General features: G+C 38.4%; 1 protein-coding gene across 2 annotated transcripts; it reads left to right on the top strand.

Moving 5' to 3' along the window:
• The first annotated feature begins 20,926 nt into the window (after positions 1 to 20,926).
• On the top strand, positions 20,927 to 64,913 carry LOC124595611 (transport and Golgi organization protein 11). Of its 2 annotated transcripts, none has more exons than XM_047134429.1 (5): positions 20,927 to 20,991; positions 21,563 to 21,767; positions 39,774 to 39,865; positions 50,470 to 50,603; positions 64,080 to 64,913. In XM_047134429.1, the coding sequence occupies exons 2-5, from the start codon at positions 21,563 to 21,565 to the stop codon at positions 64,288 to 64,290; spliced, it is 642 nt and encodes a 213-aa protein (XP_046990385.1). In that variant the 5' UTR covers positions 20,927 to 20,991; the 3' UTR covers positions 64,291 to 64,913. The 2 variants fall into 2 exon arrangements, with proteins under 2 accessions (XP_046990385.1, XP_046990384.1); XM_047134428.1 differs by lacking the exon at positions 20,927 to 20,991 and adding an exon at positions 20,998 to 21,159.
• Positions 64,914 to 72,089: the final 7,176 nt, after the last annotated feature.

The raw sequence follows: 72,089 nt of genomic DNA, 5'->3' as shown, positions 1-72,089 counted from the left end.
TAAGTTGATAAACAGTGGTTTGCAGTGGGCCAGTTCATCACTGTTTGTGATAATTCGAATAACTTTCTTCTGAAGTACCAAAATGTCCTGATGGTGTGAGCTATTGCCCCATATTAAAAGCCCATAAGATATAATGCTTTGAAAAAAAAGCAAAGTAGGCCGATCTTACATAGGCCGCAGGTACACGGTTTTTTAAATTCCTTAACAAATATACCACTCTACACAGCCTTGCACTAATGTATTTAATATGTGGCTCCCAAGTCAATTTACTATCTATAACAATACCTAAGAACTTAACGCTATCCATGAAGTCTTCTACTGGCGGATCTCTTAAACTAAATACAATCTTTTGCGTTTTACTCTCATTAAGCAGGAACCCATTACCTCGAAACCAGACTGATGCCTGTGATATTGTGTCATTTGCCACAGTTTGGAGCATATCCATGTCTGAGCTCATACTGAAAAAGTCGTATCATCTGCATAGAGAATGGAGTGAGTATTTATGTAAGATGGTAGATCGTTTGTCATTAGGATAAATAGCAGAGGTCCTAATACTGAGCCTTGTGGCACACTACACTTAACTTCAGCTATCTGTGATTTCTCTTTACCAATACAAACAATTTGTTTGCGGTTGCTGAGAAAAGATTCCAAAATGTTGTCAAATTCACTGTTTGTGATTCCATAATAAACTAGTTTGTTGAGCAGTGAAATAAGCTCCACACAATCGAAGGCTTTGCTAAGATCACAAAAGGTAGCCAGAGCAAAATTTTTTCCTTCGTAAGCATTAAGCACTTTTTTAATCAGGGAGAGAATGGCATTTGCCCTTCCTAAAGCCAAACTGTACCACAGTAATAATGTTATTACATGTCAGATAATCACACAACTGGGAGTTGATGATGGATTCCAAAACTTTAGATAAAAGAGGTGTCAGAGACATTTGGCGATAGCTAGATGGGCAATTTTTGTCTCCTTTCTTGTAAATGGGCACTACCCTGGATAATTTTAATACATCTGGGAATACTCCTTCAATTAGATCTGTTTATACATTTAGTAAGAGGATACTATGTGCCCAATTATCTTTTTTAACATATTACACGAAATACCATATATATCTTCACTATCAAAGGGCCTAAAATTATTTACAATTGTTAAAACAACATCTGATGTGACCTCTGTTAAAAGGAATTTATCTTTCAGGGTGTAGTCTACATTATGATATTTAACAAGATCAGCTACAATTTCTTGCGGCCTCCCAATGCTTTCCCTAATTTGGTTATCAGATTTTATACAGTAGTTATTAAATTCATCTCCTGAAATTTCTACGTCAGCTTTCTGCTTGCTTTTGGCCACTGAATTTATTATAGTCCATGCTTTTCTGCATTTATTTTTTGATGACTCAGTGCTGACAAGGTTATGTGGTTTTTTAGGCCCCATTTAAAGCGTACTTATATTCCTTTTGTGCTCTTGAGTACCTTTATTTAGCCATATCAGTTTTTTGAAGTCTGTAAGAATCGCGATACAACAACCACCTCCTTTTAATATTGGCTAGTTGAGTGGTATACCATGGATTCTTATCCCTATGTCTATTACTATTACTTATAGGGCTAACTTTACATTTGTATTGAGGGCAGTTGGTCTCGAATATATTTAAGTAAGAATGAAAAAAATCTATTGAACAATGTATTGACAGAGCCCTGAGCATTATTGTTAAACATATGTGACCAGTCATAATTACTGAGTGAGACGATGAAATTGGACAATTTCTCTTATGTTGTTGGTCTTGTGATGACTATTTTATGCTCTTTAAACTCCTTATAGTCCATATTAGGCCTATTTGTACCTATTTTTACCAAAACTGATTCATGGTCTGAGAAATCGAAGACAGCTACATGTGAAGACAGTAAATCTCTATTGACATTTGTATGTTGTCGAGACAAGTGGACTGTCTTCTGGGTTTGCAGTTCGTAAAAATGAAGATGAATTGCCATAACAGGTTTTTAAATTCATTTACAGTGTGCACGTCTTTGTTTACATCAGATGCGGCATTGATGTCACCACCAATCACTATACCATATTTCTTCCACTGAGAACTAAGAAAGAAATTTAGTTAAGTCTCAAGTTTTTCTAAAAATATTAGTGAACTTCCATCTGGTGATCTATAAAGAGATACAATACCAGTTTTTAAATGATCCAGATATATATGGTACCTGTAGCTTCAAAATGTATCTCACTGCACAGAAATCCTAGATCTAGTTCATTACTACAATTTATTAACCATTTCTTAATGTAAATTGATACACCCCCATGAATATGCTGCTCTCTGCTAAAGCTCTTTGCTATGTGGAAATCATCTAGTACATGAAAAGATATTTCATTTCCTTTACACCAGTGCTCACTTAAGTATAATGCATCAAATAAGTTTTCATTTGCAAATTCGTTTAAAATTACGTGTTTTCCACTTATACTTTCAATATTGAGATAACCTATCTTGAAATACAAAGTTGGTGAGTAATTTTTTTTATGGGGGCAATCGTAATTACTGCTATATTTCTCTCTAGTGTTACCGACATTTATTATATTATTCTTATCTTTAATCTGGTCGTCCAGTGTGAATATGGGCAGACCTTTTAGTCTTGGTCCTTCTTTCCTACCAGCCAGTTTCGGTATATCTTCATTATTTTCTACCCCCTTTCGTGAGATGTATTTCGTGGTGTGCCACTGATGAATTTTACGCCCTAATTTGCCCAAGATAATGATGTAGCACACGTAAAATACATATTGGATGTACATGGAACTTCTGCAACTGGAGTCCTCTGCTGGAGCATGCTCGTTGTCACCTTCTTGTTACACGGACGAGATTCGACAAATCGAACATATGTCAGTTTAACTTTCGACTGGCACTTGTCGTATCTTGTCTCTCCTTTAACAATATAGGCCAATTCATATTGGCCATCATGGCACCATTGCGTTGAGACTTAAGGCTAATTGGCAATCGCTGTCAGGCCACTGTCACATCACGCCACTGTCACATCGATATGTAATCACACTGTCCGTCCCGAAAATTCTGTATCTCTTACTCTTCAATGCCATGCTTTCGAAGATTATGTGTGAAGCAGTTTCTTCACTCTCATCACAGATCCCTCATTTAGGGTCTTCTTCCGTTATACCCATTGTATGTAGGTGTTTTTTTAAATTCCCATGGCCGGTCATCAGTCCAGTCATGAGTTTAATCTCTTTCCTGTTCAATCCCATGAATACAGAACTTCTTTTAAAACATGGCTTAGGCATTATTACCTTACCATGTTTTTGTTTATAGGCCGAGGTCAAGTATTCTACGTGCTGTTTTCTAAGCCAGTTCCGTAGTTCTAGTTTGATCATAGCCTTGGTGATTGTCAGGACAGGTTCTGGCCCTATGAAGGGAGTCTTTGCCCCCATCTAGACCTGAAGAAATTGTGTATAACAAAAAACTGGTAAAGGGGCTCCTTGCTCCATTTAAGGGCATTGGTTGGCTTTACTAGATACCGCACAATAAGCTCGGTTTTGGTGCGGCATTGGTGCGTTAGACCAACGCTGTTTTAGCTTCCCTGCCAAAATAAATCAACCAATCAATCACACTGTCTGTCACGTCAAGGAACGTCAAGTCAATTCAGATCATGTGATCTCAACTCTTATGGCTATACTCAAGTGTTTTTTTCTCGAGAATTGCGATATTCACAAGATGATTTTCAACTCTTTCTATGTGTGAAGTGTAGTTTGGAGGTACAGCTTGTATATTAGTGAAGAAAGACAGAAGTGCAAAATAACACAAAAAGAATTTGTGTCAAAAAATATCATTATGTGGTACAGAAGGGGAATTTCACATACTATACAAGGAGCTTGGGGAAGATAATATGAATTTTTTAAGTGTTTTAGAAAGTGAGAGCATCAGACATTTTTTTTACACCAGATAGCACCCAGAGTTACTATAAAGAACACAGTGTTATGTGCTGTCATCACGTCCCCTGAAAAACTAGTTTGTGTAGGGTTAAGTTTAGATCCCAGTCGAGTACAGAGTTTTGTGCAATAGTCATATCTCCCACAATACCTTTTCCTTCAAGATATGAAGGGTTCTTTTCGATCTTGTACTTCGATCTCGTATTGTTCAAGTACCTTACCTGTACTGGGTTTAGCTAGCGAAACGACGTAAATATTGACCACTGATGCTTGCAGAACTGTTTCAAACACAGGCCACAGACCTACTAAACAATACATTAACCTGCCACAAAATATATTTCAACAAACAACTCTAATACATTAGTTGATGCATACTGCACAAACAAAGGCGTTTGGCCACTGTTTAATTGCCTGGAAGTTTCTGTCCATTTCTTTATCAAACATCACAAATGTGTGACAACCTACAAACAAATTCCACTTAGTAATCAATCTGATTCTATCAAAAGTATTTTTTTCACTTCAAGTTGCAGCTACAGTGCAAAGTATCTCATTGCAAAATATTAAACATGGTAACAGTATGTATGAAAATGAATTTTATAAATGTAGTAGAGGGCAAATAATTTAGTACGCTCATGTCATGCATTTCACACTGTTGCCCCATTTCTTCACTAAATCTTTCGTCATTTATTACGAAATTAGAAATTTTAACAAAAGAAATAACGAAACGAAATAATTTATCGTAAATAACGAAAGTAACAAGCAACACACAACTGATGTCAACCACAAAAATCACGACAAAACGAATATTGGCTTTGTATCAAGAGGAAATCACTTTTCAGAGTACCAAAATACGATATAACGAATAGGCAACGAGGATAACAGAACGGTCCATGAGTGCATTCTGTCCCATGCCTCATTGTAAACAAACCCTCGCACAGTCGGCAATCTGTGATCCATAGTGACAAATTCACAGTAGCCTTACTTGGAACTGTTTTCGTAGTACAAAACTTAAAATTTTAATTCTTTACTAATTCAAATCGTTTGACAAATTTATTGGTCTACCTTGTGTTTATACCTTATTGATTTACATACCTTACCAGTTTCGATACAAAAAAATATATAAATTTTAAAAACTGTAGAATGCATTTGGGAAGTGAAGGCGAGTTCTCTGGTCCCCAGCCATATACCTTGTTCACTATGCCATCAGTGCTTCCATTGTATAGTGTTTACCTTATGGGTCTATAAGCAGCAGTCTTAAAAGTTTCTTCCTTCATTTCTAGGGAAATAAGCATTTGCAGACACCATTACGATGAAAAATGCTCATTTTTCAGTTATCTATCGATCCCTTGAGTTTTGAGTCAATTGTGCAACATGAACTAGAGGGGTAGGACAAGAGCCAAAATATTTCAGAATCTTCTTTTCAGGCTGCACACAAGCTGGCTACAAATATGAGCAAGATCATTTGTTTGCGTCTGAGGCCTTCCACCTGTATGTACTAAAGATATGTAACACCACCTGTATGGTTATGGTGATGGCCAAGAAATGGTACCAAACTCTAGAAAGAAACAAAACAAAATAACGAAATCATTATATTATCGTAAGTGTGTTTATAACGTATTGTATTTTATTGTATTGTATTGATCCAGGCAATCATAGTATTGTACAGTTGTACATATGATATTGGACAGGTCAAGAGAGCATATTTACAAGCAATTTTTACGAATTGATTTTAACATATTTGTAGCGAGAAAATTATCTATCTTAAACAAAACAGTCAATACAAATCATAGAATTGTACGGTTGTACATATGATATTGGACAGGTCAAGAGAATGTATTTGCAAGTAATTTTTAATAAATTGATTTTACATTATTTTGTAATGAGGAAATTATCTATCTTTAACAAAACAGTAAATACAAATGTTGTATAGTAAAATACAAACAGGCAATACAAATGAAATAGTAAAGTAATCCAATATATTTCATAGACATACACAGTATATAATAATCGAGTATATTTCATAGACATGCAGAGCATATAATTTTCATACCTAATTGAACTTCTGTTTAGAACATGTGGTGTGCCTGTGTACTCTAACCAGAAAAGATGGTACAGAATATTAAATACGAGATATGTTCAAAAAGAAACCGATCTTTTGATACAGCCCGACAACGAGTGGAGGGCGCATGCTGCTGCTGCTGAGCGCACTTAACGACAGGCTTAGATAATAGACTGCCATTTGCCGCATTTCGCTCTGACTCTTAGTCGCCAGATTAATGCCAAAGTGACAATGAAAGAGCTTGAAAGAATAACGTGTCTGTAAAATTTTGCTACAAACATACCAAAACGTTTACTGAGACTTTTGATGGCACAGTCAGTCGTCGCAGTGAGTGCGCAAATGATCTATTTGTCCAAAAAAAAAAAAACAGTCACGGGACGGTCAAAGATCGATATGATGTTTGGTTCGTCGATTTTGTGTTTTTTGACTTAAAAGCATTGTCCATCAGAAGCTTATACCACCTGTTCAGATCTTAAACAAGGATGTCTCTCAGGGAATTTAGTACATTTGAGGGATGCTGTGTGCAGGAAGCAGCCTGAATTGTGCAAAAACCAGACTTGGATATTGCATCATGACAATGCACTGGCTCACAAGACACTCCTTGCGCACAGCTGTCTAGCAAAAAATCACATTCCCATTGTGCCCCATATATTGTATTTTCCGGACCTAGGCGTCTTTTTAAAACAGCAGAGAAGACTCAGGACCTGCATGCCATCCCAGAAAATACATTCCACGATTCTTTAGAAAAGTGGAGAAAACTATGGGAATGTTGTATTGCAAGTAGAGGGCACTGTTTTTAGGAGGACAATCCTTAAAATGTGCAATAAGTAATAAAGATGTTATAGCGGAAATCTAGTTTCATTTTGAACACACTTTGTACAAACGGAACCAAATAGATGTTTGTATATATGAGTAAAATATAAATATAGATTTTGTTAAGAGGGACCTGCATTCGAATATTGGTATCAGTGAGTTTCTGCTTCCTATACCGATCACGTCAGCATCTGGCGTAGGCATCTGGCTGGGTAGGGACCACCTATGTTCGATACCCAAATGGATTCTAACGTTTTTTTTTCAATATCGAAATTGGTAAGAATAAGGGGATTATTAAGATAAATATATCAGTGAGGAATTAATAATAGGGCAGCTGGACCAGGTCTTCTCCATGAAAGGCCAAGGTCCCAGGTTAAAGTACTGGTCTAGCACACAGCACACAGTTTTAATTTGCCACGAAGTTTTATGCAAATTCTTAATTCCAAAACTGACAGTAGGATGAGCTATATATTACTCACCTGAAGATGGCCTAGTTGTCAATCGAAATATCGTGTAATAAAGTCGACATCTTCCTGCTGCAATCTCAGAACATCATGGTAGACTCGTATGTTGTCTGTGCTAGACTTACATTTATTGACGGTAGCCCTATCGTCAAGGGATATCTGTTTTATATTTTGTTCTCAGATTAAACGGAATTAAGAGCAGAATAAGCATCTAAATATCATTGTACCGAAATGACATATCAAATTATGTAGCTGATTGAAACATACAGTTAAAAATTCCCATAGTGAAATATTTAAACTGATGTGGAAATTTCATGCGCATACAAAAACTTACTGCAATGAATGAGTAAGTGATTTAAATGTTGCTAGGATGTCTTTTCCATGCTCACATGTTACACAGGAAAAAAGATGTTCTATGCAACAAGGTAGTCTATGTTCTTCATTCAGCTGCAAGGGTCTGGCATGGAAAAAGGGAGAATGAAATATATCTCAATAATTTTTAGTCTTCTGATCTTATTTTGTATACCTATTTATAACTCTTATTACACTTGAGTTTTAAGTTCAAACCTAATTTTTATTGATTTGTGTGGGTGGAACTCAGGCCTTCTAACATTCCTCTCTCACAGACTAGAGGCACTGTATCATGTGTACAACATTGGAATATTCTTTACTGTAATTGTAATTAGTTTGACCATCTAATAACTTTATTTTTATTGTGTTTGTCATTGTAAGTATAGCTTACGCTTTACATATAATTTTGGAGACTGAAGACGATTTTTTAAAGTACAGACTTCACCTGCATGTGGCAAGTGGCATGTCATGTCAAAACTATCAAGCAGGCCTCAGTCCAAATTTAATTCGTACTCACGTTTGTTACTATATCCAGATTGTTATCCATTTTTGTGCGTCTTTTGTGGCCAACTAATTTTAAACTGTATGCAGTTGTCCTGCCCACAAATTGATGACCTTCTACAGATTGTAGCTCTTACTAAAGATCTAAAGATTTGTAACATTTTTTTAAAATTACAGATATTCTTCTTATTTTTATGAAGTTGAATATATTTTGTTGTTAGGGTAAGGGCCCTGCCTGTGTAACAACTCTGTACATGGCCACCTATACTAGGCACCTGTGCTCTGTATTGATTCTATGCCAAAGACTGGGAATGTTGTTCAGTCAGCTCATTGTATAGGATATGCTTTTAAGTAAACTATTGAGGCTGTGAGAAGTAGAAAATTTAGAAAAGTTGCATTCAGTGATATAAATGGGAGTGGAAATCAATCAAAGCTTTTAAATATTGGCTGAAACCTGTTGCAGCCAGTGATATCAAAGCTCAGTGCATTTTCTGCCATCCTGAACATTACGCCAGGTTAAAAGATGTCAGATGACATATGTTGTAAGTAGCCTGTCTTTTTATGTTGGCAGCAATATGTAGCGCTCTGCATTAATAACTCTGACAGCGCTGTGTGCACTCTGTAAGAGAATCTGTAGCTGGTCGGACTAGCAGTTGGAGGTGAACAGCTAGCAGTGATGGAAGTTGGTTGTCATAAGTCAGCAGTGATGGAGGTTAGAGGTTAATAATTAGCAGTGTTGGAGGTTTCCAGTATTAGCGTGAGCAAGTGGTCTGAATGTGTATCTGTCATTAACATTTATAACTGATCATTATATAATTTTTTTGAACTGGTTGTCAGTTGATTACTGTAAAATCTGGTAAATACATTGTTTGCTCTGCAACAAAATCTTTCCTTTGCTAACCACATGCCTATTAGAGAGCCTTCAGTAGTCAGAATCTTTTATTTAGCTGCAGTATTGGTGCTTGCAGCATTGCTGTAGTTCGTGTAATGAAGATTTTCTGTGAGGTAAGTGACTTATGAAATGTATGGGTTATTGTAAGTATTTCTTCTAATTTAGGGCCATTCTTTAGTATTAATTATTTGAAGTCAGTTTATCATTTTTTGAGCAGTCAGATTGCTTTGCACCAGGATATTGTGGGTCAGTTTTGAGATGATAAGAATAAGTAAAGAGAAAGTAGGCTCAATACGTTCAGTTTCACTCAAAAGTTTCAGAATTAAATAATGTAGATGTTTCTCCATCTTAGTTATTGCAATTTAAGTAAAAACTTAATTAAGAAGTTTCACCTGGCAACCCTGCCAGGTTACCTCACTGGAATATTCTGATTTTCTCATAGTTTGAATAATTAGTGCATGATTAGAAATTAGTTATTGCTTACTGCTAGTGCTTAATTGTTTATAGAATTTCCTTTGTAGTTGTAGTCTCTTATTGATGTGCTGTATTGTAATAAGCAAAGCAGTTGTGGAATGCACAAGGATTTACACCAAATATTTCGAAGCCACGTTTGCAACTAATTAGTTATTGGTTATTTTGAGTGCTATTTTATTGTCTTTCAATTTTTGTTGAGATTGTGTTTTTTGTGTGTTATTGTGCAAAATAGTGTAATAATCGTGATGTGCGAAAAGCCTAACACTAGGCTGAAAAGAAATTGAGAAATTTCAGTGAAGATGAGAGTAGTGTGTTATTGTCACGAATAGACTAATGTTTAAGACAGTAATTTGATAATTGTGCGTAGGGACATGGACCAGACAGTAAATGAAAGTGTAGAAAGAGAAACAAGCAGTGAACAGGAAACTATTGTCGATCGATCGGTCGGTAACTGTTTGCCAAAGGAACATGAAATAACAGAACACAACCTTGCAAACACCGTAGGTTCAGGTTTTGCTCCATTACACTTTCCTCAATTAAGTCAAGACACACTCTCTGCTTTTCAAAATACGAATGTTGCCGGTGCAAGTGTACTGACGAAAGACACAACAGAACATGTTTCAATCACTCGTGCATTGCTATTGCAATTAATTCAAATTCAGAAACAAATAAACCAGAAGCTTCAAAAGTTAGATGCAACGGTACAAAATCAGGAACGAATACTGCAAGAGCCCCAAAAATAAGACACAATTGAATCAAACGCTTGAACAAACACGTAAGATTTAACCGCTGAGACACTCGAAATCGAATCGAAATATCAAATAGTTTCTGAAGATATAAAAACACAAACTTCTGAACATTTTCAGCCTATCTTTTCGCAACATGAAGACGCATTACAGAATCATGAAGCTGACATAAAGGAACTGCAGATCATTGTGCACGAAAATCACGACACCTTGTAAGCTAAAATTGTCTCCGTTGCATCTACCAATATGCAACATGTAAAAGAATCAGGAAAACATTAAGGAAACAGTAGATACAATTAGGACACAAAATTCACAAAGCAATAAATAATACACGTTATTTCGGAGATCTTTAAAGGAGTCAGTAAGGTGCACCAAACCGTGACATGGAACTGCAGACAAGACCTATAACCTCCATCACTGCTGACTATTCACAACCAAGATTTGCGACTCTGTGAAATGATGACTTTCACTATAAGCTCTTCATAACAATGCATAAATTCAGAACATTCAAGAATTCTAATAATGATACATATCCAAAGGCTTGGCTTCATCAATTTTCTTATTGCTTTCCTCCTAATTGGTTATTAGAGTGCACACACAAAAAAATTAACAAAAGATTACACCATATTTCACGTGTAAAAACCGTTTATTGATAAATAATTTGCTCTTCGACTCAGTCCTTACCATCTTCCACTTCAAATTACTATCACGCTTTGTCACATTTCACATGCAGTGATGTTTTGAAGTCAACTACCCAAAAAAAAAAAAATGGTTCAAATGGCTCTGAGCACTATGGGACTTATCAGCTGTGGTCATCAGTCCCCTAGAACCTAGAACTACTTAAACCTAACTAATCTAAGGACATCACACACATCCATGCCCGGGGCAGGATTCAAACCTGGGACTGTAGCGGTCACTTGGCTCCAGACTGAAGCGCCTAGAACCGCATGGCCAGACCGGCTGGCTCAACTATCCAGTCAAGAACCTATGGAATATATTAAGACAGTAATTTTATGAGTCCACTTCTATGGGGAATGGACGACACAGTCTCATTGAGTGTGCATCATGCATGTTAGTTGCACGATTATGTCATGACTGTAAAGTCTACATTCTTGGAAGATATACTAATTATGAGATTTAACTGCAACGTTTTGATTTACTTGAAAAGATATTTTTATTAAAAGTACTTTCTGAGAGGTCACAGATGACACAGCATTTGGTTTGTTTAACAGCTGCACGATTATACTACAATGCTACTAATGAGTGACATAATTCTCATTATTGCTTTTGCGCTGTATCTGTATTATGTCTGGACAGTTTTTCTGGAAAGTACAACATGTTTTGGTAATAACTTTTGCTGCATAGCTACAATGAGACAGGTATTTTTCGTAACACAACAAAACGTCACAGTATAATACTTTCAAGGTCATGGCAATGAGCGTAATAACTATGACATTTACACGCACAGCTCTTTACTTTTGAATATGACAAAGGTAAGTACACTGATTTTTGAGGAACTTTGCTTATGAACGACGACAACTACGACACTTGGTATGTTTTTTACCTTTAGCCAATGAGAGACATTGTCTTACAGCAAGAACTATAGTTTTGCACTACATGACACGCATTTGAGTGATTACCTTTCGTACTTGGAACATTTTTTAGAAATATTTTTTAACTACTATGATACAAAGAAGGTTTTCGGCGATAGATTTCATTCCGCAGTTTAAATCTGTAACATCTGAGGGTATAATTACATTATCCCTCATGGGGGTACGCCTACTTTGTGTACCATGTGTGTGGCAAGCACAAGGAGCCCTTGCTAATATGGTATTTGCTTATACCGTTTTACACATCAGTACCATATTTCTGTAACTCAGAATTACACAGCTATCTGATCTTTTAACTGAGAGAGACAAACTTTTTTTTTACTATGTCACTGTCATATGTCTAGATAATTGCACAGTTGGATTACTTCACACTTATGAAATCGTAAATTATCTGCATTTTGGAAATTGTTCATATATTTTCGCAACCATTGTGATACAGTGAGAACTTTGAGAGATGTATTTTGAATGGGTTCATGATTTTTGAAGTACGCTTGAGGTACATGACACTACTGAAACGAGCAGAGAATTTTTTTTAGAGGTTTTGAGATTATCGAAAGAAGCTACAACGATTTTGAGATTTGATTGATCTGTTATGATGATGTTATTACAACGAAGATGTGTATTATGATGTCAAGATATGGTTATGATCATTATGAAATGGAGTAGATATGTGAATGTGAATACCACAATACCGACGGAAATTTTCGGACACTGTTATTCATGAGAATTCGTTTCTAAACACTTCTCTTGTAAATTACCAACCTGTGAGATTTTTTTATTGGTGTGTAACTGTTATTCTAGCTCAAACTGTTCTTGTAAATATTTCGGTAAAGAGTATATCTGACCTTAACGTAATGCTCTGCTGTGCCCAGCTGTATGCTAGCCACTTTGAAAAATACCTATTTTTGTGTGGACTTTCAACTTTACTTGTGCCACTCTGAAGCTCGCTGCAATCTCGCAAGCACTCGAATAGCTGCAGAAAAAAAGATGCCGTTGACGTCGCCATTGACATTTCTTTGCAGAATGCACCACAAACATGACACACTACTACTTGAAAACGTATGATTACACTGTGGAACTAACGAGTGAGGTGACGCAGTGGTTAGACACTGGACTCACATTCGGGAGGACGACAGTCCAATCCCGCGTCCGGCCATCCTCATTTAGGTTTTCCGTGATTTCCCTAAATCGCTCCAGGCAAATGCCGGGATGGTTCCTTTCAAAGGGCATGGCCGACTTCCTTCCCTGTCCTTCCCTAATCCGATGAGACCAATGACCTCGCTGTCTGGTCTCCTTCCCCGAAACAACCAACCACCCAACCACTGTGGAACTCATACTTTGTGCTGCTTACTGAAATGCTTACTCAGTCATGAGAAATATGTTTATGTCTACACACCTGATTATGACATGTGTCTTTGTACGAGAGTTGAGACAATTTTTACTGATTTATGAAATGGCATTTGGCTGGTGAATGATGTTTTTATGCTTTTTTTGTACTTATTTGTTTATTTTATTTGATATTTGGTTTCTAGTTGCGCTGCAGCATTGGTTTCACAAAATAAAATTCATAAATATGCTAATGTGAACACTTTCTCCCAACAGATCCATTAAATAATAATTTTGTAATCCACCTTCTTAAAAAAGAGCACTTGTAAAGGAAAGATCAATAAGAAAGAGCACTTGAAAGGATATTTCAAGGACTTGGTAATTTTTTTTTTTTTGGATAAGTTGTTGGGTGCACCACTCTAGTGTCAACATGTGACATAGACATTAAGATGTGAATAGACATTTCCCTTATCTGCATTGCTGCCTTTACTGTAATATTTTTTCTGCTTGTGCTTTCTTATATTTAGGTATAAGTTATTGCATTTGCTGCTGCTACCTGTCAGACATTGTCCTACTGAATTTTACCTTGTATTACTCTGATAAGCCAGTTTTACCGCTGATTTATCTTTTTCGTTTGCTGTGTATTGCCTTATACTAGTTATAATGTTGCATTTGATTTGCTAATTTAAATATGCTGCTGCTTGCTTTACTACTTTGCATTTTTCTTGTTGTTGTTTATGTTAATTGTTTTGTGCTGCTGCATTGCCTCATTCTCTAGTTTATATATCTGAGCTCAGTAGATTTAAGTTAGTTTAAGAGGGGGTATGTTATACAACAAAATGGGTTATGATGAGTTGGGAAGAAATGCATTGAGAAGCTATATGAAAAAGATTTGGCCAAAGAGTGTTGTTCAATGAGGAATAATTATTTTGATAGAGGAAATAAAGAGATGTAGGGAATAGTGACAACAGGTTTAGGTAGGACTGGGCTTTCTTGGAAACAAATGATGAGGAAACAGGTGATGACGTAAGAAAGTTATGAAAGTATAAATACAGATAGATAAGACTTTTCTTGGGAACAAATGTTGAAATAAGAAGAAAGATCTGTGGGTGGGAAAACGAAGTTTTGACTGGGAATGAAGTACCACAACTATTGCAGTACTAAATGTTACACTGAAAACAAACTCTGTCCTTTCATTTTGTGTTACTCCAATTGTTCCAATTGAAAGAAAACAGCCCTTGGTCACTATTTTTAATGAATTAACCGGGTTTCAACACTGCCAGGAGTCTCTTCCTCAGAATTTAAACAAAGAATGGTCTATAACATGGTCACAGAATTATGACTAAAAACGTATGATACAGACTAGAAATACCGAATCATTGTGAAAGACTGGCAGAACTTATATATCATTTATAAAATAATAAATATGCTAATAGGGCATTAGTCACAATGATATTTAAGATAAAAAACTGTGATGGCGAGCCACTAAGGGCTGCTCATTACTTACGAAGTTACAGGTGGCAAACGGACTGAAACCTGTAACCTGTAACTGCATAAGTAACGAGCAGCCCTTAGTGGCTCGCCATCACAGTTTTTTATCTTAAATATCTTTGTGACTAATGCCCTTTTGGAATATTTATTATTTTATAATTGACATATAAGTACTGCCAGTCTTTCATGATGATTCCATTGTATCATACATTTTTAGTCATAATTCTGTGACGATGTTATAGACCATTCTTTGATTTAAATTCTGAGGAAGACACTCCTAGCTGTGTTGAAACCCGGTTAATTCGTTAAAAATAGTGACCAATTGCTGTTTTCTTTCAATTGCAACTTTTCACTGTTTCTGAAAGTGCACCCATGTACAAAAGTTTGTTACTCCACTCTGTGTTTATGTGCACCCTTGTTTGTCTGTGTTTTTCCTGTCTCTGTGTGTTTACCTGATAAGATAAATTTGGTTGAATTTTTTTCCTTCTAATAATAAGCTGCATTCACTATGATGAGGAATACTGTTATCCTCAAATCTAACTTGTTTTTTTACTTTAAAAAGATGTTCAGACATTATTTATTCTGTTCTCTTTAATGCTCATGTGTGAAGTTAATGTTTCAAAGGATACTCTCATTTCTCCTTTATTTACTTATGTCATAACTCGTGTAATACTCATGTATATATTTATTTTTATTCTTCTTGTAAAGCCTGTACTACTACAAATGTTATCTGTGTTATCATGTTCTTTACTGTAATGATGTTTTCTTTACCTTTGTAATTGTATTCTTATGCTGTAAAACTGTAACTGTATAGACACCAGTTCTTCAAGTTGAATAAATAGTATGGATTCATTTAACTGCATACATTTTGTCTGTTGGTCATAGTATATGTATAAAATGTCACAGGTCATATGACTGTGTTAGTGCTTGCATGTGTGTTGATAGTTCAGCAAGGGACTTTTTAACAGCATTCCTGGTTCTAAGGATATTGCAAAAAAAAAGAAACATTAGTGAATGCACAAGTGGTGGTTCATGGACTTGCTACATTGTCATCAAGACTCTTCAGTTGTGACTGTGCACCCACACAGTCGCAACAGATGGCTGCTAGCCATCTCGACAAGGACTGCAGTTGGTCTGCATCTTTGGTGGCCCACTACTACCATAATCTCTACAAGGACTACAGTGGGTTTGCACCTTTGGTGGCCCATTACTACCATAATCTGCTACCATAGTCTGCTCTGTGGTGACCTACCAATTCTACCAATATTCTGCAAGACTTCGACTGACTCTGACTCTGCTGTGGGTTTGCTCTGTTGTGGCCCATTACCAATCTTCGTGTCTTTATGTCAAGAGTCAGCACTATATTTCTGATGGGAGGCCAACACTACTTCTTCAAGACTGCATGGAGGTCCATTATGTGTGTGTGCATTTTTTTTATTGCTCAGAATTTGTGCTTAAAACTGTCATAGACTACTCTTCTGATGAATTCTTAGGACTGTCTTTAGGGACTGTGAGGTGAATTTTTTGATTTATTGACCAACAGTATGTTACTAATTCTGTGCATCTGGTCTATCTGATACTGTTAACATGACAAAATTTTAACAAATTAGTTTTGGCCACTGCCCAAAACATTTTGCAAAATTTTTTTGAGAGGAGCAGGGGGGCTATGCAAGTAGCCTGTTTATGTGTTTGTCTGTTGGCAGAGCTATGTAGCACTCTGCATTAATAATTCTGACAGTGCTATGGACACTCTCTAAGAGACTCTGTGGCTGGTTGGACTAGCAGTTGGAGGTGAACAGCCAGCAGTGATGGAAGTTGGTTGTGAGTAGTCAGCAGTGATGGAGGTTAGAGGTTAATGATTAGCAGTGTTGGGGTTTTGCAGTATTAGCCCAAGTGGACGATCTGAATGTGTATCTGTCATGGAGATTTATTTCTGATGATTATATAATTTTTTTGAACTGGTTGTCAGTTGATTACGGTAAAATCTGGTAAATGCATTGTTTGCCCTGCAACAAAATCTTTCCTTTGCTAACCACATGCCTATTCGTAGAGATTGGTGCTTGTGGCATTGCTGTAGTTCGTCTAATGGAGATTTCCTGTGAGGTAAGTGACTTATGAAATGTATGGGTTCTTGTTAGGATTTCTTCTAATTCAGGGCCATTCTTTTGTATTAATTATTTGCAGTCAGTTTATCATTTTTTTGAGCAGTCAGATTGTGTTGCACCAGGATATTGTGGGTCAGTTTTGAGATGATAAGAATAAGTAAAGAGAAAATAGGCTCAGTACGTTCAGTTTCACTCAGCAGTTTCAGAATTAAATACTGTGGAATTTTCTCCATCTTAAATTGAGAAGCTTCAATGTTACAAAAAACCATCCTTAGAAAGTTCAGGCATAGGTTGTTTCTAAGTAGCAAAAGCTATTAGATTTTAAGCTGTGTAGTGCTGATCAAAAATTAGAAGCTGTGCACAAGGTGAAAGGAACATTATTGTTGTTCATTGCAGAACATTGTTCCATTGTTACATCCGATCATCTTGGTGGATTGTGTAAAGGGACATTTTGTTATTCCAAATCTGCTGTTGGTTTGAAATTGCATAGTATAAAGTGCACAGAAATAATAAAAACTGTTTTGAAACCACACTTCAAGATGAACTACATAAAGATATTGCAGAAAAAAAATTTCGTGTAATTCTGTACGAATCTACAGATACCAGTGACCATAAATATTTAGAAATTGTAGTGTGCTGTTTCAGAGAAAAACAAAATTACATTATATCAACATTTCCTTGATTAATTAGTTTGGAAAACGCAAAGGCAAGAAGCATTGCTGATGTGTCAGTTGCACTAATTGAGAAAAAATGAAATTTGCTAATGTTATTGGTGTTCGTTCAGATAATGCACCAGTGATATGTGGATCAATAACAGTCCCTTTAAAATAGTGAAAGATGAGTATAGGCTACCGCTTTTAATGCGTGTTTGTTGTTTATGTCATTCTGTCCATTTAAGTGTATCACAAACATCTCAGGAAAGTCTTCCATGAAATACTGAATTCCTGATAAGAGAGATTATAATTGGTTCTCTCAGTCCTCGAGTAGACAAGACGAGTACTTCCAGTAATTTTCGGGTTTGCAGCCGGATACCACCAACATTTTGCCATGATATTTCGTCCCAGAACGTCCGGCCATCCTCAGGTGAGTAGACGAAGTAATGAAGAGACCTGATGCAGTGATGGTATTTATAGCGAATTCCGCGCATGCGAATCGTACTGGCGGTTTACGGCTCATGCATTAGGAGGTGACATGCAAGTGGCAGCGAAGTTGTGTGTGCTTCCCTCAGTTGTGAAGTAGGAACAAACTAATCGCTAGTATCGACTGAGGATGTCGATTACGTTATGATCTCATCATTTTAATTTGGATTCCAATTTTTATCACGCTGAAGGCTGTTGTCACGATTCATTAAATCATCAGCAAGAGAAGTACTGCAGAATCTACAAAACAATTAATTATGGAGAGGCTCCTTTGAAAGTTCTGCAATTGTGTGTAACAAGATGACTTTGAATAGAGGCTGTTGTGACTAGGATATTTCAACAATGGGTTGGCCTTAAGCAGCACTCCTTGCACTCAAAATAAAAAAAAAAAAAACTGCTACACTGCTGATCTTCTACATCCAAAGTATGCTGATGGAAAAAACAGAGTTATTTAATATATCTCAAATTTTTCTTAGGAGAGGTGCAGCTGTGAAACAGTTCAAGGGCGACAAAATAGATCCAACCAAACTCCTTGCAACTGTGTTAAGCTTTCTGATGTCTATATGCATCAAAGTGCTGATGCCTGTATCAAGAATAGACATTAGTAACTGTGACATTGAAGGATACCTCAATCCTTCACCATATCATGGATACTACTTGGAACGGAAATAAAAGACTTGAAAGTCGATACAGGTGAAGAACGATGAGTTAGGGAGAAGTGTATAGGTTTTACTGTCAAACTTTCCAAACAGTTACAGCAGCGTCTTCCTGATAAAGTGAAAACACTGATGGTAATGCCTCAACTGAGTCTCTGAGAAACGCTGAAAATACACAAAAGAATGAAAATTACATAATTGGCAGAAGTTTTTTGACAGAATCGTTGACCAGTATCGAAATATCTCTCACCAAACCTGGAACAACAAAGAAGATACAGTGGCATTTTGGGCTGAAATACGAGTGTAACAGTTTCGAAATGTAACAGATTTCGACCCATTTAAGGACTTGAGTAATCAGGCTGTGGCAGTGTTATCTATACCTCATAGTAAGTCCAAAGTGGAAAGGGTGTTCGTTGCAATGAACATACTGAAAACCAAATAACGGAATCAGATAGGGATTGACACTTTAAATGCTGTGTTGACACTAAGATGTGTGTTACAAGGAAGGAACAAATATTGTTGTCATTATGAACTTTCAGAAGACTTGGTGAAATAAATTGGTTCTAATACTGCATATAACTTCAAAAGACACTGCTCACCAGTGTGGGATCCATACCAGGTAGGGTTGATAGAAGAGAGAGAGAAGAGCCAATGGAGAGCAGCGCGCTTCATTACAGGATCATTTACTAATCGTGAAAGCGTTATGGAGATGATAGATAAACTCCAGTGGAAGACTCTGCAAAAGAGATGCTCAGTAGCTCGCGAAGAGACCATGAGGATAAAATGAGAGACATTAGAGCCTACACAGAGGCATACCGGCAATCTTTCTTTCCACAAACAATACAAGACTGGAATAGAAGGGAGAACCGATAGAGGTACTCAAGGTACCCTCCGCCACACACCATCAGGTGGCTTGCGGAGTATGGATTTAGATGTTGATGTAGATGTAGAAGTTAACTTCAACTAATGTGACAGTAGAAGAAGATGAAATAAAAACGTTTTCTGTTAATTGAATGGTAGTATAAGAAATAGAAATGACAATGAGAGTGAAGATCACCAAGTGGCAAACTGTGTCAGATTATCAGATTTGAAGCATGATGCTCGACAGAAGGCCAGACTTTCTAACACTGATTAACACGCTTCTTCTTAACGAATTGTTAAAGACAGACTAAAAGTTAAACGATGCCAAGTTCAGCAGCATTTGTGAAGCAAATAACCTAAGCACTTGTTATATTATTTCGCTGTGCGTATGTTCGTGTGTGTGTGTGTGTGTGGGGAGGGGGCACTCGTGTAAATGGGAGAAAGAGCGAGAGAATTTATTTGGATGAGATTTAAACTCTGTCATGTTTTGCTGCGTACCTCACTACACTCTGGTTTTTAATACTTTATCATACATATGTTAGTGTAACAAATTAATTAACTGAGCTAGTGAGGAGGCACTTGATGTAAATTATTTTGTATACTGTTTGTGGCTTTACTGCCCACGTACTACTATGAACGACAGAAACGTCAAGTGATATTCCATATAAAAGTTGAAATATTGGTCTTGTTAGTCCTATGTTATGTTGATGTTTATAGTCATAAATATCTAATAATCCGAACGGGATACATTGCTGTTTGAACCGGCGCTCAACCAATTTAGTTTCATGTTACACTCTGTTAGCGGAATATCGTTCCCTGATTGGCTGATAAACTGGAGCACTGTACTATGTAAGTATTTACATCTATACGATTAGGAAAACTATCTTGTGTTTACTGCAGTGAAGTAAGTGTTCGGAAAACTATTTTGCATTTACTGTAGTATGATAAGTACACAAGTCGAAATTATTAACAATTAGTTCGTGACATATGAATCTAGTAACGGAAAAGCAAAAGATTTGGCACCTGGTTTTTTTAGATAATTAAGGAACTTATGGATCGTTCATTAGACAAAGGATTAAATAAAATACTAGGGCAGAAGGTAAGCAGAAGGTTTACCGTCGCTTACTTTAAAATTATATTTGTAGATGATACTGATGTATTGTAGACTGCTGATTTATACACTACAGTTCATTCTGTTTAATTTCTATGTGATTTTTAAAACCCAGTTCCTATTACTGCACGAGAATTTTGATTTGTTATCGTAAGGTGGTAGAGGGTAGTGTTGTTAATTCACTCTACTCTGAAGTATTAAGGGCGCTGTGAACTATGATCGAGATGGAAACTACCGCTATACACAAACATTCTTTGCCTCTTAGGTACGTGTATGTAGAATGTGAATTAATTGTGCATCCTCTGCAAAATAATTACTACACTGCTCAACAATAGCATATAGTGAAACCATGAGGTCCACTTTTAGCGCTAAATTGTGGCATCGAGTTGGTAGCACTGCGCCGTATGGGTCAAGGTTCTAGCCTCTTTGATTTAGGTACACATAATTACTTACTCTGAAGTAAGTATGTTGTTATGGGTAAATAAATGCGGAAGGTTGTAATAACATTATAGTGCTGGATAATAATAAGCTGTATCATCGAGTTAGCTCTATACGTGTGACGTTGTCCGCCGAAATAGACTTTCCCTTTTGTTTTTTTTATATGTAACTTTTATCCATTTTGCTAGTGTAAGTAATATTATAGACAACTACCTCTGTTGGTGGCCAATAAATGTACGTTCATTAATTCTCTTTAACTTTGTGGTAAGAGATATGTTGATAATAACTAATTATGTGGCGTGTTTGTATACATCCCTGTTGAAAGGGACGAAATCGTCACTGAATGTTCAAGCAACGGTGAAGGTGACTTGTTTCAAATATGTGTTAACTTTTCCCCTGTGTCTACTTACTGATTTTTTTGATGTCATTCAAATGCACAGTGTTGCCATTGTGACAGCTGCATCTTACAGTAGCGTACCGCCAAGATTAGTTTATGTTTTTTGAGTGCAATTTTGTTATACGGAAAACGGTTCAGAGCTTTTTATGAGTTCGCGGATTTAAGATCAGTAATAAATGCGCTTTGTGTTTACAGATGTCAACGGAAGGATCACCGATTCATTTGGTAGATGAACTGAAAGGAACCCTTTATGATCCAGAGTATACAGCTTACATTAATCAGCGAATGAGAGTACCAGAAAGGCTAAGAATTGATGGTTCGTCGGATGAACTGTACAATTCGACCATAATGCCCAACGAAGTTTTTGACATGCGTGTTCCAGAAAGGATAGTTGTAGCAGGTTTGTTCGGAATTCTGCCACGACTTCTTTGCATTTAATATACTCAGATATATTTAATTCATAGCGTGTGTAGCCAGTTCTCTTGCAGATCTTAGCGAGATGGTTTAATGGTATTCATACACCACTTGTAATCAGGTGGAGTGGCAATTGAAATTCTTTATTTTCCTATAGTATCACTAATCAATTTCAGGCAATGACAAGGTAGATCCTGCAACAGAGCAGTGGGCAGTTTGCTGCCAAATAAAGTGCAACTGAGTTACTACCACATCTCTAATGTGACCATGTGACCCCTTTGTTAATGAGAACATCTAATTCCCCCTCCCCTGCTGCACTAGTAACATTCTTCGGACTTTTCCATAAATAGTGACAGCTGAACCTTACGTCACTATATATGTGTTCTAAAAAGATGGTTAGAAAATTTTACTTCTGCTTGTATTCTATGGAGAATTTAAAGGAAGGAACAAAAGTACAGCATACTGATTGCAAATAGATAAAGAGAACATGTACAGGACTAAGAGCAGGCCAGCAGTAAATTTACTTACCTCCACGTGAAAATAACTGCTTTCGCTATCATCTGCATTGTAATCCAAAGCAAGGTTTCCTTGTACAGGCAACACATGTTACTGTTAAATATGGACGGGGAGAGCACATTCAAGATTTCAAAGTTTGTCTGCCAGCTCAAATAGCAATTGAGAGCATTTATTGCAAGCAGTTGCAGGTTGTGAACCTGGTAGATAAAAATTATGATTGTTGTATTGACTGAGAAGCCTTGCTTGGTTTCTTCCGACAACTGAGAGATTTAGTTGAGACTAGTCTTCGTAATGATGTTCAAAATGTGTCCAGTTGTACATGGAACTCGCTGTGGAATGATAGTTTCAAATAAAGTGAAAGGGACTAGCAAGATCACAGAACTTTTGTGACAGTCTAAGCCACGTATGCCTAGACTTTGCCATTGGTTGAGAACTGCCAAATAACCCACATACATTATGCATGCGAGGTAGCTACCAGGGTAATGTGTACTGTGTGAACTGTACTAAACAATTCTTAAAGAAATATGATTTTTTTCATGTCGGGAAAATCTAACTGCAGAGTACTTTGAAAACCTAGTATCAGATTAATGTATTAGTGAAGTTATTTGTGGTCCATGCAGAAGGATAATGCACTTGGGCAAACCTTGCGAAGAACCTCCTACATGTGTAACTATCTATAACACTACCCTCATTTGCCGTTGTGTAGAGTTTTCAAGAGGAGGAGAAAATCCATGGATTTAAAACTGTTGGCCCTTTACCATATCAACGTTCTAACAAGGGAACCTCCCCATCGCACCCCCCTCAGATTTAGTTATAAGTTGGCACAGTGGACAGGCCTTGAAAAACTGAACACAGATCAATCGAGAAAACAGGAAGAAGTTGTGTGGAACTATGGAAAAAATAAGTAAAATATACAAACTGAGTAGTCCATGTGCAAGATAAGCAACATAAAGCAAACTGTCAATTCAGGAGCGCCGTGGTCTTGTGGTTAGCGTGAACAACTGCGGAACGAGAGGTCCTTGGTTCAAGTCTTCCCTCGGATGAAAATTTTACTTTATTTATTTTCGCAAAGTTATGATCTGTCAGTTTGTTCAATGACGTCTCTGTTCACTGTAATAAGTTTAGTGTCTGTGTTTTGCGAGCGCACCGCAAAATCGTGCGATTAGTAGACGAAAGTACGTTCCTCTCCAATGGGAACCAAAAACATTTGATCGCAAGGTCATAGGTCAACCGATTCCTCCACAGGAAAACACGTCTGATATATTCTATACGACACTGGTGACGGCATGTGCGTCACATGACAGGAATATGTTGTCGACCCACTTAACTTGTACACTTGGCGAATGGGTAAAAAGATTCTTCTACCTTGCCCGATTTAGGTTTTCTTGTGGATGTGATAATAACTCCCAAAAAAGTGATGAAAACATAAGAGTTTGTCACATAAACTGCAACAAATGAATGTAACAGTTTCACAGTCTCACAGTTTTCCCTGTGCTCTGTCAAAACATATGTTTTTAACGTTTTCCAATTTTTTCCGTGTGTAGACCGTCAAATCCTGCATATGTCCAAGCAAATCTGAACATGTCCTGGAATTTTCGAGAGCGAACTTTGATAATTGACACACGTCAATTGCTAGAAAATAAGAAAGTTAAAATTTTTACTAGAGGGAATACTTGAACCGAGGTCCTCTTGTACTGCAGTTCCTTACACTAACCTAGAGACCACGGCGCTCCTCAGATCACATTGTCCTTGATGTGGCTTATGTACACATCGACTACTCAATTTGTATATTTTGCTTATTTTTTTCATAGTTCGACAAAACTTCTTCCTGTTTTCTCGATTGATCTGTGTTCAGTTTTTCAAGGCCTATCCACTGTGCCAACTTATAACTAAATCTGAGGGGGGTGCGATGGGGAGGTTCCCTTGTAAGAAAAAGTTTGAACAACCCCACCCACTTGACACGTCACACATTGTGACAAAGTCCACACATAGCATGACAATTATAAGGTGTCAAAAACTAACTCCCAGTCCTAGCCACATAGCAAAGCCTCGTTTTCAATCAAGGGGGAAGATATCTGTACCCTCGACCTCCAAACTTCCACACCATTTGTCACCACCCCACCGGCACAGCCAGAGTCACCTTGCCTTCCGCCGTCACTAGGGAAGAGGACACCTGAGGAGGTGCCCCCACCACTCCCAGGACCAAACAACCTGATAGTGTACCACCATTCGTTGGCTGAAAGAGCTGCAGGCTGACATGTACTAAAGGGTTGTCGTCTTCCATCTCGGAAGTCAAGACAGTAAGATTTTACAGAAACCAAAACCCTGTGTGGTCAGAAAGAAAAAAATCTAAAGTGAGACCAGGTTCCACTCGATCTAGCCCCCATTCCCTGCAAGGTTGAGCCTGGAAGTATCGATGTAGAACCACACATTCAGGTGAAGCATGACTCAGCAGCTAAGTAGTTTGAACTCCCCTTGCATTGAGCCCAGTCTGATGTTCCTTCAATCGGGTTGTAATGGCTACTGTCGTTACATGGCTGAACTCTGCAGCTGCCTTTGCAATTCAGGACACAAGTTTTTCAGAAATCAAACTACCTAATGTTAAAAATTAAAACTGTTGCTTTAAAAGTCATGTTAATACCAAGAGAGCATCTAGAGGATCTAATACATTCATTCACTTTCACTGGGCACTTGCCTGTAAACACTGGATTAGAAAAGGCAATAGTATGTATCATCTATGAGAACCCACAGCCAATTGTCTCAAGTACAGACTGAACTTTGCCACATTTGCTTCCATCCATGGCATGCCCTCTATGGCAACATCTCTACTGATCCTGAGGTCATTTCTCAATGTTTAGTGGCACACTTCGTTGAAGTGTCAGTTTGCAGTAACTATCATCCTAAGTGCCTGACAGGCTCAAAACCTCGACTCGAACAGTGTTCCACTTAGTGAATGAGAGCACCACAGTGTTTTAGCAGTGTGTTGAGACTCAGCCTGGTCCCAGTAAAGTCCACAATTGAATGCTTACATGCCAACAGGTTGTCAGCATAGAATGCACTTTCAGGGTTTTCAGTTGTTTGATGAGAAGGGTATTTTCCATCCCTGTGGGGGGAGAGTATTGCTTTATTTTTCACCTAAAACTAGGAAAAGACCCACAGATTTTGATCAGTTATTGACTAGTATTCGTAATGAATAGAATGTGTAAATTATTTTAAAAATTGATAAACTAACGACTGTGTTTTGTCTAAAAGCCAGTAGACATTCATCCCATTTTTCAGAGCAATTTTTGAACACTCCAATCCACAACAGACCAACTGTTAAGTCTGCAATCTGCAGTTCACAGTGCCTTCGTGCATCTCCAATGTCTGATCAGTGTGTTCTTTACACTGTGTAAGATACATGATACCACCTGGTGCCATCACATCCTGTGTACACTGCATGAGTGGTTTTCGTAGGGTTGCTGCCCATTTTTATCAGAATTTCCTATCCCTCCAACTGTTCCCAGTCCATGTGGGTTGAGCCATCAGCAACTAATATGTACATGAACATGGAGCCCCTCAGGGATTGATTTTGGGTGTAACCGTCTTTGCCTTTGCAGTTGATGGTATCATGACTGCGGTGAGACCTTTGGTTGTACTATCGGTGTATGTAGACAATCTTTGCCTGTTTTGTTGCTTTACATCAATGCACACTGCAGAGTTCAAACCCCAGAGAGCTGAATAGAATTTGCAAAACTGGACTCCGAATCACGGATATCAATTTTCTCTCATGAAAACTTGGACTGTGCATTTTTTTAGATTCAGGACTGTGATCCTCACCCAGAACTTTACCTAGGTAACTGGTTTCTTGAAGTCATTGAAAATTTCAAATTTTAGACCCTTCATTATGGTTACCACATACATGGCAGCCAAAGGCAAATTTCATGAGGAAACTTAATACCCTCAGATTTCTTAGTAACACTTCCTGGGGAGCAGAACACACAGTTCTGCTATTCTATAAACCTTGTATCTTATCCTGTTTGGACTATGGATGTGTTGCTTACAGATTGGCAGCACCATCAGTACTAAACTTGTCCACCAGAGCAGTGTACGATTGGCAGTTTGAGTTTTCCGTTCGAGACTCATAGACAGTCTTCTGGTGGAAGGCGGTGTACCACCACTGAGAGTCAGTCACCAGGAACTCTTGGTGGCTGGTGTGGCAGCGATCTGTCAGATGCTTAACCATCTATGGTACTCGTGTGTTTTGCAACCAACAATTCAAGACTGTTTACAAGTTGCCTACAGTTACAAAGACCAGCTGAGGTATGATTGAAGGCCCTGTGGAAGGACAACAGGCTCCCCCCTCTTGTCTGCGTGCATAGAGCTCCCTCGCAGCAACCCCAATGGCTTGGATGGATCAGTCTATGATCCTAAGGAAAATAAGAACACGCTATTTTCAGACACCTGTTCTATATGGTCTTACAATACTACCCCAATTTGAAATCTATCTGCATATATGGATCAAAACAGTGGAGTTGATTATGCCTTTGCACATGCAGAGACACAAAAGAATTCTCTTCTGAGTGCATGCACTGCAGATTTTGTAGCCATATCTCTAGCTTACCAATTCATCATAACTGTGAACAAATAATTTCCTGTTTTATACCAACTCTGTGAGCTGTTTACAAGGAATATATTAGTGGTACTCCAGAAACCGGCATCCAAGACCTATTATTGCCCTCCACAGCTCTGAAACCACTGTAACATTCATTTGGTCACTGAGCCACGTGAAAACACTGGGGAACGAGCTCACTGACAGAGTGGCTAAAGAAGCAAATACAGTAAACAAACTTTAGCTTGGAATACTGTGAGCAGACCTATGATTGCAACTGAGGCATCAAATTTTGAAAACCTGGGATATGGAACGGCACGCAGTCACAACCCTCAACAATTTGAGAGCAATAGAGGACATTTCATAATTCTCTTCATGCCTCTTGGAAAGAGATGATGTATGTTTGAGCACACCATAATTACCAACAAGTTCGATTTATGTCAAGAGGACTGTGCGTGCACATATATGTGTACCAGAGGGAAGGAGATGCTGGAGGGTGAGGGGATGCAGGTTCATTCTTGTTTATTAGCTGGAGGATTAAATCATTCTCCAATTCCAAAAATTTTGTCTTCAAACCTTTGTGAAGTGCACATCAGAGGGAACTTACCTTTGTAGCACTTATTAGGCCTCTCCACATTCCATTTGCATGTATAAAGAATCATTGCTGTGATTTGTCTGATCTTGTCTTCCCGGTCCCTACAGGGGTGTAATGCAAATCATACTCCTAGATTTATATTGTAATAATAGTTCTTGAAATTTTGTAGGTAGAATTCCACAGGATAGTTGAGGTAAATTTTAAAGTATCTGCCAGATCAGGTTTTTCAGTATGACCCACCCCCAAGTGCCAAACATATTTGAATGCAGTATTCTAGGATGGCTCATGTATTTTCTAAACAATCTCCTTTGTAAATTGATGGCATTTTTCGAGAATTCTACCAACATGCTGCCACCTGCTTTATGTCTTCTTAGCATATTTGAGCATTCCATTTCAAATTCCAACTAATTCTTACACATAGGTATTGATATGAATTGACTGATTCAAATTGTCTTATTGATATAGTCATATTTTTCATTTTCTGAAATTTCAAATTTTACGTTTATGAATATTTAAAGCAAGTTGCAATTTTTGCAATGCTTTGAACTCTTATCAAGAGCTCATTGAATATTTGTGTAGTTTTTTTCAGACAATATCTTTTTGTAGATAAAATCACAGAGTTTGATACATTACGTGATTGTGCCTTTGTTGTAAATGTTGTGGTATTGTGTCAGATGCATTCTGGAGGTTAAGAAATATTGCATGTAACTAACTTCTTAGTTGCATGACTTTCAGGGGGTCGACAGAAGCGTCCGATCCCACGCGTCGGCTTTGACCCGTGACGCAAGGGTGTTGTCGTGTGTGACGTCATGATGGCACGGAGTTTGGTTTGAGTGTGGCTGTCTCCAGTTCTGTTTTATCTTATTTTATTTACTTTTCTGATCTGTTCATTCTATCTCGTGAGATTTTTTTTTTAATTTAAAAACACTTATTACTTATTTTAATTATCTGTTTCCTCGAATTTCTGTTTTAGTTTATTATATTTATCTTTCTGATCTGTTCATTCTATCCCGTGAGATTTTTTTTAAAAAAGACAAAAAACACTAATCAGCTACTGAAGCATCTTTATCTTCTATGGGTTGCAGGGGTTACGACTCCTGGGGAGGTGGGTGGGTATTCATGCATGGCTGTCGTCACTTACACGTTGTAGCTACGCAAGGCGTCTAAATTTGTTTATATTTAGTTTGCCCCCCACCCAAAACACCCCATTTCCCGCGCTTGTCCCGTTAGTGTCATTAGGCTTCTTGTGGAAAGTGTGTGTGTGTGTGTTTTTGTTTCCGCCATATTTGTGACGTCATGGGTCAAAGCAGACGGGTGGGATCGGACGCTTCCATATTTCCCTTTCAGGATATCGTGTAAGAAAAGTGCGAGCTGGGTTGTAGGTGAGTGATTTTTAATCCATGCTGCTTGGCATGCTGGAGGTCCTTCTCTTCAAGACAGTTCATTATGTTTGAGCTCAGAATGTGTTCTGAGATTCTCCAACTGATGAATTTCATGTATTGGACAGTTGTTCTGTGGATAACCTCTGATAAGCTTCTTGTGGATAGGTATGATGTTTACTTTCTTCCAACTACTGGACACAGTATATTGTCTGGAGATTTTACTGTATATTATGGTTCAAAGAAGGGCTGATTTTGGTGCAAATTCTGTATAAAATCTGATAGGTATTCCATCAGGCCCTAGAGATTTATTCAATTTTAACAATTTCAGCTGTTTCTCAATACCACTCACAACAGTATCGATATCACGTATTTGTATATTGTTGTTGTGAAATAGACTAGGGCTGTACTACTAGACTTTCCTTTGTAAGGCAGCATCTGAAAATTTAGCTCATCACTTTTGCTTTGCTAACTATAAGTTCCTGTGTCAGCCGTGAGTGTCTGGACACTAACTTTAGCGCCAATGACAGCCTTTACATATGACAAGAATTTCTTTCGATTTTGTGCAACATCTTTTGATAATATTCTACTAGGGTCAATCCATTTGAAGTGGTCCAGTGATGGTTGCTTGACCATTTTTAAATTTTTTTTTTTATATGTGATTGCCCTATATTGGCTTTTGGCCATTAAGGCCACACACACACACACACACACACACACACACACAAAATCGCAACTTGAGACTGCAGACATGTGTGCAAGTAGTTTTTTAAAATAATTTATGTTGGACCTTTACTGGATGGTGGCCATTTTTATTTGTAGGCGCGCAACGATTTTTCAGTCTGGAGACATTAGCGAAAATTTGAATCTCTCTGCACTGGGTTAAGTTACAACATTGCAATTGACATGATTGTTTTTAGAAAAGTGTCCTCTACAACATTGTGTATTACACAAAATACCCTGAATTCAAAAATAACCAGTCAAAATTACCTCCAAAGTTTGGTATCCAAATTTTCAAAAATCCGCTTTTTAGGCTCAAAAATAACAAACAAAGAGTGGTTTATGGCAGTCTATTTTTCCCTGTAGTTAGATATCATACACTACTAGCCTCATATAGAGCAAGAACACTTACAAATGTTTCCTTAATTTTTTATGAATTTTTGAAATTTGAAAATTGTCATTTTTTGTAAAGTTTGGGCTTAGTTATCTCAGGTGGGACTGAATATAAAAATATTATTTTTGCACAGTTTGTCCACCTATATAATAGCAATGTATTGTAAAAATTTCGAGATTGATATCTGACTGTGAACAAAGATATGAATTTTTGAAAATGAGGAAATAATTCACATTACTCTACAACTGGTCTTCGGCTGTTGCCTATTTAAGTGATTTAGTGTTTCACTGTAATAAAATTTAATTGTGCCATTATCACCCAATATTCATTTAGTTTATTTATTTTTAATAATGCAGTATTGAACAATAGGAGATTTCGCTTTTGTTCTGTGGTAATAAACATGCCCATTTACACTTAGGTTTATTGTCAATAAAGAAGTACATTATTGCTGGGCGCGGCATTGTTGTAGTCAGTCTGTTCTGAAACCTCTGTTAGAGTCGATGTACATACTTCGAGAGTGCAGAACGTGTTATGTGCTTTGTTCTGTATGTAATTTGTAATTAATTTTGAGAGATTAACTGGAATGCAATAACATGGATGAACAGTGCTCTGTTGGACAGATAGCAAGTGAAATGTCCCACAAAACAGTTTACAGTTCAGTTTCAAAAAACTTGAAAAATGTCAGTGACTTTGATGAAGTTAGACAAACTTTGTTTAAATTTAGAGTAAGTTCTTCTGTAACATCAGTGTGTGAGTATCATGAGAAGAAATATATTTTGAAATACAACCACATTTTTGGAAGAAAGTGCTGTGATCCACTTAAAGTTCATAAAAAGCCTATTACTGAAGTTTTGAGAGAAATAAAACTTGAACATTTGTCCTTGTTATGTGAGAGTGAAACAGTTTCCCAAGTGAAGTGTAACGTGATTCCTGGAAATTCCCTGTGCCCAAATTCTTACTCAAAAATATTTGTTGTGAATCCAGAATCAGAATTGTACCTTTGTTAATGTCATTTCTAATGAGGAAGCTGTTAGCATATTGGATTTTGCTTGTTCTAAGTTAGACCTATCTCCTGATTCGAAAATAATAAAATTAATTAGCAGAAAAAGAAAAGCAGCTATTGAAAATAAGGTACAACAAATTTCAGACAATTATAAAAGACTTGGAATCATGCTTTGATGATACAGATACCAACATTATTTCTAAAGAAGGAGGAAACCTACCACCAGCATCATCTGACACTGAATATTTGAGCTTAATAGAGATATTAAAAATTGAATGTTCAGTGACATCTAAAGAGGAAAAAGTTAAAATTTTAAGTTTGCTCCCTGGCTCATGGTCAAGAGAGAAAATAGTTCATAAATTAAACGTTTCTCATTGTTTGGTTAAACTAATCCGAAAATTAGTGAAAGAGCGAGGCATTCTTCCAGTTTTAGGAAAGAAGAAAGGACTAGGTATAAGTGAAGAAACAAACAGCTCCAACAGTTTTGTTGAAGATGATGATAACAGTTGAATGTGCCCAGGTTGCAAAGTTGTTAGTTTCATTTCATTATACATGTGGTCCTTGCTTATCTAAATTTCTTTCAATCCTCTAAATTCTGAAAATTAATTATTGTTAAAATTTATTGAACATAAATAATTTTTTACATTATGCTTCTCGCACATGCAAGCCAAGTATGCTCACCCTCCTTCTACAAACATAACAGTTCGAGCTTTAAGGTATGATGCATGAATAGGCACAGCACTTGTTTTTAAGTGATCGCAATTGGTGTTTGATGATAACTTAACATGTTATTAGTTGCCAAAGCTAACTGGTTACCTGGTGAAGGTGGCAGCACTGACGTGTTTATGTCCAAGAAGTGGGGAGGGCAGAGGAGGCAGTAACAGCATAGACTTCAGTACACTTAAAAACGGAGAGCTGCCACACGCAACATGCTTGTACCTGCTCCTCAATGAGGAACCCATTTAGAACAAGAATGGTAATACATTGTATAGCATATCTCATGTTACTTCATTGGAAGTGTCTATAAAATTATTCTTACTGGTAATTTATTGTAGATGATTATTATTATTATTATTACTGTAGAGTCTTGATAGTTCGAGTCTCGATAGTTCGGGTTTCCAATAATCCAAGCCTCTTAAAAAAAGTTGCAACGATCTACTTTCTTTTTTTTTAGTGACATGGTAAATAATGAAAACATCATTACAAAAGATAGATAGGTAGAGTACAGCTCAGTGACAAAGCAGACAACAATGCAATCAACACCGACGGTTATCTCGCTGCCCTGTTGCATGAACATCTGTTGTCAGTATGGCACGAAATACCCCGACTGCTGCCGGCTGCTACCGATCAAAACTGGGGAGTTCATACGCTGCTGTAGGAAGAAGATGTATGGAGTGCATCAACTACACGTATGTGGAGAAAAACTCTCTGGTGATGCTCAGGCCGTTTCAAAATTTATCGTCGAGTTTAAAAAAATCATAACTGACGAAAATTTGTCTAATGAACAAATATGTAACTGTGAGGAAACTGGGCTAAATTTTAAAATGTTACCAGCGAGGACACTTGCTTCTTGTGAAGAAAAAAGTGCTCCTGGGCACAAAAAAAAGCAAAGAGCAGCTGACAGTTATGGCAGCTTCAAATGTAATTGGAAACCACAAACTAAAACTAGTTGTGATTGGGAAGTCTGCCAAGCCAATAGCATTCAATAATTTATCCATCTCAGCTCTTCCGGTTGTCAATACACATCAGAATAATGCGTGGATGAATCAGCAAATATTCAAGAACAGGTTTTTTAACTCATTTGTACCTGACTGCAAGAATTTTTTAAAAGAAAGCAGGCTGCCATGCAAAGCAATTTTGCTCATGGATAATGTGTCCTCACATCCAAGTGCAGGAGAATTGCAGTGCGACGGTATCCGCGCCTTGTTTTTCCCACCAAACGTTACCTGTCTCATTCAGCCCTTGGGTGAGTGCATTCTGGAATGTCTAAAAAAAAAGTATTGACGGCGAGTGCTACAGTCAATCCTGCATTCCGAAGACAACGAAAGCATTGTAGGAGCTATGAAGAAAGTGACTTTGAAGGACGCCGTGTACTGGATTAGCGAATCTTGGAGCGAAATAAAGTCATACACTATTTCTAAGTTGTGGAGGAAAATTCTACAGGAAAGTATGCCAGACACAGAAACTGAAGATTTAGCAGATGAGGACGATCAACCATTGTGTAATTTAATCAGAAGATTGCAGATTGCTGGGGTGTGAAGAGGCAGAAGAGGCGGAAGTAGGTGAGTGGTTAAATTCGGACGAACAGTTGGAAGTGACACTCTTCTATAATTGACATGGTTAAAATTCCATCGCAGTGTGAGAGTGATGAGGCAGAGGCTGCACCGATGATGAGTCACACCGATGGCTATGCTGCTCTTGAGGCCGCCATATGCTACGTGGAACAACAGCGCGAGGCGACACCAACTGACCTACTGCTTCTGAGACGGTGGCGTGACATCACCGCGAGGAAACGTTGCAGCTTCGCCAAACAAAAGACACTTCACTATTACTTCTAAATAAATAATTATTGATATTCTGCCAATGCAAATCCATGTGTAAATACTTTTATTTTAATAAAGTTCATATTTTGACCTGTATTACTTACAATATCATATTATTTCTTTTTCCCATTTAAATTTTGATGGAGTTTTCGATAGTTTGAGGTGATTCTGGTCCCATTCACCTCGAACTGTTGAGACTCTATTATTATTATTATTTTCTGTTTAAAACTATGACAATTTATTTAATTGTATTTTCAGTTTTCACATCTGTTTCACTCAGCAGACATCACACACTTTTTTTGTTTGAAATACAGCCTTTCTAGTCTTCTAATGACTCAAAGTTAAAAGCTAATATCACACCTGCAAAAGAAAACTGGCTGCTTCGTCTAGGGGTTAGCACTTCCTGGTTCTTAATGCAAAGGTCCTGGATTGGATTTCTGGTGACACTTCAAATTTTTCTTCTCTGGAAAGCTCTAGATGGCGATCGGCTCAGCCTTATGAGGCCAACTGAAAAGCATCTTAAGTATAAAAGTAGTGAAATTGATGCAGAAGTTGCCAAGGTAGTGTTATGCCGAAAAGCTGTGCAACACGAGACCATTATTAATTGGTAGCAAAAGCATCAACTGTTAATTTTTCTGACTAGAGAGGGAGATGCTTGATACATTGAGAGACTACTGATCTTTTTCTTTGCAAGATATCAGACAAGTTCTATAGGACTTACATGTAGGTGGTACAGTGGCAGTAGTAAGGGAACAATTTTTTGCTAAATTTGATAATTTAAATAAAGAGGAGAAGGTTGCTGTTCCTTAATTAATGTCAGAAGTTCATCTTTCCTTGTCACCATAATTTTTTTTATTGTTTTTGACCATTTCTGCTTGATGGTCTTGTTATAGTCAAAGAAGTAAACATGAAATGAAGTTGTCTATTCATAACAATGAATTGCTGCATGGCATTGCTGTTTGACGTTCTTCGCACAGTCTCAGTTTGTAACATATATTCACAGTCTAGAGCATATGAAGCCACAGTTTCTCTAAATGAACCACTCGCCACTTTAATTCTACTTCCTTTTTTTCTGCACATAAACGAGTCCTTCATCCTTGCACCTTTTAAATTCTAATTCCATAGATCAAATAGGTGTTCACAGTTCCTTTGCTGACCTGCAAGTCTAGTTCTGTGTGACAAAAGCTGTGCAGTTTGTACAAAGAGAGTATTTGCTAGTGTAGTTCATAAAATCACAGAAATAGCTGTCTAATTACTTATATCACCAATTAAATATTTATTATGTGCATTTTAATTATTCTCTTTTGGGACAGATACTTTAATCCTGTTCTGATCAGCATTTTATTTATTTTTTATTTACATGTCAGGTTCCATAGGACCAAATTGAGGAGCAAATCTCCAAGTTCATGGAACACGTCAGTACGTGAAATTACAACATAAAAGTAATAACAGATAAAAATAAAATATTTATGAACCCAAAAAAAGTCAATCATAAGTTTAAGTAAATGCAATCAACAATACAACAAGAAACGGCTTAATTTTTCAAGGAAACTCTGCAATTTAGATTTGAAAGCGCTTGGATTACTGCTAAGGTTTTTGAATTCGAGGGGGTTAGCTTATTCGAAACTGGATGCAGTGGTATACTGCACACCTTTCTGCACAATAGTTATGGAAGACTGAACCAAATGCAGGTTTGATTTCTGCCGAGTATTGACTGAGTGAAAGCTGCTTATTCTTGGGAGTAAGCTAATATTGTTAAAAAGAAATGACAGTAAGGAATATATATATTGAGAGGCCAATGTCAAAATACCCAGACTCGTGAACACGGGTCGACAAGAAGATCGTAAACTTACACCACTTATTGCCTGAACCGCCCGTTTCTGAACCAAAAATATCCTGTGTTCAAATAACTTACGGGTTTGTAGCAATATTTTAGAGTTACCCATAATACTAGAGAGCATATCATGAGCTGCTCCTCGTATTCCATAATGGTCCAACTTCTGGAGCAATATTTTGTGTTCAACACAATCAAACGCCTTAGTTAAATCAAAAAATATGCCTAGCGCTCGAAACCTTTTGTTTAACCCATCCACTACCTCACAGAGAAAAAAGAAGATAGCATTTTCAGTTGTTAAACGACTTCTATAGCCGAAATGTACATTTGATACAAAATCATGTGATATGTAATGATAAATTATCTTTACATACACAGCTTTTTCAATAACTTTAGCAAACACTTATGGCATAGAAATAAGTCTAAAATTGACTACATCATCCTTTTCTCCCTTTTTATAAAGTGGCTTTACTGCCAGATATTTTAATCATTCAGGAAACTGACTATTCTTAAAGGAAAAATTACAAATATGGCTAAATACTGGGATAACATGTGCAGCACAGTACTTTAGTATTCTGCTAGGCACTCCATCATATCCATTAGAGTCTTAGTGACTTTTTTATTGACTCAATCTCCCCCTTGTCTGTATCACAGAGGAGTATTTCAGACATTGATCTCGGAAAGTAGTTTCCCAAGAAAGTTATAAGATTCCCTGTAGAAACTAAATTTTTATTTAATTCACCAGCAATGCTCAGAAAATGATTGTTAAATACTGCACATATATCTGATTTATCAGTAACAGAAATATTTTTGCTATGAACTGACTTCATATTGTCGACCTTGCGCTGCTGACCAGGCACTTCCTTCTCAACTGACCATATGATTTTAATTTTATCCTTTGGATTGGCTATTCTGTTTGCATGCTACACACTTTAGCCTCCCTAATAACATTTTCAAGCACCTTACAATACTGTTTTGGTCTCATAAACTGACATACAGCCAGGAGAGCGGTGCGCTGACCACGTACCCCTCCATATCCACTTCCAGTGATGCGTGTGGGCTGAGGAAGACATAGCGGTCAGTCAGTACCATTGGACCTTTGTGGCCTGTTCAGACGGAGTTTAATTTTTAGCTTTACAATACTGTTTGTAATGGGCTACTGTAGTTGGTTGTGACTACTTGTAACATTTTGATATAATTCCTGCTTTGTTCTACATGATATCCTTATCCCACTGCTCAGTATTGTGTCCCTCCTTCTATAATTTCAACACCATTGACTTGCGAAACTATTGCTTGTCAATATTTGCTTGCACTGTGTGTAGCCTTCTGTCTAAGCTTTATCACTCCTTTCCTCATTCACATTGTCAGCAACATTAATGATGATAAAAGCGAGTTGTGATTTCCCATTATAATGACCCTGTCGGTATTCTTCCAGGCCTGCCATATTATGTTGCAGTCTCTCCTTACTTCTCCAAGAAACTTACCGTACAGCTAATGTCCATTAAATAATTCCTCCAGGGATACTATGATAACTGTTTCAAGTGAGAACATTGATTGTTAAGGGTCACCATAATTTATTCAAACACTCAGTAAACATTAACACTTTTGATAACATTCAGCATTTTTCCACATGCCACAATTCGCTACTGATCCCTTCTACACTGAAACTTAAGCAACAACTGATTGTAGCATGGACACGCTATAAAAGCATTGACAGCCACCAAGCAGTGCTGACAAATGCACTATCCAAGCTCGGCTCACTCTGTCCTGGCCGAGAGCCCAACTGCAACTAACTCGCACCGTAACAATAACTGGTCTCCAGCGAATTGTCAACAAGCAAAGAGTAGCACATACTGGTAGCCACGTGTGCAATACACTCAGTGGAGAATTTTATATATTATTAAACAGACACTACATTAAATTGGAATGTGACTGTACCTAGTTAGATGGTCAGATTGTTTCGAAGTTTGGCAGCATAACCAGTTTGCCTTTCTGAGTAATACTGTCAAAATGGTTACTGGGTATATATTCCTTTTTAGCTTGCATTCTTGTGTCTTCTTTGTGTTTAGTTCTGGTGATGACTCATGAGAGTTGAAACCACTTAACTGCAATAGATGTATATATAATGAAGATATGTACATAATGATTATGATCAGTAGATTTGTGAGTAAAATGTGTGTTTCAAATAATCAAGACTGACTTTGATACTGTCAATTTTCATTGGGCTGGAGGAATGGGTGTAATATCATAAGTCCTCCCTGGTCCCTGCCTCACTTGCACATTCCCTTAGACACACTACTGTATTCTGCCAGTGTTAATAGTGATCTGTATGTAAGAGTGTTCATGTTAGGGCTATCCACCATGTAAAAAGGCAGTATCCCTCTGTTGACAGAGGACAGTAATGCAGTGGTAACCTATATGCAGACAGCACCATGCCAATTTTTGGTACAGACTTGGTGTGTTTACCAGCAATAACCAGTGTAAAACTCACCTGAAGGTGGCTGAATTGTTGGCAGCCCAAAATATTGCGCAGGATGGCAGTATCATTGGTTTGCAGTCACAAAAGCTCATGTAATACTCATTATGCTGAGATAACTTCTCATGTAAATTTTATTGTGACATTCAGTTCTGGTTTAGATGTTGGTATATTTAAAGTGTGTAACTGTAAACAGAAGCACAAAGTTTTGCAAGTTCTTTAGTTTTTTGTAGGATCTGTGCTATTGTGGTGGTTGTGAGACAGAATGTATGTTATAAACCTGTAGTAATGGAAGAAATGATTCTTTGTAATGTGTAATCACAAATGAAACTTTAATATTAACTTGTGTATTCAAAATGGAAAAGTTAAATGATTACATGACAGAACAACATTGAAACGCATGGCCCTTTGAAACAGAGAAGTTGACCCACGTTTGTATATTTTCGAACACTTCCTTCATTGGGAGACTGGTACTGAGAACTAGCAAACTTGTAAATATAATTTACGTGTGTTGTTGGGGTGATCTAATACATAATATTAGAAAGAATGACCTCTTGTTGTGAAATAGTTCATTTCATGACCAGTTTCAACAGTAACTAGCTGTCAGCGTCCTTGGATTCTCAGAATCGCTCAGAAATATAACCGTACATCAGTCTCGTCGACATCCGCAGGTCTTCATTATTGATGTACCAGTTTTTTTTCTCCTGCACTCCTTACTGGTGCTAAGGATATTTTACTTGGCATGTTTTATGTGTTTGACAAACCAGTGTGGAACTGTATTATTAGAATTTGAGCATGTTCTCAATACATTGATAAGACTGATGTGTAGTTGCAGTTCTGGGAGATACAAGAATCTGAAGACAACAGCTAGTTACTGTTAAAACTGGTCATGAAATAAACGGTTTCACAGCAAGTGATCTTGGCTTCAAATAACATATATATAAATATAAAACCAATGTTATGGTTATAATAGAGGGAAACATTCCATGTAGGAAAAATATATCTAAAAACAAAGATGATGTGACTTACCAAATGAAAGTGCTGGCAGGTCGACAGACACACAAACAAACACAAACATACACACAAAATTCAAGCTTTCGCAACAAACTGTTGCCTCATCAGGAAAGAAGGAAGGAGAGGGAAAGACGGAAGGATGTGGGTTTTAAGGGAGAGGGTAAGGAGTCATTCCAATCCCAGGAGCGGAAAGACTTACCTTAGGGGGAAAAAAGGACGGGTATACACTCGTGCGCACACACACACACACACACACACACATTTTTTAAATATGTCTGCTTGTGTCTGTATATGTGTGGATGGATATGTGTGTGTGTGCGAGTGTATACCCGTCCTTTTTTCCCCCTAAGGTAAGCCTTTCCGCTCCCGGGATTGGAATGACTCCTTACCCTCTCCCTTAAAACCCACATCCTTTCGTCTTTCCCTCTCCTTCCTTCTTTCCTGATGAGGCAACAGTTTGTTGCGAAAGCTTGAATTTTGTGTGTATGTTTGTGTTTGTTTGTGCGTCTGTCGACCTGCCAGCACTTTCATTTGGTAAGTCACATCATCTTTGTTTTTAGATATATAAAACCAATGTGTTTCACATAGTCTTTCACGATAAAAGATTAATTGTGTTCCGACCTTACTTGAAACTACTACTTCTTTTTTCAAAGACTTCCATATCTGGCTCTTATTTGATATTATTTTTATTTGTGTTTATGCAGTCTGTCCCAGTTTGTGGGTGGGTGCCCTTCTTAAGTCTTGCCGTGTATACATATTTATGGCATTTCTTTTTAAGTACTTTAACCTATTTCACGAGAATAGCTTTGATAATGCAGCAGTAACAGCTGTAATTCTCTAAAATGTAATACTGGATTATTCAATTAGTAATTGCTAGTATCCCAAATTGAATCCCTATTTACTTTGTGGTTGTCATATTTTTAACAGGGAATGAGCAACACATAGGTATCAAAGGAATTCCAAGAGAAATTGAATATGAAAATAGCATCATGCCCTTGAAAGAATCAGTGAGAGTGAAGGTAAGAAATAGTGTGCACTTTAAATCACATGTTCCCAATTTTTTTCCTTTCTTTTTTTTATCCATAGACATTTTAAAATGTATACATTCACGTATTTATTTATACAGTTTTTCGTTACATGTAGTTAAGCATTGTGAGTTATAAGTTATTTACAATCATTTTTACTAAGAATTTCACATATAGTATAAAAACAGTGTTCCTGCAAATACAATTTAAGATTTTTTCCTAAAGCAATACATATTATCTGTTTCTTTTATTTTCTGCTGCAGTTTATTATACAGGTTTACATCTTCAAACAAGTTTAAGTCTTATGTTTATTTTTCATGTCTATGTGAAGACAGTGACTTGTTCTTGTACTATAGTTATGAAAACTGCTATTTGTACCATACCTTCCTGTATTTTTCTTGATATACACTATGGTTTGGAATATAAATTCATAAGGAACAGTTAGAATTTATAACATTTTGCAAAGTTCTCTGCAGTGGGCCGACTTACTGCTTTTCGTTGTAATTCTTACTGCTCTCTTTTGCATTTTAAATACTTTTTGTAAATTCTGATCACTGTTTCCCCAGAAAATTATACCATAACTGAACACTGAATGAACATAACTAAATTATACATTTCTCAGACATTCACCACTGCATGCGGATGCAAGGACTCTTTTAAGTGCATAACATGTCAGGGATATCTTTTTTGAGACTTTCATAGCATGTTTATTCCATTTCATTTGGCTCTCAATGTGCAACCATAAGAATTTTGTTGTAGGCACTTCATCTATGGAGATGTTATCTAGTTTTAAATTTAAGGGACTCTGTTTGCTATTCACTCTAAATCATAGTGTATGTGTTTTCTTTAGGTTGTTGGTTACTTTGTTTTCCTGTGACCATTTGTAGACATCCCTCAGCACTTCAATAGAACTTTCCAGCATTTGTGCTGGTGTCTTACTGCTGATTAATATGTTGCTGTCATCAGCAAACAATATCTTCTCTCCACGGCTGATATGTCGTGGAAATCATTTATATATATACCAGAAACAATACTGGGTCCCATACACTTCCTCGAGGACCCCAATATTGATATATTGTGGATCTGATATATTTTTTTCAATGTACTTTGATTCACTCGAGACGTGTGTGATCTCTACTGACTGTACTGTTTTCTAGATATGAATGAAACCATTTGTTAACCACTCCCCTTACTCCTAGTGCCTCTAACTTAGGCAACAGTTTCTGGTGGTTAACTGTATCAGATGCCTTAGACAGGTCTAGGAAGAGATCAGTTACATAGCTGTTCTCATGTAGTGCTTCTAAAACTGTTTTTGTGATTCGTGCTATTGCAGATTCTGTGCCTCTGCCAGGCCTGAAACCATACTGGTCATTGCAGAGGAGTTTGAATTCGCTTAGATAGCTAATAACCCTGTTCTTCATTATTGTCTATATCACTTTGGAAAAGGATGACAATAGGGCTATTGGCCTGTAGTTCACAATATTTCCTATATCACCCTTCTTGTGAACTGGTAAAATTTTTGTATGTTTCAGACAGTCAGGGAAGCAACCAGTTTCGAAGGTTTGATTTATAATTTCTGTTAGTGGAGCTTGGGTACCCCTATTCAGCGTCACATGAAAACTAGCCTTCACATAAGACACCGCACATCATGTACTGCTCCAGATATGAAATACTGCAGGACATGCTTTCACCAGCTTCATTGCTGGCTTCTTCCACATTTAATTCATAACTGACTTTTTCATCTCCTTTTTTCTTTTTTTGATCTCTGAAGGCCCTAGTGTAGTTGCTACCTCTACCCAGCTGTATTCTCTCTTGTGCTCACAAGTACGATACCCTAGTTGCTTTCAACTTTCCCATTTCCGTTGTAGAACTGCACGCCTTTTGTCTCGATTTTGAGACCCTAATGCTAAACATACTGATTTTAGAAGCAGTGGTAGTTTAAATTCTCCAGGGACCTGTTTTTTATTGGGGACTGTTGACCATGGAACACACTGAGCTGTTGAAGACATTGATGGTCGGTTTTGGTCAAATTCTAAATCGATAACGTGTGGTTTGTCCATATCTTCTCTGCTCTCTGGGTGCACTAGATGATTTATAACACAGTCATAAACGGTGAATTGTGCTCTTCATCAACCTCTTTAATACGTTCAGCATATGAGAAATAGTTTTCCTTTTGAAGGGGGTATAAATCCATTGCTTCACATCAGTTACTTGTTATTTGAGCAGTTTGGCATCTAATGTGAGCTTTGCTAAACAGTGCCATTACATGCAAAACACTGAGAACATGGATCTTGTACCTCAATCATTGTGTGATTTACTCATTGTAGTAGACTGTGAGAAGACACTTGACAGTGTTATCAAAGGGCTGAAACTAGTGTGAGCAGTGAGGTGCAGCAGAAAAATTGACGGTTTCAGTAAGTAGATCAAGTCAGTATTTTTGTGTGTAGCTATAGTGACCATCAAAACAACAATTGGAAGCCTACGCTTGTGAATTGTTACTACTGGAAAAGTAATTTTAAATTATTACAGTGTGTAGATCTTCACCAAAAAATTGTCTGTAATTTTTATAAATTTGAATTGTTACTGTCACCTAGCCAACAACAGAAAGGAAATAATAGTCCATGGAGAGTTTAATGTTAATTTTCTGGAAGATGCAGATAGGAAAAAGATACGGAAGTGTTATTAAACACTTACAACCAGAATTGTGTTGTTCCTTTTCTAGCCAGAATTGCAGAGGAAAACAGTACAGTAACTGACAACTCGCTTGTAGGTGAACACTGTGTGAGTAATATAAAAGTTTGCCCAGTTGTGAATGGCCTCCATAACAATGTTGCACAACTAGCCGTACTTGATAAATTACCGATTACTATGTAGTCATGTCATGGATAACAGAGTAATTAACAGGCAAAAGAAATGTTTGGCAGTTTTACAGGAAGCTGACTGGATGTCGGTATACAGGGTGGTCCATTGATCATGACCAGGGCAAATATCTCACGAAATAAGCGTCAAAAGAAAAAAAATACAAACAACAAAACTTTTCTAGCTTGAAGGGGGAAACCAGATAAGAGCTATGGTTGGCCCGCTAGATGGCGCTGTCATAGGTCAAACGGATATCAACTGCGTTTTTTAAAATAGGAATCCCCATTTTTTATTACATATTCATGTAGTACATAAAGAAATATGGATGTTGTAGTTGGATCACTTTTTTTCGCTTTATGATGGAGGGCTCTGTAATAGCCACAAACATATGGCTCACAATTTTAGATGAACAGTTGGTAACAGGTAGGTTTTTTAAATTAAAATACAGAATGCAGGTATGTTTGAACATTTTATTTCGGTTGTTCCAATGTGATACGTACCTTTGTGAACTTATCATTTCTAAGAACGCATGCTGTTACAGCGTGATTACTTGTAAATACCGCATTAATGCAATAAATGCTCAAAACGATGTCCGTCAACCTCAATGCATTTGGTAATACGTGTAACAACATTGCTCTTAACAGCGGGTAGTTCGCCTTCTGTAATGTTCGCACATGCATTGACAATGCGCTGATGCATGTTAGGCATTGTCGGTGGATCACAATAGCAAATATCCTTCAACTTTCCCCACAGAAAGAAATCCAGGGGCGTCAGATCTGCTGAACATGTGGGCCATGGTTCGACGACCAATCCACCTGTCATGAAATATGCTATTCAATACCGCTTCAACCACGCGCGAGCTATGTGCCGGACACCCTTCATGTTGGAAGTACATCGCCATTCTGTCATGCAGTGAAACCTCTTGTAGTAATGAAATGATAATTAAATGGACACCCTAGCTGGAAACAGGCGTTGATGTACTTCATTGGGGACATGTTGAAAATGTGTGCCCAGACCGGGACTCTTGTAGTAACTTTGGTAGAACATTACGCAGGAAATCAGCATACATTGTACCATTTAGATTGCCATCGATAAAATGGGCGCCAATTATCCTTCCTCCCATAATGCCGCACCATACATTAACCTGCCAAGGTCGATGATGTTCCACTTGTTGCAGCCATCGTGGATTTTCTGTTGCCCAATAGTGCGTATTATGCCGGTTTACGTTACTGCTGTTGGTGAGTGACACTTTGTTGCTAAATAGAACGCTTGCAAAAAATCTGTCGTCGCCTCGTAATTTCTCTTGTGCCCAGTGGCAGAACTGTACACGATGTTCAAAGTCGTCGCCATGCAATTCCTGATGCATAGAAATATGGTACAGGCGCAATCGATGTTGATGTAGCATTCTCGACACAGACGTTTTTGAGATTCCCGATTCTCGCGCAATTTGTCTGCTACTGATGTGCGGATTAGCTGTGACAGCAGCTAAAACACCTACTTGGGCATCATCATTTGTTGCAGGTCATGGTTGACGTTTCACACGTGGCTGAACGCTTCCTGTTTCCTTAAATAACATAACTATCCGGCGAACAGTCCAGACACTTGGATGATGTCATTCAGGATACCAAGCAGCATACATAGCACACGCCCGTTGGGCAATTTGATCACAATAGCCATACATCAACAGGATATCGACCTTTTCCACAATTTTAAACGGTCCATTTTAAAATGGATAATGTATCACGAAGCGAATACCGTCCGCACTGGCGGTATGTTACGTGATACCACGTACTTATCCGTTTGCGACTATTACAGCACCATCTATCACAAAGCGAAAAAAGTGGTCCAGCTAAAACATTCATATTTCTTTCTTTACGTACTACATGAATATGTGATAAAAAATGGGGGTTCCTATTTAAAAAAGCACAGTTCATATCCGTTTTACCATCTAGTGGGCCAACCATAGCACCATCTGGTTTCCCCCTTCAAGCTAGACGAGTTAGGTTCTTTGTAGTTTTTTCATTTGATGCTTATTTCGTGAGATATTTGGCCCGGTCACTATCAGTAGCCCTCCCTGTATAATGTTGAAATCCCAGCTCCAAATTTAATGTATTTATTTACAGTTTTTTGTCAGTGTTTGAAAGCTGCTTTCCTGAGAAAAGAATAAAGTACAACATTGATATGATATAAAAAAAAAGGCCTTGTATTACAAAAGGAATCAAATTATATGCTAGGAAAAAGAATTTTTGTTGACTAATAAACTGGTAACACATGAAAAGATTCAGTGAAATTATATGGACCAAGTATGAAATTAGAGATAAGTTTAAACATAAGATGTGACTCAACCACCAACTGTATGTGAAGTGCTTAATGCTAACCAAAACTCTCTGTCCAGTACAATGTGACTTAATAATCAAAGTAATCATTATGCACATATTATGAGTTAGGAAGATAGAGAGAAATGTATAAAGAAAGTAATCTCATAGTTCACAATAGAATGAAACGAATTTGTAAAGATGGCCAGCACAAATCAGACATTTCAAAATTTTTGGACATGTAGGAAAGCTGACAGATAAACATTTCACTAAAGCAGAGCAGGATCTTCTGAATAAAGCTACATAGGATCTTCTGAATAGAGCTACATAGTAGTGTGATTAATAATCTTTCGGTTAACACAAAAATAGCCTACACAAGGCACAACTCCCCATCGTAGATCAAAACAAAATTACTTTTCAATCATTTCAGAGCAAATGTAGTGTGACAGTGAAGAAAATCACATACTAGGAAATGACCAATCTACACTGTGAAATTGAAAGCATAGGTTTAAAAGCTGGCAGCCAACATGTTTGTTATGCTGACCGATGACTATCAGAATAAAATTTAAGAATTTTTTGGAAAGAACAACAACACGATCCTGTGCACAAATTTAATGCACAGAGTGGGAAAGTCCTTGAAAATGTAATTTATTCCTTACATAAAAAGAAATAAGAGATTGCTTGATTATGAAACCTAGAGCCCCATTGTTACATGCACAACCGAATGTTTGTAAAAACAAAGATGTGCTTGTTCAACCTGTTGTGCAAAAAACTCATTTATTGAATAAATTCTGTGTGTATGATGAAATGGTCATCTTTCCAAAATTATGTGAAAAACAACTCTTGTGGTTTTGTACCCAAATTATGCACCCCTCTTTTCTTCACAAATTGCTAATGTAGTACATTTTTAAAGTCCAAGGAAAGAGCAATGATTTACAAAAAAGTTACATGATCAGTAATGTTAATACAGTGCTCATTATTTTGCTAGGAGATGATCCAGGGCTTTGTTTCTTACTAACAAAGTGAAGACATGTTTTCACAATATAATGGCATGTTTTATTTCATGTTTTAACTTATAACAGTAACAATACACCATTCAGATTTTTAACACTAACTAGTACTTTTTAGAGACCGACAACACGCACAAAGGACTTGCTGTAGGCACACTTGAAACAAGGACTGATGCACATGTTGATGGTATTCACTGATAATTTGATGCATTTTCAGTTCCATATACTGTATTAAAACATGAAATTCTTACAGGTTCTGTATTGTTCAAATTACTTACTGTAATGACATTCAGTTTTTGTATTGTTAACAATTTTGTGTAAAGTTCTCTTTTTTCCACTCTTACTAAATTCAAAGGAATAAAATAATGGTAAATGTTATTTTATAAAGTTGAAAAATAGAAACTTCGGGATTCTAAAATATACCACATGTAAAGAACAGCATATATTTAACTTTTGCAAAATATTCAGTTCTTTACAAAAACAGTGTACTGTTTCGTAGTCATCAGTGTTCTGACTGGTTTGATGCCCCACCACGGATTCTTCTCCTGTGCCAGCCTTTCCATCTCAGAGTAGCACTTGCAACCTATGTCCTCAATCATTTGTTGGATGTATTCCAGTCTCTGTCTTCCTCTACAGTTTTTGCCCTTACAGCTGTATGTTTAGAACTCAATAATAGTTTCCAATTTAGTGAACAAAAAATTTCCATGAAATATTAGGAAAAGTACAGTCGGAAAAAAATGTTTGATGCCTGTGGCATTTATTATGATTTACATAAAATGATGTCTATAAGGTAACTAATTTTTACCACCAAAACCTTGTACTTTGAAAGGTGTAGATAATGTTTCAATCGGTTGTGAAATAATTTGGTAAAGTATAAAATTTTTGTAAATGCTTTAGTATAAAAGGTTAGTGGCCCTGGTAATTTGCTTCTGTACCGTGGCAAACAAATCTGCTCCAGTCCGGAATTGCTGAACCATTACACCAACAACCTAAAAACAGCTTTCGCATCCCGCAACTACCCTCCCGACCTGGTACAGAAGCAAATTACCAGAGCCACTTCCTCATCCCCTCAAACCCAGAACCTCCCACAGAAGAACCCCAAAAGTGCCCCACTTGTGACAGGATATTTTCCGGGACTGGATCAGACTCTGAATGTGGCTCTCCAGCAGGGATACGACTTCCTCAAATCCTGCCCTGAAATGAGATCCATCCTTTAAGGAATCCTCCCCACTCAACCAAGAGTGTCTTTCTGCCACCCACCTAACCTTCGTAACCTCTTAGTTCATCCCTATGAAATCCCCAAACCACCTTCCCTACCCTCTGGTTCCTACCCTTGTAACCGCCCCCGGTGTAAAACCTGTCCCATGCACCCTCCCACCACCACCTACTCCAGTCCTGTAACCCGGAAGGTGTACACGATCAAAGGCAGAGCCATCTGTGAAAGCACCCACGTGATTTACCAACTGACCTGCCTAAACTGTGAAGCTTTCTATGTGGGAATGACCAGCAACAAACTGTCCATTCGCATGAATGGACACAGACAGACAGTGTTTGTTGGTAATGAGGATCACCCTGTGGCTAAACATGCCTTGGTGCATGGCCAGCACATCTTGGCACAGTGTTACACCGTCCGGGTTATCTGGACACTTCCCACTAACACCAACCTGTCAGAACTCCGGAGATGGGAACTTGCCCTTCAGTATATCCTCTCTTCTCGTTACCCACCAGGCCTCGACCTCCGCTGATTTCAAGTTGCCGCCACTCATACCTCACCTGTCATTCAACAACATCTTTGCCTCTGTACTTCCACCTGGACTGACATCTCTGCCCAAACTCTTTGCTTTTACAAATGTCTGCTTGGTCTGTGTATGTGCGGCTGGATGTGTGTGTGTGTGTGTGTGTGTGTGTGTGTGTGTGTGTGTGTGTGTGTGTGTGTGTGTGTGTGTGCGAGCGAGTGTGCGAGTGTATACCTGTCCTTTTTTCCCCCTAAGGTAAGTCTTTCCGCTCCCGGGTTTGGAATGACTCCCTTCTTACCCTCTCCCTTAAAACCCACATATTTTCGTCTTTCCCTCTCCTTCCCTCTTTCCTGATGAAGCAACCGTTGGTTACGAAAGCTTGAATTTTGTGTGTCTATCGACATGCCAGCTCTTTTGTTTGGTAAGTCACATCACCTTTGTTTTTAGATATATAAAAACAAAGATGATGTAACTTACCAAACGAAAGCGCTGGCATGTTGATAGACACACAAACAAACACAAACATACACACAAAATTCAAGCAACCAACAGTTGCTTCATCAGGAGAGAGGGAAAGACAAAAGGATGTGGGTTTTAAGCGAGAGGGTAAGGAGTCATTCCAATCCCGGGAGCGGAAAGACTTACCTTAGGCGGAAAAAAGGACAGGTATACACTCGCGCACACACAAACTTGTCTAGGTAACTGTCCTTCCAGTAATTCACTTTAACACCATTGTGTTCCCGTTCCATAGTGATAATATAGAGTGCTTTCCCATTCTGATAATTGCTAGATAAAGGCTTTAAAAAGCTGAAAATGGTTGTGAAATGAAGGAGAAGTTTAAATAAATAACAGCCTGAGTGGGGAAAAATGCCCATTCATTCAGTGACTAATAATAATTGCATTTTATTATAATTCCAGCCTTATCCAGATTTTACAAGTTTATAACTTCTCATTTGTCGATATAAGCAGTGAAGAGTAGATTCATATAGCCTCATGGGTTTCCTTTCTTTATTTAAAAATTTTCCACTCATTTTACATGCCTGCAGAAAAATAGCATTCTGTTGTTAAAGACCCTCACAGACAATAGGCCTGTACATTTTCGGGAAGTTCCTTGAATATTTTACTGCCATAGCATATTTCATCGCCCCTGCAGATGCCAATCTTGGGGTAGATAATTCATTGCATTTTCTCTGTTTTCTTTATATGTTGATTTAGAAGAAATGCAGTGTGAATAATTGTAAAAGTCTTATTGGTACTGAATGGTTAGCACACTGGACTTGCATTCAGGACGACGACATTTCAAACCTGTGCCCGACTGTACTGATTCAAGTTTTGTGCAATTTCCACAAATCACTTCAGGCAAATGACAGGATGGTTCCTTTGAAAGGGTATGGCAGATTTCCTTCCCAAATCCGAGCTTGTGCTCCGTCTCTAATCACCTCGACGACGGAATATTAAGCACTAATCTTCTCCATATTGATACTGAAGAACATAACTACATCCCATCTGTTGTTGTCCATTGTCTCATCAGTCAGCACTTATTCATCCAAATATCACAGTGTTGCTTAGATGAGAAAAAAATAGGATACGGAGTATACAGGGTGAGTCGGGACTATAAGTATATGTTTTGAGGGGTGATAGTATTAATGATCCCGAACAAGAAACTTCATTGGGCACATGCCATATTCTGAATGGTTTCGAAGATAAAACACATTTAATTTACAGTATTGTTTATTCTCTGTATTATTCAAACATTGCCATTGTTTACAATTTACCACAGTATAGAGGAAGTTGAGATGAGCAATTTGCGGTCTATCAAGTCAGAAAACTACGTCATATTGGCATACAGAAACTACCCAAGCTACAGCATATGCGCGTCACACAAGATTTTCAATATTCTCACACTCTTCGCACAAACTTTTACTCCTGGAGAATATTAAATGTGTTCTATGCCAGAAATCATTCAGAATAGGGCATATGTCCATATGAAGTTTTTTTTGTTGAGAATCACTACTACTATCACTCCTGTAAGCATGTAACTTCCCTTCTGGTTCACCCTATGTTTATAAGATGGTGATGTGTTTGATTCATTAAAGTGCCAGGTAGGGTCATTGTGTGTGTGTGTGTGTGTGTGTGTGTGTGTGTGTGTGTGTGTGTGTGTCTGTGTCTGATTCACCTCCTGACTGACACTTCCTGTGCATGTCCTTTTTTTGTAATGTTTTTCTCACAGTTTTATGTCTATCAGTTTGCATTATATTTCAAATACTGCCATAAGTTCCTCAGTCTTATTGTACAAAATACAATCCAGGTAGTGTCTGATGACAAAGTTCTTTCAGAAGGAGGAGGAACTTTTCCAGTAAGAATCCTGGCTTTCCATTTGTTCCGTTGGTTTCCAACCTCCACTTCCCTTTTAGGTGCTACTGTTATTATTATCATTATTATTGTTGTTGGTTTTGTTAATACCTGCACATTTATATTTTACAGTGGGTGAGAGTAAAACTCAAGTACAAAATTTCAGAGAAGCCCTTTTCTCACATTTTTATTCACTTCAATATGTATTATAATTGTAAAAAAAAATTACTCATGGTCTCAAGATTTTCTTCCGTCCAGTGTAGCTGTTGTATGTGTCAGTACTACTACTACTATTGTTCTACTGAATAACATTTGTTCCATTTCAGACTCCTCCATCAGTCATAAGGCTTGATGAATACCCTTTTCCTTCTGCATTTGAGTTCACTTCTGAGGCACCTGCAGAGAAGCCTGGTGCACTTGTTAAACCTAAACCACGTGTGGACCAGAAATTAATTAACAGGTAAGTTTTGTTTGCAAGTGTTTCGGAAAAGTAAAAAGATTGTTTTAGCTTAGTAGACTTACACACACTTCAGAGCAACATTTATGTAACACAGCAACACTTTTTGATGTTGAAGGCTTTCATCTGGTGACTGTGCTAAAACAGTCTCTCAAAAACTACGAATACATGCATACCAGCCTTCATAATGTTGGCCGAGCGGTTCTAGGCGCTACAGTCTGGAACCGTGCGACCGCTACGGTCGCTCGAATCCTGCCTCAGGCACGGATGTGTGTGACGTCCTTAGGTTAGTTAGGTCTAACTAGTTCTAGGTTCTAGGGAACTGATGACCACAGCAGTTAATTCCCATAGTGCTCAGAGCCATTTTTCATAATGTTGGAAAAAATGTGCTAATCCTACTGCATAACTGCTCACTTCTGTCCATTCAGCCAGTTCCATTACAACTTTCCAACTTTTACTTGCCAAATAGTATTGAGTCCTCTTTATTTGCTGTTGCCCAGTCCAACAGTTAAGATAAAGTGAAGAAAAAAATTTCCGGGCTGGTCCATAATGTGACCTACTTCTGGTTGCCCAGTCTGATGCACTGACATTGCAGCTGGTTAGCCAGTTGGAAGGATGACTGTTACAGACAGCCACCGTAATAACATCCTGTCTCGCTATGTAAACATGGTTGGTGATGGAAACAGCTATTTGCATCCAGGTAAATGTTGGCTGGATGGAGCTGCCTGTACCAACATCACTGTGAGGTGTCCAGTGATGATGATAAACAGCTGTGGGAACTTTAGCAGTTTCACTACAGGTTTGGAGTGCCTTGTTTCTGCATTTGTATTGAACAGTACAGTCACGAGATGAACTGAACAAGAGCAGTTTCTCAATGGAAATTCAAACTGCAGTGTTTCGTTGTTAAACTGTACTGCACTTGTTTGTTCAACATAATCACATTGAACTGCTGCATTGCGTTCCTTTTCGTAACATAAAATATACTGGGTTGCTGCCTGCCAATAAGCAGCTGTACAGGGTTAGATTCATAGGTAATTAACATTTTAAGCTCCAAGTTACTCTCTCATAGATTCTACCATGCTCAAGCTATGCAGTCACTGCAGTGTTACCTGCATCAATGAAGAGTATGCCCATCACCACAGGCACCAGTTCATGTCAGTATTCTGATATATTTCTGGAAATAATTATCTGCGATTCTACTAACTGCATATTTAGCATTTCCAATCACAAGAAAAATAGTGTGGATTTAGCAGTCACTACACAGTATAAGTGTGTTTAGTTGGCATGCTGTTCACTGAAAATTATGCCATTTCCTTGTCACTGACTTGCAGTCAAGGAGGATGAAAACTTTACAGAACGTTGTTGAAATAGCCCAAAATCTTTTTCTTTCACTTGCTTACTAAGCAGGATCCAATGCCCAATGCAGAATTTCATGCTAATTGCTAGGGCACAAGGATACCCACTCCTCCTGCTGCACAACTTAATCACAATGGTAGTTTACCTTTATCTGTGGACAGACAAAACCCTTTGTGGTTTGCTGAGATTACATTCAGTTTGTGTCAGAGGAGTACAGTAAACCATGAAAAACATGGCCATGTTATACTATCGATCTGTTCATATATGTTGTAAAAACTCTAACCATATTCTGCGTTAGAAAACAGTGAAAAAGTGTAAAATTTCAAAGTCAGAAGCATATCCTCGGTAGAAGCTGACAAAGCTTTGATCTTGCAGGGTGCAACACAGTGCAACATGCAGTCATACAGTTAAGAATTCAGTAGTCCAGTGGGCAAGGCCACAAATAAGCTGCTAAGCCAGAGAGCGAGAAGATCAAAACAAATTGCAAAACGATTTAGAAAACATATCTGAATGGTGCAAAAATTGGCAGTTGACCCTAAATAACGAAAAGTGTGAGGTAATCCATCTGTGCTAAAAGGAATTTGTTAAACTTCAGTTACACGATGAATCAGTCTAATCTAAAAGCTGTAAATTCAACCAAATAGCCAGGTATTACAATTATGAACAACTTAAATTGGAAGGAACACACAGAAATGTTGTGGGGAAGGCTAACTAAAGATTGCGTTTCATTGGCAGACACTTAGAAAATGTAACAGATCAACAAAGGAGACTGCCTACACTATGCTTGTCCGTCCTCTTAGAATACTACTGCATGGTGTGGGATCCTTACCAGATAGGACTGACGGAGTACATTGAAAAAGTTCAAAGAAGGGCTGCACCTTTTGTATTATCGCGAAATATGGGAAAGAGTGTCACAGAAATGATACAGGATTTGGGCTGGACATCATGAAAAGAAAGGCATTTTTCGTTGTGACGGAATCTTCTCACAAAATTCCAATCACCAACTTTCTCTTCCAAATGTTGACACAGGCCTACGTAGGGAGAAACGATCACCACGATAAAATAAGGGAAATCTGAGCTCGTATGGAAAGATATAGGTGTTTGTTCCTTCCGCATGTCATACAAGATTGGAATAATAGAGAATTGTGAAGGTGGTTCAATGAACCCTCTGCCAGACACTTAAATGTGATTTACAGATTATCCATGTAGATGTGCCTGTCTCATATCAGGTGACTGGGTAACGCATAATTGCCAGTCCAGGATCGACAGGTACCTCCTGGTACAGGCCAAGCCAAGAGGGGATGGGTGATTGCCTGAGCTGCGACCTTCCAAAATTGCCAATTGGTCCCTCTGTCAAGTGTTCGAGAGGTGTGATCTGAGATGTGAACAATCACCTAAGGAGGGTACATTCCGCTCTGAGGGAGGAACCCCCTTTGGAAGCAGAGCGTGCCATCGGAGATGCTGGCAACTATAGCGGATTTTCTCTCAGTGAGCCAATCTTCTTCTCCATGGTCAGTGTCTACTAACGGAATGAGGCTCAAGATTCACAGACCCTCCCTGCTGCACCAAGGTTCCTCGTGGTTTCACTTACTGGAGACGGTCAGTCCTTTGCTACAGGAAATCAGTTTATTATTCAGAAAGGTGTTGATGCAATTGCTGGCCCTGTGAAATCCTTCTCTCATTTACACAATGGCACTTTGCTTTTGGAGACTACTTCTGATTCCCAAGCGCGACAACTGCTTGCAGCTTCGCTTCTCCTCAGCTATCCTATTGGTGTCAAGGACCATCGAACACAGAATTCTTCCCGTGGTGTTATTTGCACTAGGCTGCTCGAAGGTCTGACCGAGGCAGAAATCCAAATGTACCTCCCTGATAGGGGCATCATTACAGTTCATCGGGTGATGAAAAAGGTAGATGCATCCTTAGTGTCCACACGCTCTCTTTTTCTCAATTTTGGTAGAGTGGTGCTGACATAAAAGAACAAAGCAGGCTATCAAGTGATCACAGTCTGACCATACATTCCATACCTGATGTCCTGCTACCAGTGTCTTCATTACATCCCCACTCAGCCAAATGTGTAACTTGTGATAGGGATGCTCACAAAGGTGGTTGTCCACCTCCATTTTCTCCACTGCATCAATTGCAGTGGTGATGGTGCAACCTCCTCTTGAGATTGTCTCAGGCATATGCTTTCCATGTTTTTAATGATCATGCTATGATGGCAAACTGCATTTGTTATAAACAGTTGCATACACAGTGTCGTAGCATTATTTGGAATAGCAAGAAAGCTAGCTGGATTTCATTTACTAGTTCTTTTAACAGTTCCACTCACTCTGCCATCGTGTGGGCCAACTTCTGACAACTCTCTAGGGCAAAGATCCAGTCCCCAATGTCTGGCTTGACCTTAGCAGATGATGTGATAGTGGACCCTATTGCTATCTCCAACTCCGTGGACCACTATTTTATGGAGATTTGGACCTCCACCCACCATACCCTGCCTTCCTCCATCGGAAACAAGTGGAGGCGGCTCTAGCAATACCCTTCTCTTCTCAGAGTCGAGAGTGCTACAGTGCTGCCTTCACTATGAGGGAGCTCGTTCATGTTATCACTTCATCCCAATCTTCCGTCTCAGGGTCACAAGATGTTCACATTCAGATTTTGCGAACCTTCTCTTGTGAGCAAGCACTTTCTCCTTCATACGTACAATCGCATCTGGGCAGAGGGCACATTTCCTAGATGTTGGTGTGAAGCCACTGTCATACCCATACCTAAGCCCAGTAAGGACAAACACTTTTCTTCTAGTTACCACCCCATTACCCTCACTAACTATGTTTGCAAGGTGATGGAAAGTATGATTCATGTCTTGTTGGCCCAAGTCTCGCATTTTATTAACCACTGCACATTGTGGATTTTGAGTGCACCCTTCTGCAGTTGGCCATCTTGTCACTTTGTCAATCCACGTGGTGAATGTTTTTCTGCGGAAATGCCAGATTGTGGCCATGTTTTTAGATTTAGAGAAAGCCTGCGACACCTGCTGGAGGACTGGTATCATCTGTACTCTCTACATGTGGGGCTTTCGAGGCCGTGTGCCCCATTTCATTCAGAAATTTTTAAAAGACCAAATTTTCAAGGTGTGTGTGGTTTCTGCGTTGTTGGACACCTTTATCCAGGAAAACGGGGTGCCTTAGGGTTCCATCATGAGCATTGTCCTCTTTGGTATTGCCATTATCCCTATTATTGCCTGTCTCCCATCAGTTATCTCCGGCTCCTTTTTGTTGACAGATTTTGCCATGTGTTGCAGTTCTCCACAGACCTGTCTACTTGAGCGACATCAGCAGCCTTGTTTCGATTGTCTTTACTCATGGAGCATCGAAAATGGCTTTCCCTTTTCCACTGACAAAATCCTTTGTATGAATTTCTGACGGTGCAGTTGGTTTCTTCCACTGTCTTTACATCTTGGGCCTGTTGCTCTTCCAATCATTGAATCTACGAAATTCCTGAGGCTAATACTTGATAGGAAACCTTCTTGGTCCTCCCACGTCTTACCTGGCCACCTGCTGTTTGCAGTCCCTCAATGTCCTATGCGACCTCAGCGGTACTTTCTGGGGAGCGGATCGGACCATCCTCTCCATTTGTAACAGTCCCTTGTCTCTTTGCAACTGGACTATGGGTGTTATGTTTATGCATCTTCACGTCCATCCATCTTACCCTCTCTCAATACAATCCACCATCATGGCATCCATTTGGTCACTGGCTCCTGTTAAACTAGCCCGGTTGAGTGCCTGTATGCAGTCACTGCCGAACTACTGCTGTCGTACCGCCATGATTTATCTCCTCAGCAGATATGTATGCTGTTTGTCTACAATGCCTGGCCACCTATTCTGTGCCTCCTTCTTCAATGACTCCTTTGATCACCAGTATGGGGTGCATGCCTCTTCTGTTACCTCCTGGAGTATGTTTTTGGCTATTGCTCCAGCAGCTTAACTGCATGCTACCTGCCATTTTCCGAATGGGTGTGAAACCCTTCACCACCTTGGCTTCATGCAGCGGCCCATATTCACCTTTGAATTCATTCGCTTCCTGAGGACACTACTCCAACCTCGCTCTGTCACCGTAAGTTTCTCGAGCTTTGCATGGAACTTCGCGATAATACCTTTGGACTGACTGGTGTTGAGTGTGCCTTCATTATTAGTACTGACAGATTTTTGATATCTGCTTCCGGAACACTGCCCAGTATTCACAGTGGAATTCTTCGCCCTGTATCAGGCCACACAGTACATCCGGCGACACAGGCTTTTCAATTGTTTTATCTGTTCATACACTCTCAGTGCCCTGCAGAGCCTGTGCGCGCTGTACACCGTCCATCTCTTAGTGCAACGGGTCCAGGAAAGCTTTCATTTGCTCAGTCTTGATGGAGCTACTGCCATATTTATATGGGTCACTGGTCACGTCGGTCTGACGGGAAATGAGGCTGCTGACACTGCTGCGAAGGCTGTAGTCCTCGTTCCTTGACTTGCTAGTTCTTACATTCCCTCTGATCTCATGTGTTGCCATCTGTCAGTAGATGTTGTCACTTTGGCATCCTCACTGGTCTTCCTTTCATGCAAACAAACTCCAGGGATTTAAACCTCTCCCCACCTCCTCCCAACTCTGTTGCTGCGAGGAAATCATTTTATATACGTTGTGTATTGGGCACAGCCTTTTTACCCATGGCCATTTAAGTGGTGATCCTCCACCACTTTGTGCTCATTGCCCTCACCGTTTGACAGTTTGCCATTTCATGACAGAATGCCCTTTTTTTAACCACTTACATTCTCATTTATGTTTGCTTTGTGAATTATCAGGAGTTTTAGCAACGAAGCGCAGGCTGTCGACCATTTTACTTTCCATATGTTGTATCAATATGGCGAAGGAGATTTAATCTTTAGTTCAGGACCTCCGTTGTCTCTGTGGCATGGACCTTTCTCCAAGACCCTGTTTTTAGCTATCTTTCCTTCCATTGATTTGGCTTAATGTGTAGCTGGTTTTAACTTCTTTTTCATCTTCATGTTCCACAGTTTTGACACTGGCACTTATGACCCTAGTTATTTTTGCACCCTAAAACAAAGCAAACAGTTCAATAAGGGTTCAATACACTTCATTTTAATAATACAAAGGCATCATTTAGGATCACTAACTAAAAATGGTGGTGCCAGAAATAAGTAGCAAAAAGCACTGTGCATGTCTGATGAAATACTTACCCTTTACATATCAAAGTAATATACCTTCAGAAAATATTGAGTGGATGCCTGTCATTCCTTTGAGAAACATGAAGGTTTTGTGTATCTGTTGTGTCCCAAGAAATAAATATTACGACGTGTTCAAACTCATGAGGCACCTAAAACAATAAAGATAGTTTCAGAATTTTGCCCCGTCTTGAATAAATTTTGGTGAAGGCCAATGTTTGCAAGGTACTTTTGTTTACACTTAACAAAAATTCTGATTAGTTACAGTTCCTTTGTTACTGATCTACCTGCATAATTGATTTAATACTAATACACTAAACTAATTTATGTTAGATCTACAACCTGTAAAAAATTACCAGTAAACCTAGGGTAAGTAGGTCTGAGACGAGGGTGCCACCAGAAGCATTGAAACTGCGATAATTGCATAATCTTATGCTATGGAAAATGTCACTGCTGTGGGATTCAGTGTGAACTTAGGTATTAAAATGTGCATTTAGATGGTTGTAGGTTTATAGCTAACATTAATTCCCAGGAAAATGCTTGGCCATAGCTTTTAAGGGTCTGTAGCTAGATTTATACAGTCGATTGGAGCAAACCACCTCTAGTGCAGTTTTTTGTACCCTAGATAATTATGAATAATTGTTAGAGGTGCATGAACATTGTTGCAGCACATGTACCATACAGCACATCAGTTTGTTAATAAGGAGAAAAATATGTGAATAATCAAATGTTACGTTTACTTTATGAACATAACAACAACCACTACCACTACTATTACTCCATTGTGCTGTATAGTGCAAAATATTGTTCATTGTTCTCATTACAATTATCTGCTAAGATAGTGTGTTCAGTTGCAATCCGTCATGTAAAAATGATAAAAATATCCATATGATTTTTAAAAAAATTCATTCAGTTTTTAAAAACTTACAAAATAGTAATTTTTTGCCGAGTGTAAACTTTTTGAAACAATTACTTCCTGAAGGAAGGCAAAACAAAATACATTTAGGATACCTCACAGTTGTTCTCTCTACCTCTCTCCATGTCTTCCTCATTTTTGTTGATAGAATTGTAATTGGGAATGGTTAACAATATATTAGAAGGAAATCTGGTAGCCTTTTTTTATTTATGCATCTGCATATTGAAATCTTATTGGAAAAAGTCCCGTAGAACTCTTTAAGGAATCATTCACTTAGCTTTTCTCTCACATAAAGTCATAGGCGCTCGCGTCAGGTCAATTTGACCTGAGAGTCTTTTCTTCTGTACCTAGTCTTTGGCATGGTGAGAAACAGAGGTAGCCAGTCCCACGTAAATTCCATTGTTATATGATTGTGTCTTGAGGTCTGCTGAATACCATTGTCACTGTCATTGTTTTTTTGTGCGTGTTTTGACCCGACTGGACTATCTGTGTCGCTCCAGTGTTCAGTGAAGTAACCCAACACGACCACTTGTGCTGTTCAGTATTTCAGAGAAGCGACCAGACATGAGCGCTTATGCATGATCACTATCATAGTCTTTGATGTGCATCAACTCAGAAGTAAATTTGTTACTTCTTTTCAGGTCAGTTACATGTTTTAGGAAGTGTTCATTGAATACATGGAAGTTTCAATGTTGTTTCTCACGTCATTTCAGAAAATGTCCAAGTTTCTCATAGATGAGGAAATTGTCAGAGCTGTTATGAACTGATGATTAACAGTCACTATCTGATGGTAGTTCAGAAGATAGAAAGGACGTCATCGAAATAAATTGGCATGATACAGATTCAGATGTAGTTGCCTCTTCAAGTGACAAATCTTTGAATTCATTGCTAGCAATTATTTCAGTATGAATAAAGATGGGCAGACTTAATGGCATATGAAACCAGTTAGTCACAGGGGAAGACACAAAATCCAAGCCAGCTGCTTTAGTGCTAGCTACAGCGGTGAAGACTCCAGCAGAAATCATCTCTCTTTAATTTCATGATAAATTGATGGATGACATTATTATGAACACTAACATGTATATAATGAACATTTGTAGGTAGTTTGATGGATCTTGTGACGCACAAGATAGTCACTGTGTGGAGATGAGTGTCTTTCTAGGTCTCCTGCTACATGCAGCTTCTCATCTCCATTTGAAATACATGTGGGATACGGGTGGACAGTTACTATGCCATATAGAAGATTCCTGTTTGTACTTTGCTGTATTTTCTTAGATGGCAAAAGAATTAGAGATGAGAGGAAAGAGACTAGACAGGTTAGCTGCTGTGCGTGAACTTACCGCACCATTGGAAGGTAAATATTTGGAGTTACACACGCCTGAAGAATTCGTGACGATCGACAGGCAACTAATTCCATTTCGTGGACGATATTCCTTCTGACAAAATCTGCCAGAAGAGCCAAAGAAATGCGGCCTAAAGCTTTTTTACATTAGTGGACTCGAGAGTATTTTGTCAAAATGGCCTTTGAAATACATGTAGGCACAAAGCCAGATGGTACTTTCAACAAACCAAACAATTCTTCAAAAATAGTTCAAAGTTTTATTATTCCTTAAGAAGGTACTGGCAGAAATATAACTACTGGCAACTGGTACACTAGCTTGCCACTTGCAAGAATTCTATTGAAAAAAAGGTTGACATTAGTAGGAGTATTATGAGAGAACAAACCAGGTCTTTCCCTACAATTTTTGCCCAATAAACAAAGAACTGTAGCTTCACACCTGTGCAGTTTTACAAAAAAATGTAGCAATGATGTCATATGTTCCAACCATATTGCTATCTGTTGTACTCCTCTCTATGATCCATTATGATGGAAAAATCAATTAAGATAGAGGCCTTTAGAAAAAAACTGGAAGTTATAATGTTTTATAATTATACGAAAGGTGGAGTAGGCATTTGTCATCAGTTATGTTGTAATTACAGTGGTGGAAGAACAAGAAAAAGATGGCTATTAGTAGTGTTTTTGTATTTGGTAAACATACCAGCTCAGAATTCACACATCCTGTACATATTGAGTCCTGGCAATAAAGTTACAAGCAGTGAATTTCTGAAGAATGTGCCTGAGGACTTATTAGTGGACTATATTGTCCAAACGATGAACAGTTTGTATAAACATCAGATTCTATGACAAAAAATGAAGCTTTACCTAGCAGAGAGGAATTGGTACCAGCACACAAAGATGTGAACAAGAAGACCAGCTGCCACTACCTAACAAGAGGAGGTGTCACTAGTGCCCAAGTGCAAATGAAAGTAAGCATTCCACAGTGTCTGCAATTTGTTCCAAACATGGATGTAAAAAGCATACTAAAGTGATAACCATACCGTATAAAGATGACAAAGAATGAACATTTTATTCCAGGTAATGTAAAGTATCATATCTCTATCTTAAAAGGTTACTAAAACTACATGAAAATAAAAGATGATCAAAATATCACTGAAATCATCATCATCATCATTTTAAAATGGCATAAAATGTTAAATAATTATCACATGGTATGATAGAGTATTGTGTGCTCATAGACCCTATGCAACTACTTAAGGGTTAAAAAAAATCTGTGCATATAAGTTAAAATTTGTGACAAGGATCCTCTCGCCAGGAGGATCACCTTTTAACTTAGGGCTTGTTTGATCAAATGGATGCAGATAACACCTTCATGTCCTGACAGTAAGTCGTTTTACACAGTTGTATATTTTTTCCTTCTAGCATAGCTGATGCTTGTAGTTGACACAACCATTTCTGTGTGTTTTTATCACCATTTTGTTGTCTGTCTTTTAAGCCTATAAGGTTTCTAGGGTGGTCAGTAATACCAGATGGAGGTTAGTCATCTGCCTCACCAGATTCAGGCACCTTGACAGTCTACAGTATTACACAGATGAACTGCCGTATTGCTGACAAATTGATTTTGCAGGACCTGTGAGGATTTCACTTGCACCATGTACCACTATAGTGGTTGAACATCACCGTGGTATTTATAACACCTCTACCCTAAAGGCTGTGACAGTGTAACCAGGGCAACAGCCAAACAGTCCATGTTGGATGTGTACGTCACACCTACATTACAGGATGCTATTTGCTCACCTTGTGTCTCCCGAAGTTGCTGTCCCTCTCGCTGAAGATCAGGCATGGTTGAGGTACTGTTTATGATTTGGCAGTGAAACAGTCCTGGGAAAAATGCAAATCTGCTTTCCAGTAAAGAACATGTAAATTCTTTTTAAGGAGTGTCATTAATTTATTCAGCTTTGAAATCTTTACCACAACACTGTTCAAAATACAGTCATGAAATATTATGCAGTATTCCTTAGGATTGACTGCTATGTAAGTCATGAGCTTAAAACTCATTAAATATGACAGAGGTCACATTTAAATGTTACTGAATCAATAATGATGTTGCATAATAACCAATCTGTGGGGTGAACACACTTCTGCTCAAAATACTATCTATAACAACACACAACCTTGCACTGATGATTGCTCACAGTGGTGGACGTCACTGAAATCAATGTTGGCTGCAGTGGAGTTTCTGTTTCTTAGCTTTTGAGCAATCGGCAGCTGCTACCATATAAGACCATGCTATGATCAACCATTGGAAATGCCGTGTGGCTAGGGCCACTCATCAGGTAGACCGTTCGCCTGGTGCAAGTCTTTGACTTGACGCCACTTCAGTGACTTTCGTGTCGATGGGAATGAATTGATGATGATAAGGACAACACAACACCCAGTCCCTGAGCGGAGAAAAATCCGACCCAGCCAGGAATTGAACACAGGCCGTTAGGTATGACATTCTGTCGCGCTGACCACTCAGCTACCATGGGCGGACATCAAGCAATGAAAAGTTGAGATGCTGGTTCCGAGTGAATAGTCGTGCCTTCACTCATGACCACAATGTAATAGCCAATGTGCTACCCAAGAGTAGGGCTTGACACACATTACACAACATTATAGCCCACCCTGGACCAATTTGCGATGAATATTAATTGCTCTTATGCTTTCTAAATATGCCCATAATGAAATGAAATGCACCGCTTTTCTTTCGGATTTCCTAGATCATCTATTAATCTTGCTATTAATTGCTATCCAAATTGCTGAGCAAGACAACATATTTAGGTCTTGTAACCTACTTCCTTAGTGGGTGGATTAAATTTCCACCAGATTTTTCCAGTGACTGTTAGACTGGCATCTGCCTTCCCTTCCCCCCCCCCCCTCCCTCCCCCCCCCCTCTCCCCGCCCATTCACATCATCATCATGTGCAAAGAGTGTTGTGGAGCTTCCAAAGTTATCCACCACCTTATTTATGTATATTGTGAACTGTAATGTATAACACTCCATGTGATATACCTCAAGTTAAATTTACATCTGATGATTGCTCCCTTTTTAAGAATGACATGGTAAGTTCTGTTGACTAACAACTACTGAATCCAGTGTTGCAAGCCAGTTTGGAGAATTCCAAGGAAAGGAATTGTGCTCAACCATTACTATGTTGAACAGTTATTCTGTTTAAGCTACTAGTCGCAGACAGTTTTGGATGTGAACATGAGCCTTATTAACATCCCAGCATATCACTTACAAAACTACCATATAATATTAATGGAATTCGAGTTGTAATGTTGGATGCAACAGGAATTATCATAATTTTCTGAAGGCACAAAATTGTAGGTGCTGTACGGCATGTGGAACGTGACATAGAAGATGTAAGAATTGTTGCTACATATCACTTTTTTTCATTACTGTACTAGAACACTTTTGTTTATCATTAAACTTAAAATTTAGTGGTTCCTGAGAGACCTTTAGTTACTTAATACCAGGCATACGTTAAATCTTGAGACAGTGAATAAAATGAAAGCTGTGGGACTCTAGTGATAATAATATTCTGTAAAGTAGAATTTGAAACTACGTGACACATTAAAACTGTGTTCCATGCAAGACGTAGACCTGATACCATTGGCTCTAGTAGGCAGGTATTCTATCGACTGAGCTATCCAGTCGCAACTTGTGACTTGCCCCCGCAGTATTATTTCTGCCTGTACCTTTTCTCCTGCCTTCCAGTTTTCACAGAAGTTCTCCTGCCTGTCTTGCTGATGGTGGAAAAGGCATTTCTTTGCATTTTTTTCTGCTTTCAGGAATGATAGTCCTGCAAGGTATGTAAGAGAACTGTGAAATTTAGAATGTAGAAGAAGAGTTACTGGCAGAAGCAAAGCCGTGAACACAGTTCGTGAGTCGCGTTTGGATAGTTCAGTCAGTACAATACCTGCTTGTGAAAGGCAAAGGTCCTAGACAGAGTCCTGGTCTGGCACACAGTTTTAACATGCCACGATATTTCAGTTCAGCATACACTCTGCTGCAGAGTGAAAATTCATTCTTGAGAAGTAGTATTTAATTATGAATTTTGGCTTGTGTTACACAATAAGGAAAAATGACTTGCTTCATAGTCAGATGAGTAAATTGCTTAAACCATTTCATATTTTTTCTTTATTTCATCAGACTGGTAAAATGAGTAGACGTGATATCACATGCACAAACCTTTTAAGTACGGTTCAGAGGAAGGTTATCCTAGTACGCTTTTTTTCAAAAAAGCCACTGCCAGTTTTCTTTCTAGTTTGAAATTATACTCTGCATGTAATCACCTTCTTGGCAGATAAATAAAAACTAATCTGGGTAATGTAGTTACCAAAGGAGTGAATCTTACTACTGACAAATTTGTAATCCAATATGCAGAATTCACAGTTGTAATGAATACAGGTAGCATTTTGTTAGTAAGTGGATGACATAGCCTAGTTTAAATTATTTTAATGACTTAAAAGTTATTTATTCCAAAATATTTTGATTGTTAACTGATAATTTATTGGAGATAAAAAGTATCCTACTGCATTAAAGTTTGTATTTAAATACAAATACTGAAAAATATGCACAAATAAAATAATTTCCAGGGAGGCCACACCACCAATAGGACCAGCAGAAGGTCTTTCTTACAATGAAGAAATCACCCACTTAAGACGACAAATGGCTAAATTAAATCGTCGTGTCATGGCCATAGAGTTGGATAATATTAAAAGGCAGCAGCGTGAAAAAATTATTTTGGCTTGTGGACTCGCATACATTGTTTTGAAAACATTAATATGGCTAAATCGCTCACAGTAGTAATCTGTAAATAATCTGTTAAAGAATGAAACTGTTCTTGTTAATAAGCTATGTAAATCCAAAGGTGCATTACTTGTAAGGTGGTGTGAATATAGTGTGCTAATGTATCACCAAATAAATATCCATGAGGCTTGTGACAGTTTATGCAAATTAAGGCTGTAATAAAATAGTATTAATTTTTGTAAGCCGTGTTGGTTTCTGTGATTCTGAATAATGACACTAAGCACCTGTGATCAGACTGACTTTGACTCCAAACATTGTCTGCTTATTAATCTGGAAATATAGCTTTTATATTTTTGTGCATTTTAGTTTGCAGTAGTTTTGTTCTTAGAGTTTGAACATTAATGATAAATTTGTGTACTTAGCCTTTCCATGACAAAGCTGAGCTCAGTTGGCTTGGAAAAACACCTTTATGCTTACAAAGAAACACTATTTGTGGATTTCTACATCTGAATACATTGGGCCAAGCCAAAACAGTAGCTCCACAAATAATTATAATGTTTTCTGATATAAAATGTTTTCATTCCATTGTGTATCAGAAATGTGTGTAAATCTTTGTAAATATGAAGTCAATGTCAGTGACAATTGTTGAAAAATAAACTTTTTTATATATTCTAATGCAACATGGCAACTTTTCCTTGCAGAATTTCGTTAATCAAATAATTAAAGAATTTTAAAATTGCCATTGGTCAGTTTAGACTATTAAGTATGGCTGTATTGATGACACCATAAACAGTGACAGTTGTGAAAATACTTCACTTAATATTGTGTGTTGTAGTATTAGATACAGATATCTTTATTACACCATCCACTTTTGTGTGTTTGACCATTAAAAGAATGTGTGAACTATTAATTAGCTTTTAACTTTCCTGTTATGTTCGCAAAACTAATTCATCCTTTCACTGGGTTTCACATACACTGAAGGGACAAAGGAACTGTTATCGGCATGCATATTCAACTACAGAGATATGTAAACAGGCAGAATACGGCACTGCGGTTGACAATGCCTATATAAGACAACAAGTGTCTGACACAGTTGTTGGATCGGTTACTGCTGCTACAATGAAAGATGACCAAGATTTAAATGACTTTGAACATGTTGCTATAGTCAGCACATGAGCAATGGGACGCAGGATCTCCAAGGTAACGATGAAGTGGGGAATTTCCCGTACGACCATTTCACGAGTGTACTGTGAGTATCAGGAATCCGGTAAAACATCAAATCTCCAACATCACTGTGACAGGAAAAAGATCCTGCAAGAATGGGACCAACAACATCTGAAGAGAATCATTCAATGTGACAGAACTGCAACCCCGCAAATTGCTACAGATTTCAATGCTGGGCCATCAGCAAGTGTCGGTGTGCAAACCATTCAATGAAACATCATTGATATGGGCTTTCAGAGCTGAAGGCCCATTCGTGTACCCTTGATGACTGCACATCACAAAGCTTTGCACCTCGCCTGGACCCATCAACATCAACATTGAACTGTTGATGACTGGAAACATGTTGCCTGGTTGGACGAGTCTCATTTCAGATTTTATCGAGTGGATGGATGTGTACGGGTATGGACACAACCACATGAATCCATGGACCCTGCATGTCAGCAGTGGATTGTTCAAGCAGGTGGAGGCCCTGGAATGGTGTGGGGCTTGTGCAGTTGGAGTGATATGGGATCCATGATACATCTAGATATGACTCTTGACAGTGAGACATATGTAAGCATCTTGTCTGATCACTTGCATCCATTCATGTCCATTGTGCATTCCAAAGGACTTGGGCAATTCCAGCAGGACAATGCAACATCCCACACATCCATAATCACAACCAAGTGGCTCCAGGAACACTCTCCTGAGTTTAAACACTTCTGGCCACCAAACTCCCCAGACATCAACATTACTGAGCATAACTGGGATGCCTTGCAGCATGCTGTTCAGAAGAGATCTCAACTCCCTTGTACTCTTACGGATTTATGGACAGCCCTGCAGGATTCATGGGTTAGTTCCCTCCAGCACTACTTCAGACAGTAATCAAAGTCTATGCCACATCGTGTTGCGGCACTTCTGCGTGCTCACGGGGGGTCCTACACAATATTTGGCAGGTGTACCAGTTTCTTAGGTTCTTCAGTCTAATTACTTTGTGTTCTCAAATGAAATATGCATAAATCATTCTAAAGTTTGGCTCCTTTCTTTCAATTATTTGTACTTGAACATAAGAGTGTTGATTTCATGACTGTATTTTTTTAGTGTTGTTACCAATTGATCTACAGCACCTTCCATAACATTATGTTGGGTGTCGGCTAGCCATTGTACCTTGGTTTATCGAGTTCCTTTTATGATGGTGAATCTTAAGTCTTCTGTTTTTGCTGTATGTTCTTAAAGATTGCAGACATGTCCTATGCAATTAAACAAAATAATCCAGTAAGAAAATAAAATTCTTCTGAGCCTTAAAGTGTCAATATACTGTCATGGACACTGGCTCCAAAGATTTTCCTCAGTATCTATTGTTCCATTTTCTTGATGGCATTTGCTTTTAAAGTTAATGATGTTTCTACATCTACATCTATACTCCGCGAGCCACCTTACGGTGTGTGGCGGAGGGTACTTATTGTACCACTATCTGATCCCCCTTCCCTGTTCCATTCACGAATTGTGCGTGGAAAGAACGACTGCTTGTAAGTCTCCGTATTTGCTCTAATTTCTCGGATCTTTTCGTTGTGATCATTACGCGTGATATATGTGGGCGGTAGTAATATGTTGCCCATCTCTTCCCGGAATGTGCTCTCTCGTAATTTCGATAATAAACCTCTCCGTATTGCGTAACGCCTTTCTTGAAGTGTCCGCCACTGGAGCTTGTTCAGCATCTCCGTGACGCTCTCGCGCTGACTAAATGTCCCCATGACGAATCGCGCTGCTTTTCGCTGGATCATGTCTATCTCTTCTATTAATCCAACCTGGTAAGGGTCCCATACTGATGAGCAATACTCAAGAATCGGACGAACAAGCGTTTTGTAAGCTACTTCTTTCGTCGATGAGTCACATTTTCTTAGAATTCTTCCTATGAATCTCAACCTGGCGCCTGCTTTTCCCACTATTTGTTGTATGTGATCATTCCACTTCAGATCGCTCCGGATAGTAACTCCTAAGTATTTTACGGTCGTTACCGCTTCCAATGATTTACCACCTATGGCATAATCGTACTGGAATGGATTTCTGCCCCTATGTATGCGCATTATATTACATTTATCTACGTTTAGGGAAAGCTGCCAGCTGTCGCACCATGCATTAATCCTCTGCAGGTCCTCCTGGAGTACGTACGAGTCTTCTGATGTTGCTACTTTCTTGTAGACAACCGTGTCATCTGCAAATAGCCTCACGGAGCTACCGATGTTGTCAACTAAGTCATTTATGTATATTGTAAACAATAAAGGTCCTATCACGCTTCCCTGCGGTACTCCCGAAATTACCTCTACATCTGCAGATTTTGAACCGTTAAGAATGACATGTTGTGTTCTTTCTTCTAGGAAATCCTGAATCCAATCACAAACCTGGTCCGATATTCCGTAAGCTCGTATTTTTTTCACTAAACGTAAGTGCGGAACCGTATCAAATGCCTTCCTGAAGTCCAGGAATACGGCATCAATCTGCTCGCCAGTGTCTACGGCACTGTGAATTTCTTGGGCAAATAGGGCGAGCTGAGTTTCACATGATCTCTGTTTGCGGAATCCATGTTGGTTATGATGAAGGAGATTTGTATTATCTAAGAACGTCATAATACGAGAACACAAAACATGTTCCATTATTCTACAACAGATTGACGTAAGCGAAATAGGCCTATAATTATTCGCATCTGATTTATGACCCTTCTTGAAAATGGGAACGACCTGCGCTTTCTTCCAGTCGCTAGGTACTTTACGTTCTTCCAGCGATCTACGATAAATTGCTGATAGAAAGGGGGCAAGTTCTTTAGCATAATCACTGTAGAATCTTAAGGGTATCTCGTCTGGTCCGGATGCTTTTCCGCTACTAAGTGATAGCAGTTGTTTTTCAATTCCGATATCGTTTATTTCAATATTTTCCATTTTGGCGTCCGTGCGACGGCTGAAGTCAGGGACCGTGTTACGATTTTCCGCAGTGAAACAGTTTCGGAACACTGAATTCAGTATTTCTGCCTTTCTTCGGTCGTCCTCTGCGTAGTACTTCCAGGAGAATGTCCAACTGACAGTGGTGAATGTTTGCCTTTTGTGTATATTCCAGATGATTGTGTAGGCATTACACAGTTCTTCTTGTGTGTTTCTTATTGATAACTTCGATGTTTCCCGTGTTCCCAATAATTTTACCTAAATAGTTGAAGCGTTTCGTCTATATTATGATGCCACTACTCATCATAAGTGACTCCAGCTTTGAGTTCATGTACTGTGTAACAGGTCTGTAGGCCACTTTTGATAATGATCTCATGAGGCTTCTATAGGATGTGTCTTGGTTCAGTGGAGTCTAGGAAATTTTTGCTATGTCATCAGTAAAGACAAAGAATGTGATGTTAATTTGTTTACTTTGTGTTCCTATATTTATTTCAGGTAATTTCTTCTACCTTTTTTTATTATCTCATACCAGACTATTGATCCAAAACCCTCAGGTCTGATCTCTAGTCACTCTGGGGATTATCTGTCACTTATCACTTCTTTCACGTTTGGCAATGTTTGTTGTGAAAAATGCTGAACTGCACTGTAGTTTGGAGTCCTCATTAAACTGTAGGTCCCCCTATAACTGGCTGGATCAGTGAGTTCAAAGGTGACAGGAAGACAGCAGCATATCACCTCCGCAGTGACCATGCATAGTAAAACATTGTCTTCAAACCAATCTCTGGATTGATTACAACTATAGTTTTTAGTACTAGATATTAACATAGTAGATTAAACTCGAAGGTGTGGACAAATCAAGTCCTAAGGAGGGGAAGTGAGAATTCTTTGTGGATGACAGAAAAGAAATATTTTGATAATTGTTTGGGTCAGCATTGTGACCTTTTTGTCTGGTGGGTAATTCACTGCTGTTTTCCAATCTGCAGCTATAACTTCTGTGCCACGCATTAACAATGACGGTTTGTAGCTAGTGAATTAAAAGTTTGCCTGCAATCTTTAGCATCAGGTCAGTTGTACCATTTTCCAAGGGATTTTCTTTTTAATGTGTATTTCTTCGTGGATCAAGCTATATGATTCCTGGCTAGGGATGGAAGTGTTGAATTGCAGTTGTTCTGCATGACATTCACAGTTGTGAAACTTCTCATAGTAATGCTCCAGGATGACGCAGCTATCCTTTGGGTTGGTGTCAAGTGTTACATCTGGATGGTAGAGGCACTTGGAGTGTGTCATTCTTTCCTAAAACTGCAGAAGACATTTTGTGTGGTGCTCTGTTGAGTCATTATTGATTTCCTCCAGCGTATTGAAGTGGTGTGGTTTGTGCATTTAATTCATTCCAATGTTTTTTATGTTCAGTACATACACCAGTTTTTAGAGTTTTGGATGGGGAATTCCAGGGCTCTCACACTTTGTGGAGTCCACCAGTGGTGTTTACATTAAGGTCTTGTTTTCTGTAACTAGGTAAAAATATTTAGAAAAGTACACAAATGTGAACAGTATATTTACATATGGGAATGTGAATTTCATTTCAAATTTTAGAAATTAAAGTATCATAAACAAAACTACTAATTTGCATAAGAAACCTTGTAACATTTGTTAGTGGAAAAATGCACAAGCAGCCCCCCACCCCCACCCCACCCCACGTCTCTCCCTCTCCCTGCTCTGTGTGTGTGTGTGTGTGTGTGTGTGTGTGTGTGTGTGTGTGTGTGTGTGTCCTTTCCTTCTCTCAATAACTAAACTATAGTCCTACAGATTCAGGAATTCTCCTATTGACAAGGAGTCAGTGTCATTGTGAAGCAAATATGGTTTCATTTGGTTTTTGAACTGGAAAGATGTTACATAGGATAGAACACCGCCTCAGACAGTTGAAAAGCAATGAGTCAGAATGAATTTTACCACTCTCGTCATACAGGACAAGCATGCGTTTAAAACCAGAAACAGACCTAAAAAGAGACTGATCATACAACACACATCTTGGGCTCAGATTTTCAGTGCGTGCCAGTACAGTAAATTCTCTCTGGGTTGCTAACCACTTTAACACACTGTGTAAGCTACATATCCACTAGCCCCAGCCGTCACAGCCCCAAAAGCAGTTGTTGTACATGTGCAAAACTAAGATACACAAGACAGGTGTTGGGTCAACTGAAGAATGGGATAGAAACTGTCGGCTTTGACCAATGACATCATAGTTTACTCATGAATATTAATATCTTTATTTTTGAGTCGTAGGCAATAAATTGGTGGTCTTCTGTAGTGAGGTGTCGTTACTGTAAATTGAAATAAGTGTTTTTGTTTCTAGGTGTGGATTTATTTATCTTAATTGTAGTGTGGTATTCAAATTTTACACTTGTTGCTTTTTTCACCTTTGCTAGTACTAGTATTACTAAGATATTTTTCAGTTGATACTAGTACTATCAATGGCAAAAAGACCGACATATGAAAAATTTGTATCCTGTACTTCAGTACAGGTGATATGTAACATTGGCAGCTTTTGCCTCAGTTCTTTAGTTGACCTATATAGGTCAACTGAGGTACAGGATACAAATGTTATATATGTTGCTATTCGAAAAGACCAACATACATAAAATTTGTATCCCATACTATATAGGTCAACGGAAGAATAGGATACTACTGCTAGCGAAGATGAAAAAACCAACATACATAACATTGGCATCCTGTACAGTATCCTGTTCTTCAGTTGAGCTGTATAGGTCAACTGAAGTAAGGGATACAAATTTCACGTATGTCGGTCTTTTTGCCTTCGCTAGTACTAGTATCAACTGAAGAATAGGATTAATTGTTGGTAAGGCGGGTGCCAGGTTGAGATTCATTGGGAGAGTCCTTAGAAAATGTAATCCATCAACAAAGGAGGTGGCTTACAAAACACTTGTTCGACCTATACTTGAATATTGCCCATCAGTGTGGGATCTGTACCAGGACGGGTTGACAGAGGAGATAGAGAAGATCCAAAGAAGAGCGGCGCGTTTCGTCACAGGGTTATTTGGTAAGCGTGATGGCGTTACGGAGATGTTTTGCAAACTCAAGTGGCAGACTCTGCAAGAGAAGCGCTCTGCATCGCGGCGTAGCTTGCTGTCCAGGTTTCGAGAGGGTGCGTTTCTGGATGAGGTACTGAATATATTGCTTCCCCCTACTTATACCTCCCGAGGAGATCATGAACGTAAAATTAGAGAGATTTGAGTGCGCACGGAGGCTTTCCGGCAGTCGTTCTTCCCACAAACCATACGCGACTGGAACAGGAAAGGGAGGTAATGACAGTGCCACACACCGTTGCGGAGTATAGATGTAGCTGTAGATGTAGATGCTAGTAGAAGCAGAGACGAAAAAAGCAACAACTGTAAAATTTGTATACCGTACTTCATTAACCTACATAGCTCCACTGAAGAATAGGACACCAGTGCTAGCAAAGGTGAAAAAGTTGACATACATTAAATTTGTATCCCATACTGCAGTAAACCTATACATATCAATTGAAGTTCAGGATACAACTTATGTACGTCAACTGAGGTAGCCTATGCTAAAGTTACATCTGTCTTCTTTTTTGGACTAGTATCCCAATATTCAGTTGAACTATATAGGTCAATTGAAGAATAGGATACTAGGACTCAAAGGAGTGATATACCTAAAATTGTGTTCAAAATATGG

This window comes from Schistocerca americana, chromosome 2, assembly GCF_021461395.2.
Source record: "Schistocerca americana isolate TAMUIC-IGC-003095 chromosome 2, iqSchAmer2.1, whole genome shotgun sequence".
In the NCBI taxonomy this organism is placed as follows: Eukaryota; Metazoa; Arthropoda; class Insecta; order Orthoptera; family Acrididae; genus Schistocerca; species Schistocerca americana.
The sequence above is the reverse complement of the archived record's forward strand: the minus strand, read 5'-3'. Positions and strand labels throughout refer to the sequence as shown.

What these genes read in the sequence shown, in the direction of transcription:
- LOC124595611 (XM_047134429.1), top strand. Translation starts at nt 21,563, where the DNA reads ATGTCAACGGAAGGATCACCGATTCATTTGGTAGATGAACTGAAAGGA. An exon ending in AGAAAGGATAGTTGTAGCAG is followed by an intron (nt 21,768 to 39,773) that starts GTTTGTTCGGAA and finishes TATTTTTAACAG; the next exon opens with GGAATGAGCAACACATAGGT. An exon ending in GACCAGAAATTAATTAACAG is followed by an intron (nt 50,604 to 64,079) that starts GTAAGTTTTGTT and finishes AATAATTTCCAG; the next exon opens with GGAGGCCACACCACCAATAG.